At 35.1% G+C, this 72089-nt stretch overlaps 1 protein-coding gene across 1 annotated transcript; it reads right to left on the bottom strand.

Moving 5' to 3' along the window:
* Window positions 1-14092: 14092 nt before the first annotated feature.
* Window positions 14093-49291, bottom strand: LOC143595237 (nuclear/nucleolar GTPase 2-like). The gene is made up of 8 exons (XM_077074313.1): window positions 49070-49291; window positions 15438-15539; window positions 15251-15355; window positions 15030-15158; window positions 14808-14948; window positions 14623-14723; window positions 14467-14524; window positions 14093-14365 (listed from the first exon to the last, which is right to left on the bottom strand). The coding sequence occupies exons 1-8, from the start codon at window positions 49289-49291 to the stop codon at window positions 14093-14095; spliced, it is 1131 nt and encodes a 376-aa protein (XP_076930428.1).
* Window positions 49292-72089: the final 22798 nt, after the last annotated feature.

The raw sequence follows: 72089 nt of genomic DNA, 5'->3' as shown, positions 1-72089 counted from the left end.
TAACGAATCTTCCTCCATAGCGAATTGAATCCTCTAACGAAGTGGTCCTTGTAGAGAATTGAACCTTTATAACGAACTGGTCCTCTTAACGAACTGGACCCTTCCGTAATGAATTGAACCATAACGAACCGGGGGTTCATTCGTCAGTTTTTCCTTAACGAACTACTTAACGAATTGGGTTTAATTCGTTATTCATTCCTAAACGAATCAGAGCTAGTTCGTCATTCCTTCATTAACGAATCGATTCACGAATCAGTTCATAGTTCGTCAAACCTCCGTTAACGATTGCCTTTAATTCGTTAGTTTCACAATAGCGAAATAGGGTTAGGTCAGGATGTCAGAACACTCTCTGACATCCTCGTACCCACATCTCCGGCGCCGCCTTTCCGGCGCCGCAACTACCGGAATAACGGGATCTCGCCGGAACAGCGAGATCTTGTTTATTTCACCACAATTTTCACCGTTTTTCATCCCGTTCGATCCAGATTTGAGCTAGGGTGATGCCTACGCTCATCTTAGGTTCTGTTTATACCCGATTCCACCCGAATCTCGTGAATTTAACGGTTTAACGGTGTCGGCTCGTCATTTCATGACTAAATCTAACGGGTTGAGTTCAAACAACACATACTATTATTACCTCGGGTCGGAAACCGATTCTCCTTCTTCTTCCTCTTGGTTTCGGCTAGAGAGAGAGAGAGTTGGATGAGAGAGAGCTAAGTGTGTGTTTTAGGTGGTGTATGGAATGGGTGAATGAATGAAATAAGTAATGGAAAAGGTTTATATATTATGGGTCATGGGCTTGAGCCCAGGTCCATCCTCCTTCCTTCCTTCCTAATCCCGGTCCATTACCCACGTTACTTAACCCAACACAAGCCCGAATCGTAATAACTACTACTTCATTTTATTATTTTTCCACTAACCCAAGTAAACTTTCCCCCCAATATTAAATATTATAATTAATACTACTTTAGAAATTTTGGGATGTTACACTCAATGAATAGAAACTTAAATGATGTATCTGAGAATCACATAAAAACATAAAGAAGCGAGACTGATTGATCAACATGTATGATTCTTCTTTGGAAATAAATGATTCTTTAAAGTGACTTGATTTAACACAAATATTATACAAAATTAGTAGGTTATATCAATCAAAACGTGTAATGTAGAAACCCGATATAATACCTAACCCGTTTAAACCCAATTTTAAACCGGCTAGACCCGATCATTTCTCCTTGGAGAACAGTTACAACCTAACATAGTGTCAAACCCCAGCCTATGGCGGAAATGCCGGAGCGTGAGCTATTTAATAGTTTATGTATATGATACCTTGAGTATAAGAAATCCATTTGATTATTAAATTATGCAATAATATTATTTAATTTACTTGATATTTTGATAATATAATAACGTGATAAGAGGAATAGGTGGAAATCACTTCATTGATAGAGTGTAAATTGTTTTGATTGACTCATGATAACCGAGTCTTGATGAATGAAGGATTTGTATCTGATCAAGAGAATAAAAATGTTTTGAGTGTATGAATAGATCGAATCAATAAATCTTGATTCAAAAATTATTTAGTAATTTAGTAATGGATTAATTGCATAATTGAATAATAGAATAATTGAATAATTAAACCAAATCATAAATCGTTTCGTATAAAATTAAATAAACAAACAAATAAACAAATAATGAATGTTATTCGATGTGTTGGGTTTCCCATGAGCTTTCCATGGCATTTTGTTTCCTCAACTTATTAGCATACCAAAACCAACATAAATGTGTGAGTTAGCTTCCCATGAGCATTACATGGCAATTTGAATGGCCCAACCGGATCAATTGAGTTTCTCGGCCCATGAGCGTTACATGGCGATTTAACCGACCAAACTAAATAGCGAATAAACGAACTCAAGCATAAGTAGTTGAAACATCTTGTGTATCACCACCGATGATAATGCTCCAACAAAATATCGCACATATAACGAATTGTGCAAATGTACAGTTGGTGTGTCTATGGCGTCCCATGGGTTTTCCACCCGACTAGACATTTTAAAAGCAATAAATCACAATAAAGAGTGTAACTGTTTAGCCGATTACGTTAAACGCTTAAAGTGTCGGTCACATGACAATTTCCACGATGGCGGGGAATCTTGTCACACTCCCTAGTTTTAAGTGAAAAAGAGAAAAAATAAGGATAGGGAATTCTCAAGGAATATCCCAATAAAAAGTAATAAAAATATTTTGAGAGTGAGACATAGTCTCGGAGTTATAAAAATATTTTGATGGTGAAGCATAGCTTCGGAGTTGTGTGTGCATGAAAATAAAATAAATGATTAACTAAGTAGTTAAATACATACTTATTCTAGCAAGTAATTACGTAAGCTGTAAACAATTAAATAGAACACATCAAGTAAACAAATAAGCACATATGAGGCTCCTAAGAATGTTCCTAGGGCACAACTAACGACCTATCTTAAACCTTCGGCTCTGATACCAATCTGGCACACCCTTAACTTAGGTGGAAATGCCGGGGCGTGAGCTGATTGCTCACAACTCTAAAGGTACTATCATGCAATATTAAAATGATAATATCTATTATTCCAAATCAAATAATCCAACAATTTCAAATAATCTAAAATTTAATTCTTGTATCTTCTTCTCTAACATGCACCCTAAGTTTCTTCATACAAATCTTGATAATCATATGATACGGTAACCTGCATATGCGTCAAAAATACAATAATTTTGTCAACACTAGGTTGAATGAGTAAAACACCAGATTTTGTGATGTAAGGACCCGTTCTCGGTGCCTTACTTTGGACATTGGATTTACTCATCAACACGGTTCTAAATATCAGAGTTAATTATTATTTTTCGTGGAATTATAAACTTCAAACATATATTACAAAATCATTCAAATCTTTCCAAATTAAACATCCTTCGTCTTTCAACATAAACATAAAACATAATAACATCATAATTATCCTTGAGATACAAGTCTCTTCGTTCCAATGCCATGTGTCCTTATTCAAGCGAGCTGCCTCAACCTATTTACCTGCGTGCATACTAAAAGTCAGCTACGCTGAGTGAGTTCTAGTTAATTAGACAACATACATTACATTCACATACTTACATAAATACGTATCCGAAGATACATATTTTCATCTTTCCTTACATACTTACATAATTTCATTCTTTCTTTCATACTTACATACATACATACATACATACATACATACATACATACATACATACATACATACATACATACATACTTTCATTCATACATGTATGTTTTAAAGAGCATTCCGCCCTATAACCTTCGCATATATTATTAGGGTATGTTCCCTACATTCGCAGATATTATTTGGGTCTGTTCCCTACTTTCGCAGATATTATTAGGGTATGTTCCTTACATTCGCAAATATTATTAGGGTCTATTCCCTATATTCGCATATATTATTAGGGTCTGTTCCCTACATTCGCAAATATTATTAGGGTCTGTTCCCTTTTTAAACATACATTCCATCCATCCTATAACCATGCATACCTTTCTTTATATAATCATACTTTCGTACATACTCATTTCATTACGTACTTTCATACATACATATTTCATACTTGGCATACTACACATTACTTTCCCTGTCAATACATGCACTATCCGAAGATCGTTCACACACCGACTAACATTCATTCATAACATTCATACATATTATCACATCAATCATTATAGCATACACTTACCATTTAAGGTAATCGTATTAACGTTCACATTGAGTATGCACACAGCCCCGTAAATATAACAAGGAAGTGGGGGCTAGAAACTCACATGGGTCCTGTTTCTTTCTGAATTATAGTATTTCCTTCTTTAACTGGGCTCGGCTAACTGTATAACAATTACAAGTATAAACAAGGTAGCCCTACCCGTATCATATCTCTAGTTATATAAACCCTCAAAGAACGGGGGTCCGGGGGCAGCGCCCCTGGCAGTGGGATCTAGAGGCTGCAACCCATAGCAGGGTCCAAGGGGCAAAGCCCCTTGCTGGGTTCAAGCTGTCTGGTCTGCTTGGAAAAATTTTACTTTCATTAAAGGTTCTTAGCAAAATTTTCATTAACATTTCTTAAATGATTATTCTATTCGCTACTCATTCGTTATGCCGAATGGTTCTGGTTAAGTATTATTCTCTATGCCATTCGTATGACGCATGGTCCTATTCGTTATGTCGAATGGCCTGATCTGAGTATAGCGAATGACTAAGGCCATTCGTGCTTTCATTGAGACGAATGTAAGGCTCATTCGTTACAGGAGCATGCAAAGGTACCTATAATGAATGGCTCCGTTCGTTGTCTCCTTATGGCGAATGAATGGATGACGAATGAATCAAGTCATTTGTCACTTCTGTAGGACGAATGAAGGCTCATTCATTGCGCATACATTCTCATTCATTATGATTGCCCAATGAATGTCCGGCGATTCGTTCAATCATGACGCATCGGTCTTATCCAAATCTTTGACTCAGGGGTCAAAGTCAAAATCGATAAAAACACCAAACAGTCAACCAATATCAGTTTTGCAATTGACCTTCAAATCTTGACGAAATAACACGAATTTGGTATCAATCTACTCGTATACCCGGCGCCTACAATCCCCAATCAACCTATCATCCAAACATCGTGTTTAAAAGGTGTTTTTGATTGATATATACGTGCAATTTAACATACGGTTAATTAACCCACCAGATGTTAACGAATTTCAACGAGAATTTGTTGCGTTTGATTTGTTTTTACCATATTCATATAGATCTAGGATTACTAAACGAACCTAGCATAAACGAACAAGTTTCCATTATAAACGTACCTTTAACGAATCGGTTTCACGAACACGATCTAAGTTTGATGTCGATTTTGGCTTGTTACGATTATCTAACACTATCAAGCTCGGGTTCTCACCTTCGGATCTTGGTTCGTGATAAAGGAGGGTGTGTATGTTTTTGAAGGTGTAGGCCTGTCACACCCTCAAAATCCACTAACGGAGTTTTACCGTCAGAGGGTGTGAACTAACAGGATCGGAATCATTAGTTATAATTAAACCATAAAAACGTTTGAATGAAAATAAGTGCGGAAGCGTAAAAACCAAAAGATAAAAGTTGCGTCACGCAGGACGACTCAAAACCCCATAATAACAGTTTAAAATCAGGTTGCATAAACAAAAGCGTTTCAAACAATGCATGATCCTATACCGCGCGCCCGCCTCGGCTACCTGAGAATAACATACTAAAAGTGTCAACACGAGGTTGGTGAGTTCATAAGTTTATATAAAATAAAGCGTTTAGCGTTTTGCGTTCAGCGTTTTGCGTTACCAGATAGTGTTAAATCAATTATATATCGATAGGTAGCTAGCCTATACAACAAGTATTACTAAGTGTTCGACACCGAAGCTGACTATTTATCAAGTGCCTTGCCACCAGGTCATCCAGACCATGGTATGTGTTAGCCAAAATTACACCCGCTCGACCTCCAGTCGAGTTTAGCATTGGGCGGGGTTTGTCAAACCCAGTAGTACTACTCAACAGTGACTCGCTATTATCCAATATTAAACGGTTCGATGTGTAGGACTTCAGTTGTTTCGTTTGCCACTTAGCCTTTACAAGTGATATATAATCTAATAAAAAAATCTAAAAGCGTTTCGGGGTATGTTATCTCCCCCAAGTGAAAAGCGTTTAAAAAGTTTAAAAGGGGAAAGTGAAACTCACTGTTTGCGAAGAATTTCCAAAATAAATCACCAAGTGATGCGCGTCACAGAAAACTCTCTCTAGCGTTCTAAAACAACAAGGAGATTTTCTAAGTATCGGAACTAATATCGAGTCTCTAGACTCGTCACATAATTCCTAAGCACAAGATACGTTTCGTGTTTGTTTGTGAATCGTGTGTGACTTAACAAGTACATTTGTGATACGATACATGTGTGAGCAATTATTTACGTGTCATGTATTAATAATGTATATCACTAGCAATTATTCCCCGCAAGGGCAATTTGGTCAAAACACGACAATTAATTAGCAATTATTCCCCGCAAGGGCAATTTGGTCAAAACACGACAATTAATTAGCAATTACCATGTTTCATGCAACTTTTACAAAATTCAGCAACTAGTTTCTTAATGACAGAATTCTACTTGTAAAACTAGTCTATTACACCGATCATAGCATCTCAATTAATTTACCAAAAATCATCACAAAAGCATACATGTATTAGGTTTCCAGAACATATTTTATTTTATTTTTATTCCACATATGTTTCTCACAATGATCAAAACATTACAGCAAACTCATAACAGTCAAATTCATGCGCAACAGAATGTTATTTGAAATTCCCGTTAAATGAAAAATCCAACAAATGCAAGACCACTTGGGTTAGGTTTCTAACTCAACAAGTCAACTTCCAGAAGTGGAACCAACCCAATTGGTCTCGTGGTTCATGAGATATAACATTTATAAAACAACCTAACAGCAGGTCTAACAACTCAGCTTTGCACAACGTTTTTGTAAAATCATAAAGGTTAACTTTTACAAGTCCAAAAATTGCAAATTTATATTCTTTAGAAACTAGACTCAACCTAGTTTACTGTAGTATCAATATTCTCAACCAATTTTAAAATTTACACCCCGATACAGTCAATTGAACATCACCAACACAATCTGTCCAGAAACTGTTTGCAACAAAACTCAACATATTAATCATCTATAAACCATAATCCGTTCATATGACACTCTAGACCCCATAACCACTATCCATGCACATCAATTACACCATACATACATGGTTAGGGTTTTATTTGATCTCAAAATCAAAGACACAACAATTAACATGTAACAATATCAATCCTAGTTATCAAATCATCATCAATACATCATCAACTCAAACAAAAATCATATGAACACAATATATATGAAATTTTCGGAATCTAGGGTTTGTAATTAACCCATTAAAAATCGAAATTAAGTATAAAGGATGCATAGGATAGTCGTTTATACCTTCCTAGCACCTTAATCTGCAATCAAACTTGAACAATCTTGATTGTATGTGTGTGTATGAGGGCCGATCGCAAGGGAGAAGCAAGGGGGGGGGGGGGGCTGCCGTCGGGTTAGGAGAGAAAGGAAGAGGAGAGTTAGGGTTTTAGGTTTATATTAATAATAATAATATAATACACTTTGGTCCCTTAACTTTCAAATGTTTCTTTTCTAGCTTAATTAACTAGTTCTAGCACATTGAGTTAACGTTATATAACATGTTATCACATAACACATAAGTCTAACACATAATTATCACATAATTATTGTTTTGACGTTTTTCGTTTATTCACCAATTGTTTGCGTCAACTCGTTTGCGTTTCGGTGCAATTCCCGAAAGACTACACATGTAGTAAGTGTCAAGCGTCATTTAAACCCTAGTTTAAATGTAATGAGGTGTGCGTTATAGATTCAGTGATCTTTAAGTTTGAATTGACGGAGTTGAGTTAACGGAGTTAACCTGAAATTGACGATTGTCACAGGTGTAGAGATGGATAAAAATGGAAAGGATTATGGTTTAATGAGTATTTATACTCCCTTAAGCCCATAGACCCGAGGCTCATTCCATCCCTTATTCCATCCTTTAATGTCCAAGCCCACTCTATAATATTTTATTTACTTAACTAATTAACGACACGCCAATAATAAACGAAATTTCCTTTATTAATATTATCGAAAGTAGGATGTTACATCTGAATAGATAATAATAAATAAAAATGCAAATTGTGTCAAGTGAGATAAGTAATTTTAACCAATTAGCAAGATAAACTGGGCGATGGCTATTACGACGGTACAAGCAAGTGAATAAGTTGTCGATAAGCGCGATGCCAGATGAACTAGGTGATGACAATTACGACGGTCCAACCAAATGAGCAAGTAAATAAGTTGTCGATATGCACGATGCTAGATGAATTGGGAGATGGCTATTACGACGGTTCAATAAAATACGCAAATAAGCATATAACACGTTAGGCATAAATTGTTATACACATATAATTAACAGTTGCAAGTTGAGTATTAAATAATAATAAAATATTTAGAAACGCATATTTCCCCAAAACAGTAAAAATTCATTAAAAGGGTGAGTGAGATACTCACCTGATTAGATGAACAAAATACAAATACGGATGATGTGAGAAAGATAAATCCTTCGGGATATAATGTCAATGATTCCTATTTAAATAATATTATTTCAAGAGTTAAATATGAATAATATAATATGATTTAATGAATTAAGATTTCGGTGTGATTTGAGTTATAATTGGGATTATAATATTATATATTTGAACGATTGATTTATATAGTTAAAATCATTAGTCTTATTAATTATAAATTTACCAATAATTATCCCTGTTTAAAATTATAATTAAATACTAAAATAATTTAAATACTTAAAATATAAGATATGTTTGAAATAATAAAATCTAAATAAACAAATAATTTCATATTAAAAAAAATATTTTAATTAAATGTAAATTGAGATATACTTTTCATTATTTGAATAAATAAAATACTAATATATAAGTAAATAGATAATCATAATAACAATGTGTAGTTATTTAAATATAATATGCAGTTGGATATAAATATTTTGATTGAATCTTTTGACGAAATTTAATTATAAACATGTATTTAACATATTTAAATAAAATTATATTTTTTTTATATTTTTATAAGAATAAATACACAAATATTATATATACATATAGTTAAAAGAATGTTCATCTATAAGGAAGCACCAATAATGGTGTCGATTTTTTTTAAAATAAAATAACCATAGTATATTATTATTAAGGTATACTTAATATACATACATACATATATATATATATATATATATTATACAAATATGTATACGAAAACTAGTAACTAGATTAATTGACAAGACACGTTAACGTTCTGACGTCGGTTTGATAAAATACTATTTACTTTATATTTAATACTAATTACAATAATTTATAAAAATCATTTAAAGGCTTTAAAATAATTAAACAAAAACTAAAAGAGCAAAAGGGGCTGGACGGCTCCCAGATGAACACACCAAAAATCCAACTGAACTGGGTTGTCATATGGCAATCAGATGCAATGAAAACTTTAAATACAAAATCTGATTCCCCCCCAATTGATAAAGAACCCTAATTATCTAATCTGTTTCTCTGTTTACTGACTGTTAAATTAATGTTATAATTATTACCTGTATATAATTATTACCTGTATTCATGACGGATTGATGATGAACTATGAATGAATAACGACGACCTTAACGAGATCACGAACTCATAACATCGAATATGTAAAATATAATTAGACTTAGGTTAATGATTGCGAGGTCCAGAAGACTGTGTACACTCGTTTAATTGTAATAATATAAACTGTTGGATATATATTGAGATGGTGTTATATTCCTGTTTTGGATAAAAATTAGCTAAGGATAATGTATCCAAATCTGTTATGTGAGGTTTAGTGCTAAACTGATGACAATGAATATAAGAACGAAATTGAGATGAACACAACGATTTGTTGCGAGGAAAAACCCTTTGACCTTGTTCAGATCAAAAGAAAAAAACCCCGGGTGATGACAACTTGTCGATCACCAATTTATTAATCAAAAAAGGTTACAAGTGTTTGGAGATTGTGATCGATGTTACAATGGAGTGCTAGTGTATAGAGAGAAATGTAAGTTCTGCTCTAAGTGTGTGTATATACAAGTAAGTCCTAATCGATCATTATCTTGATGTTTATAAAGGAAATTACACATAACAATAACTTCTAACTATCCGCCACTCTTCCACAACTCCTCTAACGTTCGTTTGACCACGTGCTGAGAACTTTCCAGTAGCGAATATTAAGATAGACTCATTCATAGAGTCGTTGCTCTTGTTGAATAATAACCTACACACGTGAAACAATTGTTAATAACACCAACCTCTGAGGATCCTTGATCTTTGACATGGCTCTGGAACTCTTCGGGAGGATAACTGATCCAGATAGATATTCAAGGATAACATATCCTCAGTATTAAAAATATCAGTCCTAACAATTCCCATCTTGTTCAAATATAAATTGTTTTTTATACAGATCCCCTATTCCAAATTAAAACGTCGATAGTAGTTCATTTAGGTATTAGGGCGATTTTCTAAGATTATATCCAAGTATACAGTGAAGATTGAGGTCCAAGCATGTTAATCAGGTTGCAGATTGTGATCTGGGTTTGGGCATGTGCAAACGAGTTCCTGTTTAAATGATATATTATAATAAGTTTATACATATTGCAGATCAATCCCTAGAGTTTAAAGATGGAAAAAAAAACGAGTAAAAGTATCCCTTGAGGTGGAAATTGTATACGGTTGAAAGTTAATAATATATATTTATTAAATGATAATAATATAATAATATATTTATAAACGCGATATTTTATTGATAAAATTTTTCAAACTTCTAAACGGGGTGGGTGAATGACGAAAAACAACAATTTGGAAAGTTCGTATTATTACACATAGTTTGGCTATAACCCGGTTGTGATTTCTTGAACAATCTTTAACAATTTTAATAACTTTTTTTTTTCAAACAACAGTGTTCTCCCCCTCAATAAGTAGATACGCCAGAAAAATAGGACGAAAAATATTGTCGTCAAAATTTTCAAGAAAAATGCCCCTCTTATTCTCCCATAAAAAAATTGTTTAAGAAAATTTTCTAAAATTTTTTTTTAATAACACTCTTTTTCCATGTGGTAAGCATGTAAACACTCTCACTCGCCTATATACGCTTGATATGTCCCTCATTCGTCTAGAATGATGGCTCATTTGCCGAACATGTTTAAATGGCCTATAAGTTTGGTTATTGACAAATGGGGTGTCCATACGCTTAGGATCAAGCGTATCATGACAGATCTCAAGCGTATGGGCTGCAGAGAATGACTATAGGCGAATCATATTTGTTTTGGATAAAAATATGTTAAGGATAATGTATCCAAATCCGTAAAAGTGAGGTATAGTCCTATGCTAATAACAACGTTTGTATGAATGAAAATGGAATGAACAACGTGATTTGTTCAGAAGCTTTTTGTGAGATCTCCTCAGATTCCAATATGTCAAGTAGGTTTAGTATAATAATTTCAATGTAAATAAAATTAGATAGAATACTTATATGTTAACTTAATAATAGGCGCTAAGAATCTCAGAAATCTGCTAGCAAGTTCTCCTTGGAAGACATCGATAGTATGATCACTCCTCAAGATATCAAGAAAGAAGCTTTGAAGGCAACAACTAGTTCTAAGCCTAAGACTGCAACTACTAGAGCCAAGTCAGTTGCTTCCAAGAGAAAGAGGTCCTCTGAGCCCGAAACCCACTTTGACGTGATCCTCACTGTAAGTATCCTGTATCCTGCTTTTTTGAATATGAGGATCCAATATCCTTTTAACCCTTGCTTAACTGTTGGTTACAGGCTGTGAATGCTTTCAAAGAGCATTATGAAAAGATTGTGAGCCAGATGAGTGATAAGCTGTTCGGGTTAGGAAATGCGGTGATCAACAAGGATAAAGCCTTAGCCAAGCTCAAGAGGCAGCTAGAGGATCAAGTATCCATAGCGAATGTCCAGTTCCAAGAGGAAGTTAAGCAGGCTACAGAAGAGGCTAAGATGTGGGCTGCCAGGTCGATGCTGGAGGCAAGGATTAATATGGCGATGGAGGCCGGTGATCCTGCTTTCGACTGGGCGACCTGGAATGTGCAGAAGTGGAAAACTACTCTGGCGGCTCTCGGTGGCGATGAGGATATGGAGATGGCTGAGGAGAATGAAGCTGGGACTAGTGGAGTCAAGGATGTGGCGGAAGCTGATGAAGGAGCGGGTGCTGCGAAAGGCGAGGAAGCAGCTTGAATGGGCGATGAAGGATATTGAAGACAAGGCCCGAGCCCATTTTTTTATGCTGATGTTTTGATGGATAGTTCGGTTGTAATAAACAATAGTAATTAGGATTTAAGGATCACCGATCCTCAAGACAATTCTCAGGGGTACCGAAGGTGGATGGATCCTCTGTTTGTGTGGATGAAACCTTTGGTACCTCTGACTTTTATTTACCTGCACATTAAGAACAATTAGTATCACCTACTTAACCCGGGTGGATGGTCCATCTTTCGTGTGGAGAAATCCGGGTTAAGGATTTTGGATAAGTCCTCGCGACTTATGTTTAATAATATAAAACTTTTGTCTATTTGCTTGTTAATGTGAATGTTTTGTTGAAAATTTCAAAAATTGTTCTTGATTGAAAGAAATGTTCATGAAAGAATATTCTCAAAAAATTTTAAGATAGAACATCCTTAAAATTAATAAAAAGAAAACTTTAGGAAAGAACATTCTTAAGCCCAAACTTTAGGATAGAATATCCTTAAAAATAAGGAGAAATTTTTAGGATTTAATATCCTTGAAGGAATAATTCAAAAACTGTCAAGTCTTTAAACAAAAATTACTTATAATAAAGTTATAAGTAGGAATTGTACCACAAGCTCTAAGTAGGCCTTAGTTAGCATAAGTACCGATTCTTCTGTGATCCTTGAAGAAGTAATTTAAGGATTCTCAATCCACAGGGCTTGATCTTCGTAATCAACTTAGAAAATCTGTTGCAAACAAGTTATAATGTTAATCGGGATTGAACCCATTAGACTTGGGACAAGATCAAATGATAAACTGGGGACAAGCCCGTGAACTGGGGACAAGCCCAAAACTGGGGACTAGCCCAAAACTGGGGACAAGCCCAAAACTGGGGACTGGCCCAAGGATATGGATGTCAACTGGGGACTCGCCCAAACCGGAATTTAGCCCAAACGTAAGATAACATGAAAATGTTTTTAACCGGTGGTATGGTACGTCTACCATAAATCGTAGTATCCTCCATATAGCTGAAAAAACGAAATTGTCAGCCACTAAGCGTGTACTGGTCCCGATGCCCCGGACTATACGTTGGATAACGTGCGCTACATGCGAGAGTGTAGAAACTCTAATTCATAAGAAAGGTGAAAACCTTTAAACCTTAGGGGATATGACCAGCGGGGGTCATACCCAATCGTGGGCTAGGCCAAGGGAAATAGTAGAGTACCTTAAGGGGGTGTTTGGTACAGAGAATGGAATTATAGAGAAATGGAATAGAGAAATGGAATTGCAGAGAAAGGGAATTGGTCTGGAGAATGAGAATTGACTGTTCTGTTTGGTAGTACAGAGATTTCAGTAGAGAAATATAGCTGAGAATCATTTCTCTTGTTTGGTACATAGGAAATAAACAGAGAATTATATCAACTTTATCATTAGCACAAGTATTTTTTTCATAACAAATATTTATTAAAAAATAAAAAACATATAAAAAGATGCATAAATTCCAACCAAAATATGCATTGATTAATATACCAATTACCTTCTTTCATTTTCTCCACAGCAGCAAGCAGTGGTTTGCGGTTCACTTTCTTTAACCACTGGCACGCAGAAGAGCATATTAACTATTATGTCATGAAGATGCTTTCATTTGAGGATAGTGGAGCTTTTAATATAGCGAGACAACGTTGTCATACATTTATTCTATGTTTATTCTATATGTTTTTTATGGGTGAGGCTAGAAGGAACCAACTTTATTATTACCAGGACAAGCAAGGACGAACGCTCATTTACAAGGGAATCATCACGCCCATTTGCATAGAAATACTCAACTTTAAACACCCGTATACAAGTGAAACAACTTATGTGACAGGAAAAACATGTACATTAAACGCCTGTATAGCACAGTCCCTTAATTCCACAAATCCTTCTATAATAATAATTTATAATCAAACTATTCAGGAGCATTTGTTTGTTACAGTTCAATTGAATATAAACTTGTTCTAACACATAAAACAAAATTTTAGTCAAGTATCACTCTCAAAGGTGCATAAATTGGTTACAACAGCCAGTGCATAAATAGCCCAAAAAGTAAAACAGATCATTAAAACCAGATAAAATTACCAAAAAAACCTATGCAAGAAAACCGAAACCTATGATCAAACTTCATTTGCAGCATCCCCCTTTAGCTCATTCTCAGTAAACAGATCCTCTTGAAAAGGAACATCTTTTAGCTGCTGTGAGGAAACAATGTCTTCAATGCTTCTTTTTGCTGCTAAATCTTTGTCCTCGTCAACCACCACATCTTCTTTCGCTACATCAGCTTCTTCTGGTCCGTCTTGCTTTGGAGGTGGAACAAAAAAGGGTATCTTACCCCTCTGCCAATCATGTAAAACCATTTTTGCTGCAGTCATCAAATCAGGTTCACCTCCCTGTATATTCAAACATAAAACATATATCACAATACTCATTTTGAATAAAGCAAATTACTTTCACATGTTTAACCCATTGGAGAATAGAGAGAAAAAGTTACCCTTAGAAGTTTGCCTGTTAATTTGCATAACTGAACCAGAAAGTCATTCTCATCTTCCCTGTGACATAAAATCAGATAAAATTTAAATTGAATTTGCAATTCTAAAAATACTAATACTTCTTTATGAGACAAATATATCAGAAAAATAAGGCATACCACTGTTTTATCTTGTATGCTCTTTCAAGGTGTTCTTTCTTGACACGGTTCAACACTTCACCAATGTGTTCTGTGGCATCATGCAAATTCGTGACTCGAACCTGCAAATATAACACACTAAGCATAAGAAAAATCTTTGAAATGAAAGTGAATTGTTATTATGATAAAAGTTAAAATTCACATACCACGCCCTTTAAAACAATATCAGTTTCTGTATCACTGCTTCCATAAACAACACCAGGACAATCGATCAAGAATATCTTTTTTGTAAGTGTTATATATTGCCAAACTTTCGTCTCTCCAGGAATTGGAGCAACCTTACAGACCTTCATAAAAGAAAAAAAAAAATATAATCAAGTTCGGTGAAGACCTCCACATGCTTAGAAAAAAAGAAATAATGAACTTACATTTTTCGTACGCAACGTGTTAATTACTGACGACTTTCCAACATTTGGGTACCCAACAAATCCAACCGATATAGCTTGCTTGTCACTTTTTAAGCGTGAAAATTGTTTCAACACCGATAGAAGGGAATTCTGTAAGCAATTTAACAAAAGATCATCAAACAGAAACGAAAATGGCAGAAATCATGCATATACATATGAGTAACTAATAACAATTAGCATACCTTGCCATAAGACTTAGTAATGCTGGCATGAAACGCGAGAGTAGGATATTCTTTAGACAGTACCCTAAGCCATCCTTTTGTGACCCATGGTGGGGTCAAATCACACTGCACAAATGCGAGTAAAAAATTTAATGATCATGGTTACCTTGTTAAAAAGACCTTAGTTACAGAAATAGATCACAGTTACCTTGTTTAACAGTAAAATCATGTGTTTGTGTTTGCAATGCTCTTTTAAATGCTTCTCAAGATGATAACATCTAGTACCTTGAGGATCCCTAGCATCCAACACCTGTAATCAGAAACATGTGTACCACTTATCAATTCATTCCCTCAAACAGCAAACAAGACCCACAGCCGTCAGTCACGGGGCTTTACATCAGAAACCCTAACCAGGCCACCACACCACCGTCACCTAGGGTTCAGAAATTGAACCCGACAACAGTAGGCAAACAGGGGCGACAAGCGACCATCACATCGCACATAGAGGGAGAGAAAAAGAGCATTTCCGATTATGATTAAGGTTTTGTGGGAAAGCGGTGGGTACACACAGATCGAAGAAAAACCAACTTGATACAGCAAGCACAGACAAACTACACAGAACTCAACATCTCAAAACCCAGTTCGTACGATTAATAATAATAAAGTGAAAAGGAAGCTGATATATATAGATTAAATGCTTATGGATCTGTTAATCGGAAATTTGAACCATACCTTGTTTTGGGTTGCGGTGCTCTGAAGGAGGAAGCTGGTGATAGAAGTGAAAAGGAAGAGAATGGAAGTGAGAAATGAAACCCTAGAGAAATGATTTCTTCGCTTTTTTTAGAGAAAAGAAATCAGGGAAATGGAAATGGTTTATTTCCATTTCTCACCTCTTTCTTTCGTAAACAAACAAGAGAATTGTTTCCATTTCCATTTCTCACCCCCCAATTCTCTGTACCAAACACCCCCTAAGTGTAATGGAGAGGTGGCCAACCTCTTGATCATTAAACATATTATTCATATCCTGCATTGTTACTTAAAACTTGGAAAATAAAAATGTTAAGAATATGTTATCCTTAAATAAGTAAAAATCTAAAATGAATAAGTGATTAGATAGATATTACCGATCTTAGGATCCTTGATCCTCTAAGGTAAATGGATCCTCAAAGGATACTTGATCCTAATCAGAAGAAGTACTTCTTGAGGTGGATAGCATTCCATACTCTTGGTAACCTGTTACCTTCCATTGTGAGCAAATGATATGCCCCTTTTCTGCCTCCGACTCAATCAAATAAGGACCTTCCCATTTGGGTGCTAACTTCTCATCAGTCGGATTGGTTGTGTTTTGAAAAGCTTTCCTCAAGACTAAGTCTCCATCTTGAAATCTCCTGATCCTTGTTGTATATGCCCCAGCTACCTTTTGTTGATAAGCTGCCATTCTGATCTTGGCTAGGTCTCTGAGTTCTTCAACAGTATCCAAGTCTTCGAGAAGGATTTCTTCATTGGCTTCAGGATCACGGATGCTTGTTCTGGCTATAGGGACTACCATTTCTGTAGGAATTACGGCCTCTGAGCCAAACACCAAGAACATAGGGAAGTTCTTTTGCCCACTTTCCTTTCTTGGATCCTAATTTCTTCTTCAAGTTGTTGATGATAATCTTGTTTCTAGACTCCGCTTAACCATTGGCTTGAGGATGGACCGTCATGGAAGTAATCATCTTGATGCCCCAACTGTCACAAAAGTTAGTGGTTCTTTTCCCGATAAACTGGGAACCATTGTCACAAACAATTTAAGAAGGGATACCAAATCTAGTTATAATAGTTCGTTTAATAAAGGATATAACTTCCCTTTCTCGGACTTGCACAAATGCTTCTGCTTCAATCCATTTGGAGAAGTAATCAGTCATAGCAAGAATAAAGACCTTTCCACCTGATGCCTTTGGTAGCTTGCCTTACAATATCCATACCCCATTTCATGAAAGACCATGAAGAGGATATAAGATACATAGGTTCTGCTGGCTGATGAAGGATGTTTGCATGTCTTTGGCAAGCATCACATTTCTTTAAATATTCCATTGCATCCTTCTTCATTGTCGGCCAGAAGTATCCAGTTCTCAGTATCCTGGAAAACAGGGCTCTACCTCCGGTGTGATTACCACAATCACCTTCATGAAAGTCTTTGAGCACCTCTTGGATTTCAAGATCCTCGATGCACCTCAAGTATGGACCTGCAAGAGATTTCCTGTATAGCATATCATCTAATAAATATATTGTGATACCTTGAGTTTGAAAGATTTGGGAATCTCTGTGGTTGGGATCTCTCCAGTTTGAAGGTATTTCTTGATTGGGAGGATCCAGGATCCTTGGTTGTTTGAGGATGATGGATCCCAAAGTACGATTTGTTTGTCATTTGTTATCTCCCCAACTTCTTATTCTCCTACTGCTGGCGAGAGTATATGAATGATTGGGATCTTCAAGTCTTCTGGAATCTTCAAAGATGAGGCTAAATTTGCCAAGGCATCTGCCCCAGCATTCTCTTTCCTTAGTACCTGTACAATGCTAAATAATTCGAAGGATTTTACTAATTCCTTCACGACATCTAGATATTTGATTAGTTTTTCTCCTTCAACAGCATATGAGCCGTTAAAGTGGTTAGCAATCAATAATGAATCTATATATACTTGAAGATACCTGATCCTCCTGCACTTAGCTAATTGCAAACCTGCGATCAGAGCTTCATACTCTGCCTCATTGTTCGTTGCTTGGAACTCACAGGCTATAGACTGGGGTAATATGTCCCCCTGTGGCGATTTCAGTAGGATCCCTAATCATGTTCCTCTTACATTGGAAGCTCCACCAGTGAAGAGTATCCAAGGATCCTTGGTCTCTTCTAATTGTTGGACCTCCAAGTCGGCTTCTTTCTGCATGTCGCTACTGAAATCAACCACAAATTCTGCGAGTGCTTGTGACTTGATGGTTGTTCTTGGTTCGTACTGAATATCATATGCACTCAATTTCACAGCCCATTTGTCCATCCTTTCTGATATTTCTGGTTTTCTAAACACATTCTTAACAGGATAATTAGTTCTTAAAATAATAGTATGAGTCTCAAAGTAATGTCTTAATTTAGTAGAGGCCATAATAAGTGCAAGAATTAATTTTTCTAAATGAGAATACCTAGCTTCTGCGTCTAAAAGACTCTTAGTTACATAATAAATGGGATGTTGTTCACCTTCATGATCCTTGACAAGGACAACACTTACAGCATTTCCTGACACAACTAGTTACATGTATAAGGATTCTCCATCCACAGGCTTCATCAGAGCTGGAGCTGAGGATAAGTAATCCTTCAAGGCTTTGAGTGCAGCCTCATGCCTTTCTGTCCATTCGAACTTCTTATTTTTCCTAAGAATGTCATAGAAATCTTTGCACTTCTCGGAGGATCTGGAAATGAATATGTTGAGAGCTATTATTCTTCCTGTTAGCCTTTGGACATCTTTAGCATTTACAGGAGACTTCAAGTTGATGATGGCTTCTATCTGCTCGGGGCTTGCTTCTATGCCTCTTTTAGTCACCATATATCCAAGAAACTTTCCAGCCTTAACACCAAAATGGCATTTTGACGGGTTCAGTTTCATGTTATATTGGTCAAGGATATTGAATGCTTCCTCCAGATCTCTGAGATGATCCTCAGCTTTCTTTGACTTCACCACCATATCGTCTATGTAAACTCCATAGTCTTGCCTAACTGATCCTTGAACATCATGTTGACTAATCTTTGATATGTTGCCCCTGCATTTCTTAGTCCGAATGGCATAGAAATATAATAGTATATGCCAGTAGGAGTCATGAATGTTGTATCCTCTTGATCAGATGGTTCCATCTGAATTTGTTAAAATCCAGAGGAAGCATCAATAAAGTTGAGCATCTCATGTCCTGCCGTTGCGTCCACCATGGTGTCTATATGTGGTAACGGGAAAAGATCCTTGGGGCATGCTTTGTTTAAAACAGTAAAATCGACACACACACACACACACTCCACTTTCAATTCTTTTTAGAAACAACAACCACATTAGCTAACCATCGAGGATACTTAACCTCTCTGATCATACCGGCCTTAAGAAGTTTTTCAACTTCTTCTTGTATAATCGTGTTCCTCTCAGGTGAGAATTTCATTCGCTTCTGATGGACGGGTTTGACAGATAAATCAAGGCCTAACTTGTGAGTAATTACCTCCTTAGAAATACCTGTCATGTCTGAATGTTTGAAGGTAAACGTGGATTTTCTTCGCTTTAGGAAGGATGTTATATCCTTCTCGATCTCAATAGGGATACTGCATCCTAGGAACACCTTCACGTCTGGATCCTCGGGATCTAAGGATACTTCCTTTATGTCTTTCTCCCGAGCTTCCAGCACGTCCCTAGGATGTTGCTGTGGTTGCTATGCTATTGTCTACTTAGCTGTTGTTTCATTGATGAAGAATAATAGTTCTTGGCTTCGAATTGGTCACCATCTATCCTTACTACTCCCCACGGAGTTGGTAGTTTAATGCATTGATGGTAAGTAGAGGCCACTGCTTTCGTCCCATGTAGCCAATGCCTGCCCAAAATAACATTGCAACAAGAAAGGTTGTTTATAACACATAATTTTTTGTAAGAATTTAACCATTTTCTTCTTGGTTTCTCCACTGAAACCAACTAGCACCGATGTTCTTGGGATGATCTCTGAGTCTGGTATGTTCATCTTTTGAAGAACATCATGTTGGATGATATTGATCGAGCTTCCACTGTCGACCAGGATCCTACATACATAATGGTTAGCAATAAATAAAGTAACAATCAAACCGTCATGGTGAGGATCCTGAATGCTTGATTTATCTTCTTCGTCGAAGAAGATCCTTTTATCAGTGGTTAAGGTGGTGGATATAACCGGTCGATCCCCGTTATCCAATTTGATCTCCTTGGCGAGCCTCTTAGATGCAGAGATGGAAGTGTTACATATGTCTGACCCTCCGGAAATGAAGTTGATCACTTGAGCATCTGATGGGGGCGGAGGTGCTTTTTGAGAAACTTCTTCAGGATCCTGGATCCTTGATTTTTTTCTTCCCAATAGCTCTTTGAAGTGGCCCTTGCTCAGGAGGTATCCGATTTCCCTCCTTAAACCGAGGCAATCGTCCGTCATGTGGCCAAAATCCTCATGGAAAGCACACCATTTGGATTTGTCTCTGAAGGTGGTTGACTTTCCGTTCTTTCGTGGCCACCTTGCTTTCTTACCTAGATCCTTCATGGCACAAATTAAACCATGAGTATGTACTGAGAAGTAGTATTCTGAGATGCTCGGGTAATTTTCGTCATCATCTCCTTCTTCAACTGCTCGAACGTTTTGGTTGTTGAACTTGGAGTACGGCTTCGAGTTTTTGTTTCTGTATGAGGATCCTTTATTCTTGTCAGGGGATTCTTAATTCGTCTGAGCAACCAATCGTTCTTGGATCTTTTTGTCATCTTCCAGCCGTGTGAGCCTTAGTGCTCTGTTCCTTACTTCATCTAAAGATCTGCAAGGAGTCATCACAAGATTATTGTAAAAGGGGGAGCCCCTCTGAAGTCCCATCTTGAATGCTTCAACAGCAGTAGCCATGTCAATATTAGGGATTTCTAGAGCTTCTCTGCCGAACCTCGTAACAAAATCCCTAAGAGATTCATCACTAGGTTGGATAACTCGGTATAAATCACTAGTTAACTTCTCAAATTTCCTAATACAGGAAAATTGAATGTTGAACAAGTTAACTAAATGTGAAAAAGAAGTAACTGAAAAGGGAGGAAGACTTAGCAGCCATTTTAATGTTGATCCTGTCAGTGTGGATCCGAAGCCCTTGCATAGGCAGGCTTCCTTGAGTCTCTCAGGAATAGGATTGATCTCCATCCTTTCTCTGTATTGAGCTACATGCTCCTCAGGATCAGTGGTTTCATCATAAGTCTTCATGTTGGGGGTCTAAAATCGCTTCGGGATTTCAGCATCACAGATAGGTGGAGAAAATCTCGATAATTTGTGGCTTCCTTCCGGTATCTCGGCGATTGGACGTATCACCCCGGGAACACTAGATATCATATCCTTAAGCTTTTGTAGTTCCTTAGCTATAGCTTGGTTGATACCTGCATCCTGCATGGAACCACGGTTAGCATCTAAGGATATAGGATCATACAAGTTACCTCTTTTCTGAGTGAAGGTTGGCATCTCGGATGAGTAGCTGAGATAAGAAGCGTATGCTACAGGAGTTGGTCCTCCAGAGGCTATGGTCTGCATGGGGATTTTATCTCCTTCATGGACTTCGGAGGGTCATTGATGTTGAAATCTTGAGTATCCTTGATTCTGAAAGAAGGATCCTTGAGGTTGGGAATTATAGGATCCTTTGTGATATAACCCAGAGGATCCTGGTTGAATGATGGATGATCCTTGTTGGAAGTATGAGGATCCTTGAGTTTGCTGACCCATGGACCCTTGTTGAAGGATAGATGATCCTGGCTGAAACAACGAGGATCCTTGAGTCTGTTGACCCATGGACCCCTGTTGAAGTATAGATGATTCTGGCTGAAACAACGAGGATCCTTGAGTCTGTTGACCCATGGACCCCTGTTGAAGGATAGATGATCCTTGATGAAACAACGAGGATTCTTGAGTCTGTTGACCCATGGACCCCTGTTACAGGATAGATGATCCTGGCTGAAACAACAAGGATCCTTGAGTATGTTGACCCATGGACCCCTATTGAAGGATAGATGATCCTTGTGTGAACTGAGCAATGGATCCTGCCCTGTACTGGTGAAATCCATCATCCTAGGCATCAAGGGAGTGTGATCCTCCGCTGGCCTCTTTGTCTTCTTGAGATCTTCTATATCACGAAGGATCCTCTGGTTAGTCTTGTTATGTTGCTCCATGTATGCTTTAACATGCGAAAACATAGATGAAACGTCATTGTTAGTATTAACCGCCAGCGCAGCAGCAGCAGTATTCGAGCTCTGGAAGACTGGTAGTTGTGTCTTGCTTCCAACAGCAGCAGGCCGTGGTGGTCCCGTGATTGGCGGAGGCATCGGCGGCAAAGTTCTTGATGAGAGAGGAACTGAAGACGGCATGGTTGATGAAGCAGAGGTTGATTGAGAGGCCATTGATAGTGATATGGGTATAAAAGATTGAGAATTAATAGGAATAATATGGATTATAGCACCAATTTCCCCACGGTGGGCGCCAAGTTGTTTTGGATAAAAATCTGTTAAGGATAATGTATCCAAATCCGTAAAAGTGAGGTATAGTGCTATGCTAATAACAACGATTGTATGAATGAAAATGGAATGAACAACATGATTTTTTGCAAGGAAAAACCCTTTGATCTTGTTCCGAACAAAAGAAAAAACCCCGGGTGATGACAACTCGTCGATCACCAATTTATTAATCACAAAAAAGCTTACAAGTGTCTTGAAGATTACGATCGATGTTACAATGAATGCTAATGTGTAGAGAGAATTATGAGTTCTGCCCTGAGTGTGTGTAATTACAAGTGTCTCCCTAATCGATCATTATCTCGATGTTTATAAAGGAAATTACAATTATCTATAACTCCTAACTATCCGCCACTCTTCCACAACTCCTCTAACGTTCATTGACCACGTGCTGGGAGCCTCCAGTAGCGAACTTTAAGGTAAATTCAGTCATAGAGTCGTTACTTTCTGTTGAATATTAACCTACACACATGAAACAATTGTTAATAATACCAACCTCTGAGGATCTTTGATCTTTGATATGGCTCTGGAACTCTTCAAGAAGATAACTGATCCAGACACATCTTCAAGGATAACATATCCCCAGTATTGAAAATATCAGTCCTAACAATATTAATCTAAAGCATATGGAGAACAACTCATGAAAGTTCATCACCAAACTCATTCCAAACACCAAATTGAACCATTATAAATCAATCTTTTATCCTGAAATGTAATCCTAATGCTAATTATCAACTAATTATGCTCGTTGAAACTTGAATTAGTCCACAATAGTAGTGAACATAAATAAACACGTCTCAGATATGATTTCACTGATAAATTGATACGTGTCAAGAGTAATTCCCGCTCTGATAGCTACTGAGAAACCACTTATTTCCTCAGCATGATCCATTACAATTACATGATACACCAATTGATATAAGAAGACGAAATAGAATGATTCGAGCCTAAAATTTATTCTCGTTAACGTTTAACCAAAAGATTACAAGGATTCATACACGCATATATATGGAATTTCATTTTTGGTCAAATCAACTTGAAGATTCATTCAAATTCAAGATTCGAGTTTATTTCCTTTAGTGATTTTGGATTAACTCGAAGTCAATTATTGGAGTTTGAAGCCTCATCTTATGCCCAACAACTGTATCCGGATTTATGAGATAAGATGCTAAACCGAGTAAAAAGGGTGATGCTTTAGGTAAAGGAATGAATTTCAATAAAAGACATTGGTTTTTGAGGTGATCATCAAAGTGATTCGATGGCATCGGTATAAGAGGGAGCTTGTTCGATTTTATAGTTTAGACACACATCGAACCATGACTTGTTCATATTAAATATTAATTGCAAGTCAACGACGAGAAATAACGAGTAATTGAAGTTATTTCGGGTGAATTAAATTGGTTTATATAGGTTCATTGGATTTTATCCCTATTGAATGGTATTGACCAACAATAATACCTGTTCATTTTATTGCTACTGATGGTCCCAAATTTAATAAAGTTGACCCTAATGGTCCCACATTAAAAAGGACTTAACGGCGTCATACTTTCTTTTCGGGTTTCAAATTAATGTTTTTGGGCTTTTGATCGGAAGGATGATACGAGTTGATTGATGTATAACTTAGTTCGAAATGGTTGCTGAGAGGTTGTTAATCTTATTAGACATGTTGACCAGATCACTGTCATCATCAAACCATTACGACACTGCCGCCTTACAGACACCACCATGTAACTGTTATTTCTTCGTTCTCTTCACCTCTACAAAACCTCCGTCACCGCCAAACTCTACATTGTTTCACCGTTCAACCCATAATGAAACGGAAAGTTGCAACTTGATATATATGGTAATAACTAGTAAACTAGCCGCGCGTTGCGAAACGAAATCTGTCGGTAAACCCGGATGTGTTAACAGAGGGTCAACACGAATTCGGTGGGTATTGGCTACCTTCGTTACGATATCGAAACTAAACCTAAAAATTATCTAATTATCATAGTTAAATAAAAAAACTAAATTTAAGTAGTGTCACCCGTATAACCAACGTTGGTAAAACCCAAACGTTTCAACCTGAAAATTAAATTCTTCAAATTAACATATTAAAAATAAATAAAAAAATTTGGTATTCAGTTAATTACCGTTGCATATTAACACCATAACTGAAAAATAGATGAACAAAATAACTAGACGAGTGTGATGGCGCCACTTGGCACTATATGCGACTTGCGGCATCTAATATTCATCTTTACTCTGCTAGTAGAAAAATAAATATACATCATTGTTTGAATGTCAAAACACTTCAAAATGGGCCCATCCCTTACCCCTATAGAGAAAACATTTTGGGATGGTCGGCCCACCATACTACAAACGACTTGTTTCAAAATACACCCTATCTTCAACGGTTATATTTTGTTATAATAAACGTTATTAATTATCCATTGTTATCTTTCCGTAACCTCTTTCACTTCACTTTAATTGAGACTCCAACATCATATATCTCCTCAAGTGAGTATTATTGTTATTGTGTATTACTAGGGATGTGGTCTTCATACACCACATCTCATGTGACCGTAGAGGCCTATACGGCTTGTATAGGACTATGCATGCCGTATATGTAACAAAAACAACTTTTCCAGCCTACTGTATAGACCTATACGAGCTGTATAAACGAAAAATAGTGTGTGAAAATCTATGATGGTGTAAGAAGATCCTATTATTATTATTACTAGGTTAGCTACCCGTGTATAACACGGATTTAGCAAATTTAATTTTATAAGTTCAAAATATTTGAAATATCAATAATAATAAGTCTTGATAAGAAAATTGAGAATTAAATATAAAAAATAGAAACATACATTATAGTGAAATAATATATTTTTTTTACTAATACATTGATCACAAGACATGCTAGATATAATATGATCGAATACAATATATATATACAAATTAATTATGTCATGAATTAAAATAAAAAAATATATGTAAACTTATAATTATATTTTACTAAAACAATTCGTTTTTAATAGTAATTAGAAGTTTTTTATAGTAACTATATTACTTAACAATAAAATATTATTTGTTATTAATAGCAATTAGAATTTTAGTGTTACATAACACACATACATGTATCAGATAATTAATTTATAAACAGTTAGAATATGATGTTTCAATTTCATAATCGGATTATAATAAAATAATTTTACTATATTTTCTTTTGTGTATAAATTTATGATGCTTTGTAATAATATTTATAACAAATATAGTAAGTGCATAAAGTTGATGTTATATTCTAGAAATTCAAAGGATGTCTTAGTACCAAACAATATGAAACATAGTGTTTCATTTCATATAACATCAAATGTTTAGATAATATAAAAATGTAAAGAGATAAAATTTTATAAAACAATCATGTCATCTCATCAATAAAGAACAATTTCCATAAAGTCAGACATATGATAAAAAGAAAACACAAACACAATCCCAAAACAAATTGTAAAGAAACATAATATGAACAAACAATTAAAAAAGATAATAAAAAAGGAATCTGTTTGTAATGAAAAAAAACTTCGACTTCTTCATTTTTGGAATCAACTGTTTGTCATTCCTAGTTGCATCGAACACATACTATGAGTTAACCTTTGGCGGTTTAGTTGACGATAAATCAAACGAGTCGTCAATGTTGTATACATCTTCAAGGTTACACTTCAAATCAACATTGATGAGTTCTAACAACATTGTATGTTTAAATAAGTAAGCTACATTGTATGTTTAAATTAGTTGACTATTACTAATGTGTAGAATAATAAAATACTAAAGTTAGAATATCTATTTATAGATGGTATATTTTGGATTTGAAATTTGAAACCGTTTATTATAATTGTTTATAGGTGTGTTAGTGAAATAAGGATTGATTTACAGTTTCTTGAAGAAACATTACCAAACTATAGAAAAATAATTTAGGGTTTCTCATATATATGAGAGAAATCGGAAAAACCATTAGTTCTGGTCGCCAGTGATTTTGAAGATGAAATTAGAAGTTTCTTATTTAAGTTTTCTAGAGATGAAATTCGAAGTATTATTGCCAGTGATTTTGAAATTTGGGAACGAATTACCGGATCAATGAGAAGAGAGATTGGATTTTGTGAAGGAGTTTTGTGGGATGTTATACATTAGGAATAGGCCAAGAAATAGGGTTTCTGGAAAATTACTAATGTGTTTGTTCGGGTTATAAGTAGTTAATTGCGTTGGGTAAGGATATGAACCGAGTTTGTAAAAAGAGTTTGGTGGGAGGCGGGAATTTGAGAGGAATGACGGGCTAAAAAGATGACATGGCATAAGGAAACTTTTATTTATTAATTAGTATAGATTATTATTATTATTATTATTATTATTATTATTATTATTATTATTCACTAGGTGTGTTCATAATATGATCTTATACAAGGTTGAATCTTTTAACATTTTTTGGAAAAACTGAAGAATATAGGAAGGGGATTATGAAATCAAGATCAACACTGATTGACATAACAAATGATTCGCCAATTGTTGGACATTCTACTGGAAAAAAAACACCATCATAAACATTTTGTGAAAATAGAATAATTGTTGCACCTGGATCTAGTGTGGCTTTATTATGAGATCAAGTGCATACCCTTATGTAAAAAGTTGAAGAAGAGTCTCTTGTTAAAAAGATTACATTTGGGAATAACCCAAATTATGTTCTTGCTCCCACGCCTGCAAATACGCCTCAAGTTTACGAGAATAATAATAATGCGCCTGAATCTTTAATTGTGTGTAATCTTGCTTCAGAAAGCTTCAATTTTACTAAGGTTTGGGTTTGTTTTATGATGTGAGGCAAGACTATATTGTTAGAATTTTTTGGGCTAAAGGTGAAAGAAAATTGGGCCTTAAGTAAAGGGTTTTTTTGTTGGGTTTAAATATGTAATTTTTAAATGAGTTTACTTGGTTATGATCTGGGTTATGTAAAAAACTTTTTGTATAAAAATATGCTTAAACATTTTTCATATTGTTTAAACATTAAATATACATACTAGCTTTAGACCTCGTGTATTACACATGTTTATTCAAATAATATAAAAAATTAAAGTTAATCCATAAGAAGAAAATGCTAATAATATCTTAAACATGGGTGAAAACAAAGAACCCTAATCAAGTTTATTCAATCAATAATGTATGCGAACATGTAAATTAGTAAGAATTGCTTAGGGAAACATGTTCTTTGATGAAGATGATGAAATCATACTGATTCCCGTTATGATGTCCTTTTTGTGATGGATAATTGAGAGAGCTTCATCGGTGTTTATTAGAGTTTTGTAGTACTATGTAACAACTTGGGTTTTCTTATAATATATTAAACCCGACCCGCTATTATGGTCGGGTTATTTAATCAAATAAAATACCGCATTTATCGAATTAAATTAATTGAAATAGTATTATGATTAATCATTTGTTTAAAACATATTTATAACTTTCATTTATATACACAACTCACCCTAAACTATAGTTTTACCTCTTTATGTTTCCATCTAACAAGTTCAGGGTTCAATATGCGAAATCTGAAAAATAATTATATTAATATATATTTTTTAACCCAGATTCATAACCAAACTACCCAAACCCTTATCCAAACCCGTATTTGACCCGTAACCGCAACCGGATTGTATCTTGAGCCTAAATCTTCGTTGTTAACATGGAATGGATCACTAAGGATCGTTGTAAATCAATATTAAGCTATACCGACAACTCAATTTTTGAAAACTCAATCAATTGAACGTGTATTGTTATTCTAGAACCCGTCACATTCATAAAATGAAATATGCCATAACAGACGATGATAACACAATTAATTTGGTAGATACAATGATTTATGCAGCGCAATCAAGAACCCTATGCTTAATTTGATTATCCAAACCTGCATCTTGTCTAATCTCTCCATCTTTGGGCTGTCGGGTTTCTTTTATGGTTAACCAACAATACAACAACGTTTCAGGTAATTAACCATGGTTATGTGATCGTTATAATCTGTAAATCATTAACCCTAACATGAATTGAACAAGAACTTAACAGATTAAACGATTTGAGATTAGGGTTCTTAATCAGTTTGGGATTCATGACTGCTTGTTTATAAATTTTCTTTCTTATTCTTAAACTAACTAACTGTCTGGAGCAGCTGGTTTGGTTTGTGTTTGTGTTTGTGTTCTTGGTGACTCTGCTACCGGCGTGGGTTCGAATCCTGGCAGCCCGTGTTTTTATTTTTTTATTGTTGTAAACTATTTATGGCTTTTAAGATTAATATTAATTAATAATTAAATATTATTTTATTAAAACCGACATATTAGAGGTTGTGTTTCTTTTCACATCTCGTTTAAAGCTTTCGATTACGCATATGTATATATATATGTGTGTGTGTGTATATATATATTATATATGTGTGTGTATTATAAGTATATAAATCATCGTTAATTTATTAAAACCCTACATCAAAATTGGTGTTTTTCTCGCCGTCGAACGTCTTTATAAATTTGTTTATATTAATTATATATATATATATATATATGTATATATATATATATATTATATTCAATAAACGTATTAAATAAATTTTTTCCTTAAAAGGTTTAAACAAAATATTGATTCACATCTTACTACATATTATATTTAAATAATTACACATTATCTATTTATTTATTAGTATTTTATTTATTCAAATAATTAAAATTATATCTCACTTTTTATTTAATTAAATTGTTTTATTTAATTTGTATACTTAATCGTTTATTTATTTAGATTTTATTATATCAAACATATCTTATATTATTTAAATTATTTAAGTATTTGATTATATATTTTATCAAGGATAGTTATTGGTGAATTTATAACTAATAAGACAAATGATTCTAACTATATAAATCAATCGTTCAAATCTATAATATTATAATCTCAAGCATAACTCAAATCACACCGAAAGATACTAATTCATCAAATTTGGTTATATCATATAATTAAACATATATTATCCTTATCTAACTAGGAATCCTTGACGGTATATCCGGAAGGATTTATCTTTATCTCATTATCATCATCATCTTTATCTCATTCATCCGATCAGGTGAGTACCATATTCCCCTATATTACTCGTTTTCTCACGTTTTGGGGACATATGCGTAAAACTTATATTTCTCGTATATAAATACACAAAACTACAACTATTGTCTTATGTGTTAACAACTTATACCTTACTTGTTTATGTGCATATATGCTTTACGTGAACCGCATTCGGAGAGGTCCAACATAATCTCATAATAGTATGATCATACGCCAGTCGTTATAGCCTTTGTGCTTCTCGATATCTTAGTTATACTTGCTCATTTGGTTAATTTGTTATTCTCATATGACTTGTTGCACTACTTATTTTTATATATACTATATGTACATTTTATATATACTATATATACTTTTGATTGTTGATGCACTTTTGTTTTTTTTTTTTTTTGATATTGTATGAATATTTGTTTCTTTTGAAATTTATTTAATATAATATCGAAACTTTTAATAGTGCATGATAGTAACCTTTGAAAAGATGTGAGCAATCTTTTCACGCCCCGGCATTTCCGCCGTAGGTTGGGGTGTGGCATACTAATGATCAAAAAATGATGATCGGTTATAAAACTAATTCTCTTCATTATCGAATTAAATTAATTGTTATAGTATTATGTTTAATCATTTGTTTAAAACATATTTATAACTTTAATTCATATACACAACTCACCCTAAACTATAGTTTTACCTCTTTATGTTTCCATCTAACAAGTTCAGGGTTCAATATGCGAAATCTGAAAAATAATTATATTAATATATATTTTTTTAACCCAGATTCATGACCAAACTACCCAAACCCTTATCCAAACTTGTATTTGACCCATAACCACAACCGGATTGTATCTTGAGCCTAAATCTTCATTGTTAACATGGAATGGATCACTAAGGATCGTTTGTAAAAAATATTAAGCTATAACGACAACTCAATTTTTGGAAACTCGATCAATTGAAAGTGTATTGTTATTCTTAGAACCCGTCACATTCATAAAACGAATTATGCCATAACAGACGATGATAACACAATTAATTTGGTAGACACAATGATTTATGCAGCGCAATCAAGAACCCTATGCATAATTTGATTATCCAAACCTGCATCTTGTCTAATCTCTTCGTCTTTGGGCCGTGGGTTTTCGTTTGTGGTTCACAAACAATACAACAACGTTTCAGGTAACTAATCATGGTTATGTGATAGTTAGAATCTATAAATCATTAACCTTAACATGAATAGAACAAGAACTTAACAGATTGAACGATTTGAGATTAGGGTTCTTAATCAGTTAGGGATTCATGACTGCTTGTTTATATATTTTCATTCTTATTCTAAAACTAACTAACTGCCTGGGGCAGCTGGTTTGGTTTGTGTCTGTGTTCTTTGTGACTTTTTTATTGTTGTAAATTGTTTAAGGCTTTTAAGATTATTATTAATTAATAATAAAATCTTATTTTATTAAAACGAAATATTAGAGGTTGTGTTTCTTTTCACATCTCGTTAAAAGCTTTCGATTATGCATATGTATATATATGTGTATATATATATATGTATTATAAGTATATAAATTATCGTGAATTTATTAAAACCCTACATCTATATTGGTGTTTTTCTCGCCGTTAAACATCTATATAAATTTGTTTATATCAATTATATATATATATATATATTATATTCAATAAACGTATTAAATAAATTTTTCCTTAAAAGATTTAAACAAAATATTGATTCACATCTTACTACATATTATATTTAAATAATTACATATTATCTATTTATTTATTAGTATTTTATTTATTCAAATAATTAAAAATATATCTCACTTTTTATTTAATTAAATTATTTTATTTAATTTGTATACTTAATCATTTATTTATTTAGATTTTATGATTTCAAACATATCTATTTAAATTATTTAAATATTTGATTATATATTTTATCAAGGATAGTTATTGGTGAATTTATAACTAATAACACAAATGATTCTAACTATATAAATCAATCGTTCAAATCTATAATATTATAATCCCAATCATAACTCAAATCACATAGAGATACTAATTCATCAAATTTGGTTATATCTTTATAATTAATCTTATATTATCCTTATCTAACTAGGAATCACTGACGGTATATCCCGAAGGATTTATCTTTCTCTCATCATCATCATCTTTATTTCGTTCATCCGATCATGTGAGTACCACATTCCCCTATTTTACTCGTTTTCTCACGTTTTGGAACATATGCGTAAAACTTATATTTCTCGTATATACTTATACACAAAACTGCAACTATTGTCTTATGTGTTAACAACTTATACCTTACTTGTTTATGTTCTTATATGCTTTACGTGAACCGCATTCGGAGAGGTCAAACATAATTTGTAACATCCCGTTTTTCGAGTTTTGGTTATTAATGAAATATGAGTTATAATGAGTCGGGCTAGTGTTGGGTTATGGAATTGGGTTATGAAAGAAAGAAGGAAAGACCATGGGCTTAAGGCCATGATCAATAATTATATATACCTTTAATCACCCATTTAATTTCAATTCACACATATTCCATACACCATCAAAACACACACTTAAGCTCTCTCTCTCTAGTTTCTCTCTCTAGCCGAAATCACCAAGGAGAACCGATCCCGACCCAAGGTAATGATAGTATGATGTTGTTTGAGCTTAAACCCGTTAGATTGGTCATGAAACGATGAGCCGACACCATTAAACCGTTTAAGCCACGAGATCCGGGTGGAATTGGGTATAAACCGAACCTAAGATGAGCTTAGGTGTCACCCTAGCTCAGATCCGGATCAAACGGGGCGAAAAACGGTGAAAAACCAGTCAAAACTCGTTTTTCCGACGAAACGGTGTTTTTCGGGCGACGGCGCCGGAAAAGCAGCGCCTGAAATGGTACGAGGATAAAGGAATGTCAGAGAATGTTTCTGACCTAACCCTAATTCGTTAACGGGAAGTTAACGAACTAGGGGTGATTTTCCATGTAATTCGTTAAAGGAAACATAACGAACTAGCTTCATTTCTTATTCGATTCGTTAAGGAGAAAAGATAACGAATTACCGTTGATTCGTTATAGCCCGTTCGTTAGAAGAGATAACGAATTAGATGAACTAATTCGTTATATGGACTGGTTCGCTATGGACTGATTCGTTAAGGAGTCTAGTTCGTTAAAGGGTTCAATTCGTTATAGGAACCAGTTCGCTAAGATAAGCCAATTCGTTATGAACCAGTAATGAATTAGAAGTTTAACGAAATGACAAGAACAGTCCCAGGACTTAGTAAAGAATGATATAATTAGAAAGAAGCCCTTGAACTTTAAGTTAGTAAATTAATTAATGATTCAAAATTCTAATGGAAAATGTGTTAAAATAGTTAATGGAAATAAAATTTTTCCAAGCTGACCTGGCTGCTCGACCCCAGCCAGGGGCTCTGCCCCTTGAACCCTGCTAGGGGCTGCCGCCCCTAGACCCTGCTGCCAGGGACTCTTCCCCCGTACCCCCATTCGTGGAGGGTTATAATTGGACTAGAAATACGATATGGATAGTGATAGTAATTAATATGCGTAATTGTTATACAGTTAGTCGTGCACAGCTAAAGAGGGGAATAACCGTAAACGGTGAACGTAACCACATTGAGGTGAGTTTCTAGCCACACTTCCTTGTTATGTTTTCAGGGCTGTGTGCATACTCGATGCGATAGTTAATACACTTACCTTAGGTGGTAAGTGTATGCCTTGTATGATTTATGTATGATGATTGCTTAACGGTGCGTGAACAATCTTCGGGTATTGCTTGTGCCGTCAAGTGGTAGTTAAAGGTATGACTAATATTTATGATGTATGAATGATGTATGAATGATGTATGTATGAATATATATGATGTATGAATAATGTATGTATGATATGCTGATGGTACGTGAACGCTCTTTGGAGATTGCACGTATTGTCAAGGAAAGTATGAAAAGGACAGGTATGTTATAGTAGTACGAATTTAGGGAACCGACTCTCATAGTATCGGCGAATGTAGGGAACCAACCCTAATAGTATCGGCGAATGTAGGGAACCGAACCTAATAGTATCGGCGAATGTAGGGAACCGACCCTAATAATATCGGCGAAGTTAATAGGGCGAAATGCTCTTAAAAACGTATATGTACGAATGGAAGTATTACGTAAGTATTAAAGAAAGGAGGAGAGTACGAATGTATGTATGCATGTAAGTAAATAAAGGTATGTACCTTCGGGTGCATATGTCAGTATGTGAATGTATTGAATGTTGTCTGTTTAACTAGAACTCACTCAGCGTAGCTGACTTTTAGTATGCACGCAGGTGAGTAGAATGAGGCAACTTGCTTGAGGGGAAGCACATGGCATGGATTTGAAGACACTTGCATCTCAATGAAGTGTTATGTTATGATATTTAAAAGACAATGTTTTATGTTTAAATAATTTAAATGCTCGTTAAGACAAGGATTTATGGTCTTGTAATGTAATGGTTGAATGTGTTTTATATTCCGCGAATGTTTTTATTAACTCTGATATTCAGAATTGCATTTATGAGTAAATCCAACGTCCAAATGTGAGGCACCGGTAACGGGGCCTAACATAATCGCAGAATGGTATGATCATACGCTAGTCGTTATAGACTTTGTGCTTTTCGACATCTCAGTTATACTTGCTCATTTGGTTAATTTGTTATTCTCATATGACTTGTTGCACTACATATTTATATATATATTATATATACATATATTATGTACATTTAAATATGTTGTTGCTCACTCAACCTTGTGTTGACAAAACTACTTTATATTCAACGCATATGCAGGTCATCGTTTGATGTGGAGTAACTGAAGTACAAGATTAGTTAAGGATTTATGCTAGAATAAAATTAACGAGAAAATATTAGTTATTTTTATATATACTATATGTACATTTAAATATGTTGTGTTGCCCACTCAACCTTATGTTGACAAAACAACTTTATTTTCAACGCATATGCAGGTCATCGTTTGATGTGAAGTAACAGAAGTACAAGATCACTTAAGGATTTTTGCTGGAAGAAAATTAACGAAAAAATATTAATTATGAATTTTGATTGTTGATGCACTTTTGTTTTGTTTGGATATTGTATGAATATTTGTTTCTTTTGAAATTTATCAATAGATATCAAAACTTTTAATAATGCATGATAGTAACGCCCTAACATTTCCGCCGTATGTTGGGGTATGACAGATTGGTATCAGAGCCGAAGGTTTAAGATAGGTCGTTAGTGGTGCCTTAGTAACATGTTAGGAGCCCAATACGTGTTTATTTTTTTACCTGATGTGTCCTATTTGATTGTTTATAGCTTACGTATCTGCCTAGCTAGATTAGGTACTTATTTCACTATTTAATTAATTGTTTATTTTATTTGTCATGCACACACACACACCTCCGAAGCTATGCTTCACTCTCAAAATACCGAGACTATGTCTCAATCTCAAAATATTTTTATAACTTCGAGGCTATGCCTCAATCTTAAAATATTTATATTAAATTTTATTAGATTGCCTTTTATTGTCGGAAATTTCCTTGCGAATTTCCTGGCTTTGTTTTTGCTCGTTTTCACTTAAGACTAGGGAGTATGACAAGATTCGCCGCCATAGTGGAAATTGTCATGCGACTTACACTTTAAGCGTTTAACGTAACCGGCTAAACTGTTACACTCTTTATTGTGTTTTATTGTTTTTAAAATGTCTAGTCGGGTGTAAAACCCATGGGACGCCATGGACACACCAACTGTACATTTGCAGAAGTTGTTATATTTGTGATATTTTGTTGGAACATTATCATCTGTGGTGATACACGAGATGTTCCAACTACTTATGCTTGAGTTCGTTTATTCGAGACTTAGTTTGGTCGGTTAAATCGCCATGTAACGCTCATGGGCCGACAAACTTAATTGATTCGTTGATTCGTTAATTAAGTTGGGCCATTCAAATTTCCATGTAGCTCATGGGAGGCCAAGTCACATGTTTGTTTTGGTTTTGGTATGCTAATAAGTTGGGGAAACAAAATGCGATGGAAAGCTCATGGGAAAACCAACACCTCGAAGAACATTTGTTAATTGTTTTATTTGTTTGATTTTATACGAAACAATTTATTATATGATTTAACTATTCAATTATTCTGTTATTAAATTATTCAATTACTTGCTTACGAAATCATTTTTGATTCAAGATCTATTGATTCGATCTATTCATATACTCAAAACATTTTATTCTCTTGATCGGACACAAATTATTCATTCATTAAGCAAGTAATTGCACGATCAAAACAGTTTACACTATATTATTAAATTGGTTTTCCTATTCAACTTATCACGTTATTATATTATCAGAATATCAATTAATTTAAATAATAGTATCGCACGATCAAATAATCGAATATCTTTCTTATACTCATGGTAACATATACATAAACTATGAAATGTATTTCAGGTATTCAACCTCAAAAATTTTAATTTGTTAAAACATGTCAAACTTTGATAAAACTTGTTAACTCATCAAATTAACACATTGATTTTCAATTTGGATTCTTACTTATCCTTAAGTTATGAATAAACATCAGCATAATATATTTAACTTTCGTTTTATGCAATAACTCATATGAAATCTACACAACTATCCAATCTTCTCATTAAATCACATCTTTATTAATCATAGAATGTTTTCTCAACATCAAACAACATCGATCATTTATTTTCTATAACCGCCTCATGGCCACATGTTAGTCAATGAGATAGCGCATGCGATCTCTAAAATATCAACTCAACTTCCAAAGCATTAATGCAATCAGTTCAATCGTGTTCTTTAACTTCCTTGTTGATAAATTCAATTCATTTACCCCTCTACTCATTCTCGTAACGACAATAACAAACGTAAGCCTAAAACATCAACTATATCATGTCAATAAAATTAACAATCAATCTCAACAAAATCATAGCGCCTCAAACAAGGAACTTTACGTCAAAGTTCACTCATTACGCTTCACTTGCCACTATCACTATTCAATTAAATCCTCATATCGTTTTGTACCAACTGTAATCGTTCGAATATCTTGTTAACACTTGCCACGACTATGGAAATCCTAGTCACCTACGTCACGTGTGTTCCCGATTCAATCATATTTATCAAGCTCAGAATTTCGAAACTTACTCTATTAAACCCTACTTTGCGACCTAATAAAAATATTTCAGTTATTATTCAAATTTTTATAGCACTATTAATCAAGTTATTCATAACTAAGTTTATTAAAGAATGTGTTTTTGTCACTTTTATCTAAACATACTTTGCATTTCTCAATCGTATATTATAACAAATCTTTATACGATTTTTGGATTTAATCAATTTAAATTCTACTAATTTATTAATTTTAAGTGATTTTTGCTCATACAAGAAAATCTATATTTTCAAAAATAATTGTTTGCAATACTATACTTTCTAAAGATGTTTTAGAAATTTTAATATTTTATTAAAACAAATCAAAAAAAAGAAAAATAAAATAAAATAAAAAAGAGTTCAATTCATTTTAGCAATATTTTACACAAATGACTCTCTTTTATTTACAACAAAAATGTATTAAAACTTTCGTTTCCTCAATATCATGTATTTTCAAATCTTATGTAACCCACACGATGGGACGAATTATGTGGACCATCCGACGATCTAAGTAATTATGGAGGCCTACATAATTATCGAAGTCCTCGCATGGAAATCACAATGTGTGCAATTGTGTGTCATAATATAGAATCAAAAGTAGCTGGGATAACGGTACAAATGTAGAGATGATAAGGACATGGTGGATACGCCGTTTGTACATCCTATATATAAGTGTCCTTATATGATTTCATTTGGAGCGTTGTTTTAAATATTCAAAGTTCTGATAAATTTTAAAAATCATTTTTAAAATTTTCTTTCCTCAAAACGCAATTGTTTCGTTATACTATTCTTTAATTTCGTGACGAAATTCCCTAAATTAGGGGAGACTGTAACAACTCGGGTTTTCTTATAATATATTAAACCCGACCCACTTTTATGTTCGGGTTATTTAATCAAATAAAATACCACATTTATCGAATTAAATTAATTGTTATAGTATTATGTTTAATCATTTGTTTAAAACATATTTATAACTTTCATTTAAATACACAACTCATTCTAAACTATAGTTTTACCTCTTTATGTTTCCATCTAACAAGTTCAGGGTTCAATATGCAAAATATGAAAAATAATTATATTAATATATATTTTTTAACCCAAATTCATAACCAAACTACTCAAACCCGTATTTGACCCGTAACCGCAACTAGATTGTATCTTGAGCCTAAATCTTCGTTGTTAACATGGAATGGATCACCAAGGATCGTTTGTAAATCAATATTAAGCTATACCGACAACTCAATTTCAAGAAACTCGATCAATTGAACGAGTATTGTTATTCTTAGAACCCTTCACATTTATAAAACGAACTATGAAATAACAGACGATGATAACACAATTAATTTGGTAGTGTAAGGCTCCGTTATCGGTGCCTCACTTTCGTGTTGGATTTACTCATAAACGCGGTTCTAAATATCAGAGTTAATAAAAACTTTCCCGGAATAATATAAAAGTCAACCATTCGTTACAAACATCCATAACTTGTCTTTCAAAAACAGAACATAAAACATTGTATTTCAAACATCACGGCAAATCTCCAGATGCCAGCCTCTTCGGATCCTGCCATGTGTCTTCCTCAAGCCAACTACCTTAGTCGATTAGCCTGCGTGCATACTAAATGTCAGCTACGCTGAGTGAGTTCTAGTTAATCATACAACATTCAATACATTCATAACTTCGTACTTCCATACGTACTTTATACTTTCGTAATTCGTTCATAATATACATACTTACCTTCATACTTTATTCTAAATTCTACTTTACATTATTCTATTCTGCCTCAGATATTATTAGGGTCTGGTCCCTTTTCTGCCTTGAATATTACTAGGGCTCAGTCCCTTTCTGCCTCGAGATTTATAAAGGGCTCGGTCCCTTTTCTGCCTCGAATATTATTAGGGTCCAGTCCTTGTCTACCTTGAGTATTATTAGGGCTCTGTCCCTTTCCTCTGTACCTGACTATCTCTTACATTCATTCATAACATGCATACATATCATTCGTACATTATACATAACATTATACCTTGAAAGTACGTGCAATATCCGAAGATCGTTCACGTACCGACAAGCAATCGTTTATACATAATCATATAAGGCATACACTTACCACATAAGGTAAATGTATTAACTAATCACATCGAGTATGCACACAGCCCCGAAAACATAACAAGGAAAGGGGGCTAGAAACTCACCTGAAGTAGGTTACGTTCACCGTTAATAGTTATTCCTTTCTTCAATTAGGCACGACTAACTGTATAATAATTACATGCATCAATTAACTATCACTACTCATTTCGCATTTCTAGTCTAATTATAACCCTCAACGAACGGGGGTCCAGGGGCAGCGCCCCTTGCAGCGGGGTCTAGGGGCGGCAGCCCCTAGCAGGGTCCAAGGGGCAGAGCCCCTGGCTGGGGTCGAGCTGCCATGTCAGCTTGGAAATATTTTATTTCTATTAACTGTCTTAACACATTTTCCATTAGAATTTTGAACCATCAATAAATTTTCTAACTTAAAAAGTCCAAGGGCTTTTCTATAATTAAACCATTCGTTTATAAGTCCAGGGACTGTTCTGGTCATTCTGCTAAACTTCTAATTCGTTACTGGTTCATAACGAATTGGATTATTTTAGCGAACTGGTTCTTTTAACGAATTGAACCCTTTAATTAACTGGACCCTTAACGAATCAGTCCATATAGCGAACCAGTCCAAATAGCGAACTGGACCTTCTAATTCGTTATTTCCTTTAACGAATGATCAATCGCGAATTGGGAGCTAGTTCGTTAACTTTTCTTTAACGAATTTAAACACGAATTAAGTCTAGCTCGTTAGATTTTCCTTTAACGAATCGCTTGACGAATTGCTTTCAATTCGTTAACTTCCCGTTAACGAAGTACCTCTAATTCGTTAACTTTCCTTAGCGAATTAGGGTTAGGTCAGGGAATGTCAGAACATTCCCTGACATCATATACCTCGTATTAACTTTTCCGGCAGCGCCGCAGGAAAACCGCGGATTCGCCGGAAAAACGAGTTTTAACTCGTTTTTCATCACGTTCGACCCAGATCTGAGCTAGGGTGACCCCTAAGCTCATCATAGGCTCGGTTTATACCCGATTCCACCCGTATCTCGTGACTTTAACGGTTTAACGGTGCGGCTCGTCGTTTCGTGACCATAACTAACGGATTTAAGCTCATACAACAAAATACAATCATACCTTGGGTCGGGATCGGTTTTCTCTTCTATACTTCGGCTAGAGAGAGGATTAGAGAGAAAGAGAGAGCTTAAGTGTGTGTTTCTGTGGTGTATGGAGTATGTGTAAAATGAATTAAATGGGTGATTAATGGTTTATATAATTATTGATCATGGGCTTAAGTGCATGGTCTTTCCTTCTTTCTTTCATAACCCAAATCCATAACCAGTATCCATTTACCCAACACTAGCCCGACTCATAATAACTCATACTTCGTTTATTAACCGAAATCAGAAAACGGGATGTTACAGGTAGATACAATGATTTATGCAGCGCAATCAAGAACCCTATGCTTAATTTGATTATCCAAACCTGCATCTTGTCTAGTCTCTCCGTCTTGGGGTTTCGTTTATGGTTCACCAACAATACAATAACGTTTCAGGTAATTAACCATGGTTATGTGATCGTTATAATCTGTAAATCATTAACCCTAACATGAATTGAACAAGAACTTAACATATTAAACGATTTGAGATTAGGGTTCTTAATCTGTTTGGGATTCATGACTGCTTGTTTATAAATTTTCTTTCTTATTCTTTAACTAACTAACTGTATGGAGTAACTGGTTTGTTTTGTGTTTGTGTTCTTGGTGACTCGGCTACCGGCGTGGGTTTGAGTCCTGGCAGCCCGTGTTTTTAGGTTTTTATTTTTTTATTGTGGTAAACTGTTTTAAGGCTTTTAAGATTACTATTAATTAATAATTAAATATTATTTTATTAAAACCGACATATTAGAGGTCGTGTTTCTTTTCACATCTCGTCTAAAGCTTTCGATTACGCATATGTATATATATGTGTGTATATATATATTATATATATATATATATATATTTATATATATATGTGTGTGTGTGTATTATAAGTATATAAATCATCGTTAATTTATTAAAACCCTACATAAATATTGGTGTTTTTCTCGCCGTTTAATGTCTTTATAAATTTGTTTATATACATATTATATTCAATAAACGTATTAAATAAATTTTTCCTTAAAAGATTTAAACAAAATATTGATTCACATCTTACTACATATTATATTTAAATAATTACACATTATCTATTTATTTATTAGTATTTTATTTATTCAAATAATTAAAATTATATCTCACTTTTTATTTAATTAAATTTTTTTATTTAATTTGTATACTTAATAATTTATTTATTTAGATTTTATTATTTCAAACATATCTTATATTATGTAAATTATTTAAGTATTTGATTATATATTTTATCAAGGATAGTTATTGGTGAGTTTATAACTAATAAGACAAATGATTCTAACTATATAAATCAATCGTTCAAATCTATAATATTATAATCCCAAGCATAACTCAAATCACACCGAGATACTAATTCATCAAATTTGGTTATATCTTTATAATTAATCTTATTTTATCCTTATCTAACTAGGAATCCTTGACGGTATATCTTGAAGGATTTATCTTTCTCTCATCATCATCATCATCATCATCATCTTTATTTCGTTCATCCGATCAGGTGAGTACCATATTCCCCTATATTACTCGTTTCTCACGTTTTGGGGACATATATGTAAAAGTTATATTTCTCATATATACTTGTACACAAAACTGCAACTATTGTCTTATGTGTTAACAACTTATACCTTACTTGTTTATGTGCTTATATGCTTTACGTGAACCGCATTCGGAGAGGTCCAACATAATCTCAGAATAGTATGATCATACGCCAGTCGTTATAGCCTTTGTGCTTCTCGATATCTTAGTTATACTTGCTCATTTGGTTAATTTGTTATTCTCATATGACTTGTTGCACTACTTATTTTTATATATACTATATGTACATTTAAATCTGATGTGTTGCTCACTCAACCTTATGTCGACAAAACCACTTTATGTTCAACGCATATGCACGTCATCGTTTGGTGTGAAGTAATTGAAGTACAAGATCACTTAAGGATTTATGCTAGAAGAAAATTAACGAAAAAATATTAATTATGAATTTTGATTGTTGATGCACTTTTTTTTTTTGGATATTGTATGAATATTTGTTTCTTTTGAAATTTATTTAATAGATATCAAAACTTTTAATAGTGCATGATAGTAACCTTTGAAAAGATGTGAGCAATCAGTTAACGCTCCGGCATTTCCGCCGTTGGTTAGGGTGTGGCATACTAATGATAAAAAAATGATGATCGGTTATAAAACTAATTCTCTTCATTAAAAACATCTAAAGGGAAATTATAAAGTCCCTTAAACTTATTACAATTACTTCCATTTTGTAAATGTTGGGGCTTGTTTTTATTGTCATATTGGTTAACTTAATTCAAATAATTTGTAAGGCCACATTAACGGGTTACTTCCAACACATAATGTCTGTGAAAAAAATGTATTATATATATTTCTTATTATCAAAATTTTGTTGTTATTTCCCAAATACTAATTATGTCATTGGAATTAAAATTAGTGGAACCTACCAAATAAATTTTGAAAGTACCATAATGTCCGTAAATAATGTGCTAAATATGACCACTACCTATAATACTAGAAAGTAAAATTTGTTCATAGAAAACATTAAAAAGTATATTTACACTTAAATACGTATTTAGGATTAGTTCCTACATGTTTCCCTTTGATTATAACTGTAGCTTAACTTATTTTACCCATTAGGTATGAAACATAACCCAACTCCACAACATAAAAAGAACAATAAAACCATATACGAATTAAGATAAAACAAATTCAAGATAAGAATTAAGTACGAATCAATTCGACGAAATACATGTTTATCATATGAATCATATAATAAGCAAACTTGACAAAGCATATTCCAAATCAAAACAAATTATTAACAAAATCAAACAAATATTGTTAAATTACAAGGAACACTATGAGAACCCAAAAATGTAACTATTTAAATCAAATTAAAGTTGAAAGTTAGATGTTTGAGAATAAACTCCACATTAATCTAAGTCGTGTACGTTTAACAATATATTAAGTTACATGTCAAATGAAATGTTACAATAATAATTTATATTTTAAATATACTTTTTGGTATACAACTTGATACGGTATTGACAACTTTATCAAATTTATCAAAGATTAATAACTTGAGTCCATCTTTACATTTTACTCTAAATAATGCAACATATAATTGATCATTAGTAAACGCTGGACATTTCATATACAAACCAACCATTGAAAACTATTGTCATTGACTTTATTTATAGCAATTCCAAAATATACATCAGTTGGAAACTGTCTTCTTTGATATCTATATGGAGTTCTGTTGTGTGAAGCTGATAAAAGTGTGACGGCTAATGTTGCTTCAAGATGTATTCTCCTCTTTTATAACAAGATTTTTTATTTGATTTGACATAAAATCTTGTTCCATTATATAAACCATTTTATTAAACAACATTTTTTATAGCATAACTGAACATTAGTCAATAGAACTATCATCAAATTGATATTTGATAATTTATGGTTTGAAATACTTGATACTTTTAGTTCATTTAAAAAATCAAAATTACCATCCAATAGATATTCCAATGAATCTTCAGAAAACATTGACATCAAGCGGTTATTAATTTCTTGTACAACAACAATCTTTTAGGCAAATTTCACCTATTCTTGAAAATGTTGTGCATTAGATGCAGAGTAAAAAATAAAATGATACACAGAGTTAATTCAATATGAAAAAGTATCAAATGAATCAGTTATGAGAAAATGACCAAGTATATCTATAACTTACTCTCTGTCACTGAAAGCACCAATTCTTCATTTACCTAATTCCAAAAGTCAGTTTTCAAATATCTTTATTTCTTTCTTATGATATCAGACGATTCACTTTCTAGACTTAAGATTATGTTTTTGGTTAAATTTTAGACTTATAATTTGCCCTAATAAATCATACAACAAATTATAATGTGTTTTTATAAATATAGTTAACAATTATGAGAATTAAATAACAATTTTAGTATATCGTGACTTTAAAAAATGTATTTAAATATTATATGGTTTTTAATCTAATTACATAAAACTTGAGAAAATGAACTTTATTAAGGAATAATATTTATTTTGGGTTTTTTATTGTCAATTAATTAATGTCATAAACACGTTTATTTATTTGTAATAAGATCTATTTAACAAAATAGTGAACGTTTAAAATAACATTTTCATTTTTTGTACTGTCTGTATATGATTATTGTTTATGTCATTAAGAAACTAATCCTTTTTTTATGAAAAAATTATATTAGTTAAACAAATTCTGTTTTATATAAAATAAAAACAACTTAAATTTGAAGATGTTATAGAAACTTAAGGTGACTTTTATAACAAAAATTTGCGCTTAAATATAAGATTTAGATATATATAATCTATTATGACTAATTTTTATATAACAATAATCTCTATTACATTTATAATTGATGGAAACTTATTTTCCAACCTTTTTATAAAAAAAACATACATTATGAATTACATAGACTTCCATCCTAAAATTTTAGAATTGATATCAAATCTATTTTCCAACCTTTTTATAAAAAACCTACATTATGAATTACAGACTTCCATTTAAAATTTAATTAAATTTTATTGTTACGCGTAGCAATGTTTTACTAATAACGTCTACATTCTAATCATATTTACTTTTATTGCTATTGAAATTGCTTTCATAATATAATGCATATATTTGAAACTGCTTTCATTATAATAATGTAATTAAATTAAATCTTAGTCAATTCAAGTAAAACTATACATATAATATGATGCCTTTTCAAAAAAACGTTTAAGAAACCAAACGGTGCTTGAAAGTCTGCCGGTATATTATTTCTTCATATTTAAAGTTCCATGCAAGGTGGTGGAAATCTTAGAGAAGATTATGAAGAGATTCCTTTGGGAAGGGGCTAATAATGTTAACAAGATGCATTGGGTGGCATGGGAGAGGGTTACTCTTCCTAAACACATGGGAGGTCTCGGTATCTCTAGATTGAGAGATGTTAACAACTCCTTGCTTGCAAAATGGGGATGGAGGTATAAGACGGAGAAGGATGGTCTTTGGTCCAAAGTTGTGGAGTCTATCCACATACAAAGAACTGGCTGGGAGTTGGTCCCAGTTAATAAAAAATATACGGGGGTTTGGAAAAATATTGCTAAATTGGTGAACAAATTAAAGCTATAAGGTAGTAAGCTTGAAGGTTTAATTAAAGGTACGTGGGGTGATGGGAGAACAATTAGCTTATGGTCGGATAATTGGGTGGATGGTGGCACTTTAAGATCGAGATTCCCAAGTTTGTACAACCTAGAGAAATATAAGCAGTGCGAAATTGGAGATCGGTTTTGGAGGAAAGGATCTTTTTTCGGTTGGGCTTGGGGTTGGGTTAAAAATCCAGTTTCTGATGTTGAAAGGGCTAAATGGGAGAGTTGCATCCGGGTGATTAATGCGGCTAGTTGGAAAGGGGGCTCAGATTCGTGGGTTTGGTTGGGAGCTTCGAATGGTAGCTTTTCGGTAAGATCGGTTAAAGGGTTGATGGCGAAAGAGAAGGAAAACGCACACATGTATGCTTTAAATTGGTGTAAGTAGGTCCCGCTTAAATGTAATATTCATGCTTGGAGAGCGAAAATGGATCGAATTCCTACAAAGGAGGCTCTAGGAAAAGAAATATTCCTATGGCAAATTCGATATGTTCTTTTTGTGGGACGAGTGTGGAAACCGCTAACCATATTTTTACAAATTGTTTGGTGTCCATGGCCATTTGGGAAGGAATTTCTCGATGGTTTAAGATGTCTCCTTTTTCGGCGTCTTCGGTGAGAGATCTTCTAAACATTGCAAAAGCTTCTGGACTGGAAGCTCAAAAGAAGGATATGATGCACGGGATTATCATAATCTCGTGTTGGAGTATTTGGAAGGCGAGGAACGAAAAAAGTTTCAAAGGTAAAGAAGAGAAGCCAAAAGAGATTATAGGCGAAATCAAGTCGTTAGGTTTTTTTTGGTATAAACATAGATTGAAAAGAAAAACGTTAGAGTGGTCTAAATGGTGTAATCTAAGTTTCATATAGTGGTGTGTTCTTGAGGCCTCTCTCCAGGTTGTGGAGGGCGTCTGTGTTTTGGGTTTGGTTGGTTGTTTTATAAAGTTTACAGTTTTAAAAAAAAAAACCCAACCCAACAGATACATCAACAGTTGTATCTCTCCAGGTTGATGGTTTCTTGGCATATGCTAATAACAGTTCATTTGTTTACATTTTTCGGGGTAACAATTACACCAACATACAAGAACAGTCATGACTTTATAGTTTGCCATCGTTCCACACCTTACATAATATCCTAATCGCCACTGAATTGGTTACCCTATTTATGTTTCTTTCATATGCAATCTCAACAATCTTATTCAAACGTACATTGCAAATCCATTATTTCATCTTTCGGTTATAAGAGCCCCCTGCATCATGGTATTTTTCGGTTGCTATATGAATGTTGAAATATAAAAATGAACTGAACCGAGTCAATACCAACCGGACTCCCGTCGCAACCCAGGTAATTCTACTAGTATATATTAGTTATAATTAAATATCCTAATCTATGAGATATAAAAGTAGAAGTGTTTTGGTGGGGAAAAAATTGTTAGATGAAATCTGATGATGACATGGAGCACAATTATTTTCGTTTATTAGAATATGTAGATTGTTTTCCGTCGTTTACCTTGCCCTCCTTGAGAGCCGGCCCTTATGTGGGGTTTCTTGGTTTTTGATGTTTTGATTTGGTTTTTTTTGTTAAGTTGTGTTTTTTATGTGTAGATTTTTGATCAGCAGGCAGAGATTCAAGAAACTTTGGAAAAGAATGTGATAATAAAGGTCTTGTTTACGGATTTCCGTGAGAAATTGGAGGGTAACGATTCTTGTTTAAATGATGATGAAGACGAAGAGTTGGTTTGATCGGTTGAGATGAATGCAAGAACGAGTGATGAGCATGAAGACGCTGAAGAATTTGAAGTGGGTTACGAAGATGGATGATTTTTGTGAATGATGGTTCTTAATGTATTCGGGTAACACGAAGGATTTGTTTATGATAACGATGGTGGGCGCGAAGTGGGTGTTTGATTCGTTAGCCAATGTAGAAAATGAAGAGTTTCTGATTGTCTAGTTGCGCTGGTGAAAGGGGAAAATAATGGTTGATATCATATTTTGATGATAATGTGGATGGTTTAAGTTGTATCCTTTCGTATTTTTGCAAAGGTCATTTGCCTTTCCTATCGGTAAATAATATTTTGCAATAATTTGATTATGGTACTGTTTTACTTTTCAGGTTTCACAATATTATATTTTAATGGTTCATTTTTTCTATTTCGGAACGACAATGATATTATATAAAAATACTTTAAAACCTCTAGTATGAATCCGGAAAGCGCACAAAAAAAAAAAAAAAAAAAAAAAAAAAAAAAAACTAGTCACTTTCACAATAGTTCAAACATATATGTTTTATGACTCTGAAAATAACTAGAAACTTTGATGTTTGAATTGAACTAAAAACAAGTACATAGAGTATTCAATTTCAAGAATAGGTGATTTCAATAAGGTAAAAAAAAATCCCTAATTTTGATAATGAAACATCCAACCCTAAACAAGAAAATAAACCTACTTAATATGATCCCTAATTAAACAATTACTAATTTGAGGGGTAATCTGTTGATAACGGTAATGTTCTTCTTCCATTCAATTCCTTCAAAACTTATCTGATTGATTAATTCCGCTGCTGTTATATTTGATAGTATTAATTGATTCATAAATCAATATGAATTAAATTAAAGTTTTTCCAATCCGTTCAAAGGATTAAAACAGCGGTCTAATGTGACACCCTCAATTTTTGTTTAACAAATTTTTACAGAGAGGCGTGTGACATATCAGGATTTAGCCATGTGTTGAACAACCATTTTATGAGTAAACTTATCATTTAATAAAATCCATATTTGTAATTCCTAGACACTACAATTCATGTAACCAAACTTGTTGCACCCCAACCTACGATAGATAATGCAAGGTCGTGAAATAATTTGTACCATAGCTTAAAAGACACTTAGTATGTTACACGTGTCAATATCTAAATTATTTATTTCATTATCAAGTACACAAAAACATAAAATTTTCTCAAAGGAAATAACATTACAACTAAATATTTAAAATAAAAATCAATCTTTATTCGTCATGCAACCTCAGGTCCAATCTATTCTTTATTCTCTTGCTTCATCCCAAATAACTACCTATGTTATGCGTGAAAATACATAGGTTGTCGACATAAAGTGGATCAAGTAATCACTATTTTGTACATAATAATATTGAGGATGCCAATTTCTTGCAATAATATGAATTACATCAATTGATATAACAATAATATAAAAAAGGCCATTTCCGCTAGTCCCAAACGGATCAAGTTACTCAGGCAGCGTATGATCATAATAAATGAGGATAAGGATGAGATACCAACAACCACAACTCAGAAATAAAAACATAGTCACATTCGCACTTATCAACTAATTGAGCAATTATCTATGCAAATAGTGGAATTGTAGTAATAATTATAAATCTAGTTAACTGGGAACGCATAACGCCCCCAAAATGTATAAGGTAAAAAAAGGGGTGTGATTACTCACTTTATCGAGTGGATTAATGAGGATGAGACGGTGATACAAGTTAAGCTAGAAACGGTCACGCTCCTCCGGATTCGTCGACAAAACCTCCTAGTTGCAAATGTATAAAGGTATAATTAATTATAAGCGAATAATTGTAAAAATAAGACTTATGACGGATTTGATATTCGTATGATACGTTAAATCTCTTTTATTAAGGCTGCAAATGAGTTTACAAAAATTATTATTATTATTATTATTATTATAAGTAATTTTAGCGAAGACTTGGTATCGACTTTTAGGGTGAATTATAATAGTTTTAATCGGAAGAAATCAAAATACTTGGTCATCATTTGGTCTTCTTGATTCAAAGTGAATTCGGGGCCATGATTAGATTCCCAACAAACTTTAATGAGCGGCATTCGGCTTCGTTTGGTTTCTTTATCCATACGATCCATGATTTCAACAGCTTTCTCGATAGCGTGCATAGATTCATCAATATGTACCTCATTGAGGGGTATGTGGAGATTCCCCTCAGCTAAGCACCTCTTGAGATTGGAAATGTGAAAAGTCGGATGAACATTGGAGAGCTCTTCAAGGAGATCAAGTCGATACGCAACTCTACCCATCCTTTCAACGATATTAAACGGACCATCGAATCGAGGAGATAACTTGCTTCTTTTACCAAAACGAAGTACCCTGTTCCCGAGGATATCTTGAAGAGGGCATGATCACCAATGTTAAACTCGGGAGGTTTATTACGCTTATCAGTGTAGCTCTTTTGATGGCTACGAGCACCAAGAATATTTTAACGAATAAGAGCGATTCGATCGGAAGTTTCTTGAACAAGTTCGGGAGTGGTGGTTTGCGATTCACCAATCTCGTTCCAAAAAATTGGGGAACGGCATTTTCGGCCATAGAGAGCTTCGAAGGGTGCTATGCCGCTACTAGTGCGAAAACTATTATTTTAGGAAATCTCGACAAGTGGTAAGTGAGTATTCCAATTTCAACCGAAACCTATCATGCAAGATCGGAGCATATCTTTGTGAGTTTGAATTGTTTGCTCGGATTGATCATTGGTCAAAGGTGTTCCATGGCGGTAAATGATGTTCTTGACATAGAGTTGAGCTAGTTGTCTTACGGAGAAACTTTCTTGTAGAGTTAGGAAGTGAGCCGACATGGTTAACCGATCATTAATAACCCAAATGCTATTGTTGCGGCTTTGAGTAGTTGGGAGTTTGGTAATAGAATGCATGGTGATGTCTTCTGTTGATACATCATTTTGCGTCTTGATCATTTTTTAAAGTTTTTTGTAATTAGACTAATGCATAGGGGCCTTTTGGTAATTGTGATAAAGTTAGATTCGCTAATGCATGGCTCATTCGTTCGAGTAGCTAAGAGTAATGATCGAGTAATGATCTACGCTTGTTTATTCGTCCTCATTTGTTAGGGGATGTTAACGAATGAGTGTAACGTATGTGCTGATTTGTTTAGTTAACGAATGATAGTAATGTATGTTGAGTCAAGATTTGACCTAAAAATGATCATAAGGAAGATTGGAATCTTCTCAACCTCCTCAGATATTGCTAAGTATGGAACCGGGCACACCTGAGACATCCGAGCAAGGTTTTACTTAGCCGGGCATGATATCTTGCCTACCGGGCAAGGTTATCTTCAAGAAGTCTTCTTTAGTGAATACCCGAGCAAGGTTCACAAGTTAGTGTATACCCGGGCAGGGTTCCCTATATCAAGCAAGTTTGTTCTTCATAGCCGAGTAAGGTTTACCCTGGGTAAGCTCTTGGCTAACCAAGCTCACGAAACCAAGTGATTGGAAGACCGGGCAAGGTATTCATTAATTACAGTGGTCCGAGTAAGCTTGATATGAGTAATGATATATTCAAGTAACATCGGGCAGTGCTTAACTCTTGCAGAGTACAGTGCTACCGGGCACACTTTGCTAATAAGCTATCTCATAGCAAGGAGTTAAGGGACCATGGAAGAACAAGGTTGCTCGTAATATCTTTCCGGGCAAAGTCTGATAAGATCAAGAAGATTGAAGTCTACTCAGTGAAAGTTAAAAGTCTACCCGGAAACTGTTCCCGAACACACTTCAAAGTCACCAAGTATACCAAGGAAGGCATAGCATAAAGTCTACTCGGAAAAGTTTACTTCTACAATGCCTACCCGGAAGACTTGTTTTACACTTAGTATAATTTTGAATATGTAATTTGAATATATATTATTTATTTAAGGTTTCTAGAAGGTATGACAGTTGTTAAGGAGGTGTTAGGCCTATAAAAAGAATATTTAGGGCACGCCTCCTAACAGCGGCTAACAACGGAAAGAACAGAAAGAATATTTGAGAGTGACAGCCATTCTAGAATCGTACGGACATAACTTTCCCATCAAGAAACCCTAAATCGATTATCGTTTGTATGATTATATTATATAAATGGAAATCTTTTCAGTGAATCTTGTGTGTTAGTTACCTTTGATTAATTGTTGAGCAACTCCACTGTTTGTTATTGATTCCGCCTTTAACAAACTGTTTTTTTTTTCAAAAAATAGCAACCTGTCATTAACTCCCTTGTCAACACATTCATTTGTGTGAGTTATGACTTGATTTGTTAACGATCTACCAATAATAGGGGACCTTTAAAGTGGTATCAGAGCTGGTTACTGCTATTTTAGTAAGAAATTTGTTGCTGATTGAAGATCTGAAGAAGAACAATGACGTAAGCAGAATACTGTTCCATTAAAGAGTGATGTCAGCTGCTCTGTTCTTCATTTCCTTCCAAATCTACAACTTACCAGTGTTTTCTCTTCTTTATTTCAATTAAAGTTTAATTTTTTACTTCTAAATCTTGTTCTAATAGCACAAGATTCATCAGATCTGAAACACCGGTTCTCATATCTGATTGTTCTTGTCTTTGTCAAAATTAACTGATTTTTATTTTCTAAATGTCTGGTTACGAGGAACAAGAGGTGTCTACTAATAAGATTCCTAGACTTTATGGACAGGAAAATTTCACAAAACGGAAGGTCTTATTTGAAGCAGCAGTTTGCTATAATGATGTGGACATGTGGAACTCAACTAAGAATGGTCCACAAGACACAACTGAGGGTGCAAATGCAACTGCAACTATAGCTGTGTTGGTGCATGTTTTGTGGCCGTCGCTTGGCGAATAGTTTAGAATATTTATGTTGTATGCTGTACACCTAGGTAGTGGTTCACGCTGAAAGTGATCCATTTGAAAGAGCATTTTCAAATGGATACTCATTCGATCGAATGAGTTTCTGATTCGATCGAATGAGTCTGCCATTCGATCGAATAGGACTCATTCGATCGAATGAGTCCTGGCCGAATGGCAGCGGGTATAAATACCAGCTTTCAGGCGTGAACAGGGAAGAGTTTAAGGTTTTTGCGTGCCCGGAGCCCAGGTGCTGTCCGGATGAGGGGGGAGGCCATGCTCGACCTCCCCCTGCCATAGATCGTGATTTCAGTGTTTAAACAAGCATGTAATCTTTCGTTTTTATCAATGAAATCGTTTGTTTCGTGTTTGTTTCTGTCCGTCTTTGGTCTTCAAACCTTCCGTCTCGAACGCGCTCGGATCGTCTCGGTCCCGGCTGAACCAACAATTGGTATCAGAGCCACGGTTACCGCTAGAAAGGTCTAACAACCGATCTAGCAAGCCGAGCTCTTGATTTTATGCGTTCTGGACGTTAAAAAGTTGGTGTGTTCTTCGTGTTCTTCGCGTTTTCTGGGCTGGCGTTGAAGGAGTCGAATCAGTCCATTCGATCGAACGAGTTCCCCATTCGATCGAATAGGCCTATTCGATTGACTGATTCGATCGAATCAGTCTTCCCGCTCAAAAGTGTCAAATTCAAACGCCAGTTTTCCCGCCCATTCGATTGTCTTCATTCGATCGAATCAGATTGTATTCGATCGAACTGGTTTTCCCGCTCAAAGTGTCAAATTCAAATAGCTGATCGAACCAGTTCTTCATTCGATCGAATCAGATTGTATTCGATCGAACTGGTTTTCCCGCTCAAAGTGTCAAATTCAAATAGCTGATCGAACCAGTTCTTCATCCGATCGAATCTGTTCTTCATCCGATCGAATCTGTGCTTCATTCGATCGAACATGTTCCAGACCAAAAAAAAAAAAAAAAAAAAAAAAAAGAAAAAAAAAGAGTCTGGAACGCCCGCTTACACGAAAACTTGCCCAAGCCATTTTTATCAGTCGGGAAGTCTTCTGAAAAAGTTTGGCAAAAATAAAATTTTTTCGACAAAATTTCTGGGAAATTTTCGGTTAATTTTCGGGTCAGTGATGAAGATTTTTCTGGACATCCTATACAAGTTGATTACTATCCAGAAAAAGTTTGGTGACAGTGAAATTTCACTGATATTTGCCGGCAAAGTCAGAACGTTTAAATGTTTAACGGTTAAAGCGGCAAATTGGGGCGATGAACAAAGCACAATCACCTGAAGGAATTATCGTCTACAAGTTTAATGGATAACCCCTTGTTCATTGAGCTTCTACAGTGGTGATTGTTATAAGAACACAGAAGAACAGAGAAAAGTGATTACTGATGAGTTATTGTGGGGTAGTCAGGAGCATCTGACTATTTATGGGCCAACCAAGTTTAATTTATTTTCCGCATTCTGAAGATGTCATCAGTGGAGATTAAGGAGGATCAAGCAAAAGAGTCAAATGTTCCTCAATCATCTCCAAGTTCAACAATTCCTGCAGAAGCTGCTACTGTTGAAGAAGTCAACGAAGTACTGTCAAAAGCAACTTCTGCATCCTGTTGAAGAATGGTGATTCGCAATCACGAAGTTAATGATGTGTCTTTGTCTCCGATGATGAATCTGCATACAAACTAATCTGTTTAAGGGGAGTAGCTGTGGATCGGAAGCCTCATCAAAGATTGCCCAATACATTATTAAGTCAGCGGAAGACGATATGAGCTTACACGTCTATATATTGGGATACACGCCAACGTCTGAGGGGGAATTTCTATAGTTGGTTGTTTTTAAACAGATTGTTTTGTCTGAAGATGTCAGCAATGGAGAACACTTTGCATCATTAACCGAGAGTTCAGTCTAAGGGGGAATCTTGCTGCAATGATGGTATTCTTCAACGTGATTATCAAGATATAGCAGAAGATTTGACTGAAGATTGCAAGAGGTGTCTACAGCAATTCGCAAGCAACGTCCAAGGGGGAATATGTTGGTGCATGTTTTGTGGCCGTCGCTTGGCGAATAGTTTAGAATATTTATGTTGTATGCTGTACACCTAGGTAGTGGTTCACGCTGAAAGTGATCCATTTGAAAGAGCATTTTCAAATGGATACTCATTCGATCGAATGAGTTTCTGATTCGATCGAATGAGTCTGCCATTCGATCGAATAGGACTCATTCGATCGAATGAGTCCTGGCCGAATGGCAGCGGGTATAAATACCAGCTTTCAGGCGTGAACAGGGAAGAGTTTAAGGTTTTTGCGTGCCCGGAGCCCAGGTGCTGTCCGGATGAGGGGGGAGGCCATGCTCGACCTCCCCCTGCCATAGATCGTGATTTCAGTGTTTAAACAAGCATGTAATCTTTCGTTTTTATCAATGAAATCGTTTGTTTCGTGTTTGTTTCTGTCCGTCTTTGGTCTTCAAACCTTCCGTCTCGAACGCGCTCGGATCGTCTCGGTCCCGGCTGAACCAACAAGCTGTGCATGAAAGATTGAGGAAAGTGGATGACAGGGCCTTAGCCATGATAAAGCTATGACTGTCATGGGAAATATTGACCAAGGTTGCACATCATACCACAGCTAAGGCTATGTATGATGCAATCCTTGAAATGTTTGAGGGAAACACCGAATTGAAGAACATCAAAAGGCAAAGGCTCAAGCAACAGCTAGAGAGATTTAAATACAAGGATGGAGAGAGATTGAAGTCAATCCTGGAAAGATTCTTAGCAATTGTAAATGAGCTAAGAACCACTGACTATGTCATGACTGATTTGACTAGAATACCAAGTTGCTTAACTCAATGCCTAAGGAATGGTACACTGCCTATAAATTCATCCTCCAAAAGCCCAATTTCAATGATTTGAAAGTGGATGATGTAGTGTGCTTCCTTCAGGCGGCTGAAATTGAGATGATTGAGAATGAAATGATCAAAGAAGAGAAGCCATGTTTCCAGGTCACTAATCCTCTCATTGCACCAATGGGTAACCTTTCAACCAAAATCCAACAACAGATTCCCATCATAGAAGAACCAGTTGAGCATGGTGTTGATACGCCTAAATCTTTTGTTGGTGGTAGTACAAGTCATCATGGAAACCAACCAAGGTTCAATGTCCAACTAATGGATGATACTGATTCTGCCTTAATAGCTAGTGGACATGTACCTTACACTGGAGGAGGAAATGGCCAAGGAAGTGAAACACAGGCTTTACTCTCCATGTTTACAGAATCATACAATGCTTTTGTAGAAAAGAATCTGATTCATACCAGTGTCATCCAGGATGACCTTGAGAAGATAGATGCTGATGATTTGGAAGACATGAATTTGAAATGGCAAGCAGCCATGTTGGCTCTTAGAAGCAAGAGGTTGTACAACAGGACTGGTAGATCACTTCTATCAGGGCCTAATGAAAGAATTGATTTTGATATGTCAAAAGCCATTTGCTATAACTGACAACAACCTGGTCATTTTGCCAAATAATGTAACATGCCAAGAAACTTTTTGAGGAATCAGTATCAAAACCAGTCAAGAAATCAGCAGCATCAATATCAACAGAACCAGCAGAGAATCAACAATCCCAACAACAACAACTTCAAAAACTATAATCCCAACTTCAACAACTTTCAACAGCCTCAAATGAACAATCATCATCAGGTTGTTCCTCAAAATCAAAATTTTCAAAGAAACAACATCCAAAACCTTCAAAATGTTCCAAACAACTCAGTCCCAACCAATCAAAATCAACCTAGAAATCAAGGGAATGTAGCTATAACTACACAGCATGAGGGTAATTTTGATTGGAGAAATCATGAAGAAGACATTGCAGATGACATCAAGAGAGCAAATGTGACATTTATGGCATTGATTGAGAAAGAAGCTGGATCATATCATCATCTCAGGTACACTCTGCTCCTACTGTTGATTTAAATGAAATTATCATTCATCTAAAAACAAAAGTAGGCAAGCTGGAAAGTGAGTGTTTTAGGAAACAAAGTATCATCAATGAATGTGAGGCTAGTGAGCTGATCAGTAAAGAAAATATTAAAAGTTTAGAAGATGACTGCATAAGTAGTTACAGAGCTCAGAAAAGATACACCACTGAAATTGATGGGTTGAAGAAGATGATTGTTGAAGAAAAGGTGCAGAACACAAAACTGCAAGTTGAGAATGAATTTTTGAAGAACTTGGTCTCCACAGGAAACATATGTGGTATTCTAAACCAAGTAAAAGAGAAAGATAAATACAAAGCAGTTCCACCTCCATTCAACAACAACTTTATGCCAAAAATTGATAAAGAGAAAAGAGATGCATATCTACAACAATTCAAAAATGTCTTTCAAGACAAAGAAGAATTAGTTGATTTGTACAAGAATATTGAGGTGAATGAAGAAGGTGAATTTGTGGTGAAGGAAGAGGTGAAAGAAGACAAGTCAATTGGAGTTCAAGTCTCTTAAGATGACTTTGATTCTTATGATCTCAATCAAGATGACTTGAGTGACTTAAGTGATCAAATAACTGATGAAGAGATCAAGGCTGCTGATAGAGGAAGAAGGATAAAGAAACCAGAGTCAATAGACAAACTTCCTTTGCTACCTCCATTAACACCAAAAATGAAGAAACAGAATGAAAGAATGAAGAGAGAACATGTATCTTTTGATATATGTGAGAGAAAGAAAGTAAGCTACAATGCAGTCAGGCCACCAAGCAAGGCTGTATTGGAGAGGATAAGTAAAAAATAAGAAAAGAGAAACTGAAGAAGTTGATATTGAGAACTTTATTCCAGTTTACCCGGTTTTCTCTAGTCATAAGGTGTTTGACATTGGAGAGGTGGAACCATGGAAGAGTATGAGAAGAGGCAGTCAAGACATAGAGAAAGTCAAGATGAAGAACGTTTGAATATGAAGAAAATTGTGTTTGTAAAAAGTAAGATTGATAGACAAGACATCAAGATTGAGGAATTTTTTCATTTCTCTATTGATTTTGATGGTCTAAAAAAATCAGAAGACACTTGGAGTCAAAGCATCTAGACCAAGTGAAATATTCAAAAAGGGAAGTAATCATGAAGAATACAAGGGAAAAGTATGGTGCAAGAAATGTGATAGAGTATGGTCATCACACAGATTCTTGTAATGAGAGACTCAAATTCAAGCCATTCCATGTCCCAGATGAGACAAAGTATGGATAAAACTTTGTTCTGTACAAGAAAAAGTATGATGCATACCTAGAAAAGGGAAAGGCTTGTGAAAAAGAGGCATTGAATAAAGACAATTTGAAACCATCAACAGAGACCAAGAAAGAAAAGAAAACTGATGAAAAGACAAAGAAACATGTAGATGAACAAGCTAAAAGGAGCAGATCTCCTAAGAAGCATGAGAAAGTTGTCAAAAAGAACTTTCAGCCCTTAAGAATCTGTTCCAAACAAGACACACAATCAGTCAAGTCTGATGGCTCTCAAGGATCACCAAGCAGTGAGAAGACAAAAATCAGAGGTATCTTTCCAAGAAAGAACCAACTGAACTTACAGGTGATGAGAAGTTTTTATTGAAACATGGTTATGAACCTCAAGGATTCCTTTGGAGACCTAAGGTTAAGGATAAAATGGATAAAGTTACTGATGTAAGAGATTAAGAAAAGAAATACTATGTAGTTAAAGAGTATGACATTACACCAGAAGAATCACAGAGCACAACCTCATTGGTTAAAACTCCAAGAGAGTGTGGATATGATAATTCAGACAATGTTGAAGTCACTCATGAAGATCCTTAACCAACAACACTCACTTCCAATGCTGCCACTGAAATTGAAACTGATGAGCTACAAGTTGAGATAGCTTACACTTCATCACTCAACTAATCAAATTCTTTCTTTTGTGCAGGAACAGTCCACTCCACTTAATGAAATATGGTACATGGATAGTGCATGTTCTAGGCACATAACTTGTGACAGGAGGTCACTTGTTAACTATGGAGAAAAGTTTGAAAGTCCTGTGGCATTTGGAAGTGATGAGAATGGTGGAAAATAGTTGGAAAAGGAGTTTTAACAAATGGAAAGGTTTCATTTGATAATGTGTTTCATGTTGAAGGTCTCCAGTATAATCTTCTAAGCATATCACAAATGTGTGATAAGGGTTACAAAGTTGTTTTTGATGACTCACACTGTTTCATCTTAAAACCTGAATTTGTAATCCCACCTGAAATGATTATGATGATGGCCCCAAGAAATGGCAACCTATATGAGCTTAATATGAAAGAAGCTGTTTCAAGGGGTGGTACATATTTTTTTTCCAAAGCCACTGAAAATGAGTCAAAACTGTGGCACAGGAAATTATGTCATGTGAATCTGAAGAACATGAACAGACTTGTGAAAGGTGAGTATGTAATTGGCTTACCTACAAGAGAGTTCAAATTGGAAGATCATTGTAGTTCATGCCAGAATGGCAAGCAGCACAAATCTTCTCATAAGACAAAGCTCATCAACTCAATTGTTCAAGCACTTGAATTACTTCATATGGATCTTTTTGGTCCTGTGAGTGTGCCAAGTATATGAAAGAAAAGATATTGTCTTGTCATCATTGATGATTACTCAAGATATACTTGGGTTTATTTCCTAAGTACAAAGGATGAGACTGCAGAGCTGATTAAGGGCTGTGTGACAATGATTGAGAACAAACTGAATAAGAAGGTTAAAATGATGAGAAGTGATAATGGTACTGAGTTAAAAAATGGAGTCATGGAAGAATTTTATACAGAAAAGGGAATATTTCAGCAATTCTCACTTCCTAGAACTCCTGAACAGAATGGTGTTGCAGAAAGAAGAAACATGACACTTATTGAAGCTGCAAGAACCATGCTAGCAGATGCAAATCTACCAGTTACATTTTGGGTTGCAGCCATTAATACTACCTGCTATGTTCAGAATAGGGTACTTATCAACAAAAGACATAACAAGACACCATATGAAATTTTCTATAATAGAAAGCCTTACATCAAGTTTTTCAAGCCTTTTGGATGTAAATGTTTTCTTCTGAACACCATGGATTACTTGAACAAGTTTCAAACAAAATCCTTGGATTGCTTCTTTTTTGGTTATTCTACACACTCAAAAGCATACAGAGTATATGTGAGAGACCATTTGAGTGTTATTGAATCATCTGACATTATCTTTAATGAAAATCAGTTCAACACAGTTGATGGTGCAGCATGGCTGTTTGATCATGAGAAACTGATAAGGTCTTTCACGATTTATCCTGAAGACTTTGATGATTCATTCTACAAGACCAGTGTGATTGAAGAGAAAAAGAAGAAAACATTGGACTTAGAAAAGTTGTGGAAGAAGGTTGCTAGTAAAGAAAAGGAGTATACATTTATAATGGATCCCTCAAGTTATATTGTTGAACAAGTTCAAGACATTGATCAAGAGAACAATCATAGTCCAGAACAAGATCATGCAGATGTCAATCAAGACAATCAAGAAGTGCAGAATGATCAAGTTTAGGATGAAGGAAACCCAAGCAACCAAACAAATGAAGAGGAAGCTGTGACAACAACAAGGTTTCAAGATTTGTTTGAAAGATTGAACATGGAAAACAATGGTACATCCACTTCAAGACACAACAATGAAGAAGCACCAGAGTTTCATGATGCTGAAACAGAATTGATCATTGAGGAACCAGAACTCAATGAATCAAATCTTGACACAAATATGTCTGCAGATATGATAGTTCAAACCCCTTATGTTGAAAAGAATCATCCTTCTGAAAACATTATTGGAGATATACATGAAAGAGTTACAAGAAGTCATTCTGAATCTACAAACATCTGTTTGTACTCCTGCTTTCTATCCTAAATAGAACCAAAGAACATTGTTCAAGCTCTAAAAGACAATATTTGGGTGGAGGCAATGCAAGAGGAGTTGGCACAGTTCAGAGATCTACATGTCTGGGATCTTGTAGATAGGCCAAGAAACATATATGCAATTGGAACAAAATAGGTTTTTAGAAACAAAGAGGATGAGAGGGCATAGTGATTAAGAATAAAGCTACGCTTGTGGCACTGGGATGCCATCAGGAAGAGGGAATAGACTTTGAGGAATTCTTTGCACCAGTTGCAAGACTTGAGGCTATCAAGATTTTTCTTGCATGTGCTGCCTCAAAGAACATTAGGGTATTCCAGCTTGATGTCAAGTCTGCATTCCTAAATGGAAAGATTGATGAAGAGGTGTATGTTACTCAACCTCCAGGTTTTAAGGATCCAATGTATCAAAACAGTGTGTATAAGCTAAATAAAGCCCTATATGGATTGCATCAGGCTCCTAGAGCATGGTATGATGAGTTGTCAAATCATCTTCTTGTAAATGGTTTTCAAAGGGGAGCCATTGACAAGACACTCTTCTACAAAAGAAGGGGATCAGATTTACTGCTGTTACAAGTCTATGTGGATGATATCATCTTTAGTTCAACCTATGAACAAATGTGTACGGAGTTTGAAGGGGTAATGAAATCCAAATACAGCTTGAGCTTTATGGGAGAAATGAATTTCTTTCTTGGACTGCAAGTTCAACATAAAGCTGAGGGGATTTTCATTTACCAAACTAAATATGTGTAGGACATTTTGAATAAGTTCAAATGTCATGAATTCAATACAGCTTCAACTCCAATGGACACAAAAGAAAGGATGATTGCTGATGAAAAGGGGGAGCCTGTGGATGAGCATGAATATAGAGCCAAAATTGGATCCCTGATGTACCTAACTGCTACAAGACCAGACATTATGTATGCTGTTTGTGTATGTGCAAGATTCCAGTCAAGTCCAAAAGTTTCTCACATGAATGCAGTCAAGAGAATTTTTAGATACTTGAAGGGAAGACCAGACTTGGGGATTTGGTATCCAAAGAACCAGTCTTTTGATTTGATAGCCTACACAGACAGTGATTATGATGGGTGTAACATGAGCAGGAAGTCAACCTCAGGTGGATGTCAATTTGTGGGAGACAGGCTGGTGTCATGGCATTGCAAGAAGCAGACCACCGTGTCCATATCAACTGCAGAAGCTGAATACATTGTTGCATCTGCTTGCTATGCCCAAGTTCTCTGGATTCAGAACCAAATGCTGGACTATGGTTTAAATTTTCTGAACACTCTTATTTTTATTGATAATACTGCTGCATATTTTACTGTTAAAAATCCAGTTCAACATTCAAAGACTAAGCACATTGAAATCAGACATCACTTCATAAGAGATTGCAGTGAAAAAGGTTTAATTGAGATGAAAAGAGTTGATACAAGTGACAACTTGGCTGACCTATTCACCAAGCCACTTGACAGAACCATATTCAACTTTCATTTGAAAGCCCTGGGGATGATCAACTCAGATGAGGTCTAATTGAGGATGTGGGCTTAATGTGTGTCTATATGTGCTAGTTGATTATGTTATTTGAGGTCACACACACTGAATGTTGAATGAATATGTTTGCATATGTTACCTGTTTTAATGTTAATTGAGATGTGTATAAGTGATTATCTTTGCAACTTAGGTATCATTGATGCTTATGTTTGATTGTCAGTTAAATGCTTCTGATATCATGATAACTAGTGTTTATATTGTCAAAAATGATATTTCCTTGTCTGATGTCATGATGAAATGTTTGTTTATGTGTGTTATCTGATCATGTGATATTATTAGGATAGGCTAGACCTTGAATGTTACTCCTGGCTGCTTGTCTTGATGATGTTTATTTTGATTAAGATTTGAATATGTTACAACTGTTTATGTCAAAATTAAATGATAAAATGACTTTTCCAATGACTTTTGCATTATCACTTTATTTTGGTCAAAACATGAGCAAGTTGTTAATGGTGCTGAGATATGATAATACTATTCAGTTTAAGCTTTATAGAAGCTTAAAAGAAGGAATTTTCAATGAAAAGTCTCAAAAAGGTACATTTGCTGAAAATTATGTCATTTGCTCAAGTTGGATAGGCATATACTTGTATATGTTTGGTCCCGTCATCTGTTATCAGAATTGATAGTATAGCCATTAAACTGGAAAACTGAAAGCATTTGGGGGCAAACTATAACTTGTTTTCTGTTCTTTCACTTAAAATCATGTCAATAATTCTGATTTAATGGGACATATACTCACATATAAGTTTGGTCCTGTTGACTATCTGTGGTCAAACAGGATAGCCATTTACCAGTCAAATAAGATATATTGGGGTGTTTGAACTTAAAACTGTTTAATTATAGGAAATGATAGTACATTGACTACTTAGCCAATCATATGGATTTAATAGGCCAAAAGGGCACTTAGTACAGTCATTAACATGTATGGTTGCTTTTTCATGATGTGTAAAATCTATGGTGATAAAAACATAATGAAACTGCTATATCTTATGTGGAGTTACATTGATGTCTATGCATGTTCCTATATGTATCTTTCCAAATGATAGGCAGAAAAGTGATTATCCAGTCATACACAAGCCTGTTGGGATTTGGTCACCAAAATGAAATGTCTGATTTAAAAGAATGACTCACAACAACTATGAACAGCATAATTTTTAAATATTTTATCAATCAAAAGTTGATTGATGTTCACAAAACATTTTGAAAGAAAATGTAAACACGAGGGTGAATTCTGGAACTACAGCGGTGGAGGCAATCATATAAGTCCTTTAAACATCCTAAATGAAAGGCCTGTAAGTCTGAATTGCGTGGCATGTAAGTCCAACGTTCAACCTCACATATGTTTGAAAATTTGAAAAGTAAAATCTCAATATTTTCAAAAATATGTTCTGTCATTAAAAGTTTTAACCAAATCCAGAGGGTCAAAGTCAAATTGGGGTGATCTGTTGAAAGCCAAATAAGTCTTGAGAATAGATAAGGAGCATCATAGAACATCATGTGTTATCCATTAAGAATCATGAATATTAAATGAAATTAAATCATATCACCAAAGAGATGAAATTCATGTTAAGTCTAAACCTGCTGCTGACATGTCTATGTTGTCATAATAATGCTGAGAGTGAAGTATTGAGAAAGCTACTTAGTCAATATGATCACATTATTGAGATCTTTTCAGCAAAAGAAAAAATTCTTTTGAAAGGAACCAAGACTGGAATTTGATCTCTAAATACACCATTTGCTCTTAAACAATAATCTTTAATGAAAAAAAAATACAGTTGATAATTGGTTTAAGTCAAAAAGAGATGCATTTTGCCTTCAAAAGGTTGAATATGTATTTTCGGGAAAGGTTTGATGTTTTCAAACCTTCCCGAACACAAAACATTTGATTATGTATATTCGGGCAAGGTTTGATGTTTTCTAACCTTCCCGGGCACAAAACAATTGAATATGTATTTTCGGGTAAGGTTTGATGTTTTATAACCTTTCCGGGCAAGCTTAGTCATTTTGGACTAAGTTTATGATTTCGGGCATGCTTTAAAGTATTTACACTTTCCGGGTAGAGTACACTCAATGTACTAAATTCCCGAGCAAGCTTGAAGTCAATATGAATATGTGAACAAGCAAGATTTCAACGAGATATTTCTAGTTCCGAGCAAGCTTTGCATACTATATGCTGCATGATGTACCGAGCAAGCTCTAGTGATATTAGACTTTATAGCACACTTAGGTGTTTTAATATTTAGTTTTATTCTGAGCAAGCTATGTGTTAGATGTGATTATGATTATTTGTTATTACAAGTATTTCCGGGCACACTTTGTACCCTAAATATACTTGGTAATTTCAAACTTGACTTTCCGGGTACACTGTCTGCTAGATATCTTCTTCGGGCACACTTTGCATCAAAGTATGCTTGATTGAATGTGTTTCTTATTCTGATAGGGTTTATGCTAGATTAAGCCTTTTAATTTATGTTGGGACTTATATTTTAGACCGATGCATCGAATTAATTTGTGGGTGAAAAATGTATTATTCGGTCTCAACCAAGGGTGGATGGCTTGAAGACCAAGTCATGCTAGACTAGTATAAATTGATATTTTTATTCATTTGTCTAGTATGAGTGACTGTATTGTGTATGTGTGAGATTTAGGGTTTTATCCCTTTGAGAGAGTCTCTGCCGCCAGGATGAGCTCTCCTGGTGGCGGCTGAGATATTTCTTAATTGATTGTATGTGTGAATGTATGTATGAGTGTTTCATCTTAATGAGAATCATTCGGCTAATATTTCATACTACCTTTTCTATCTTGTTTGTGTTTTGATTACAATTGTTCATCCTACTTTATTGTTGATTGTTAATCAAATCAGGCTCTCTCCCAATACACCTCATCCGTCCAACTGATATCCTCATTCAAGAGTGAATTTGAGTAAGATTCGATCCTAACCCTAGATCCGAGCTCCACACCGTTGATTGGTATTGACTATTATTCACGCTTCCGCACCGGGTCTCGGAACTCACAATTGGTATCAGAGCCTGGGTTACCGAATCGTTCAGACTAACCGCTGAACAGATTCATTTCGCTCTTGAATCCACCATGGACGTTAAACGATGAAGTTCGTTGAAATTATTTTTGGGGGTTTTGAAATTATTTGATGATTCGGAGAAAAGTATATGGATTGATGTTTGGGTTGATGACTCGTTTGGAGATCCAACATCAATTTCATGTGTATTTGGTCAGAACGGTCCAGATCTGATGTAACAGTGTTATTTGGCTCGTTTTGGGGCAACACTGTTCATCTGATTATTTCTAGATCTGAAAAGGTTGATTATGATATGAAGATAGGTTTCTTTGATTTCGAGATGACTTGGATAGGGCTATAGTGATTAATTTCAGATTACGAAATTTGATTTTTGGATCTGAAGAATTAGGGTTTTGTGTGCTCGTGCTGCACAAACAGTAGATGTGTGTTGAAAAATATTGCCGATGGTACAAACTGATAAGGAGAATGTACAAGTCAAGAATGAACAGGTACTAAAGGCAATTTCATCATTGTTTGTTGCAGCAGATGCAAAGTGAATATTCGAGCAGGTTCTGCAAGGGCAAATCAGTGACTGATGACGCAGAAATGAAGTTTTGATGTCTCGAGCACACTATGAAAAAGTAAGATTGGAATCTAGTATGGAAAATGACTAAGTGTTGCTTTGAGCACAGGAGGTGTTTTGCCAAAGCACATCTTTGTTTGGCTCGAGCACAGGTTATTTCGAGCACATCTTATATCGAGCACATCAAATTCGAGCACACTTTGTGAAACCCAGAGCATATCCTTTGTTCTCAAGAAAACTATCTTCTTTAAGTCTCGAGCACACTTTGTTATTTATTCGAGCAGACTCTTTTTCGAGCATACATTGTTTTGTCTTGAACAATTATGCTTGTGAAGAGAAAACTCAAGTTTGTGTCGAGCACACCCTTGCTCCCGAGCACACTTTTTTCTCCCGAGCATGCTCGGTGGAAAATGAAAAAGCACTAAGTATTCCCGAGCACACTTGTACTTCCGAGTACACTTTGCCTCCAGGTACACTTTGTGTACTCGGTGAAAAATTGAAAAATCACAAGTGTTTTTGCTTCCGAGTACACTTTGCTTTCCGAGTACACTTTGCTTCCGGGTACACATTATGCTAGTGCAAAAAAAAAATAATAAATAAATAAATTTGTGCTAGGAATGTACTCGGAGTATACTTTGTGCTAGGAAAAGTGCTCCCAAGCACATTGTGTGCTAGGAAACAGAGTTTGTGAAACATTTCAAAGTTTTGAAAAAACTTTTGAGATTTTTGGTACCGTTGACCGTTTGACCAAGCTGTTCTCTACGGAAGATATATACCAGGGGTATTTTGGTAATTTTTCTCCGATCATCAACAAGCTTATGGAATTCAAACCTCATCCAATTTCACGACTTCATCAAAAGCTTTACAAGAACAAGTGTTGACCAAACTTACGGATTTAATCACTTTTAGTGTCAACCAACTTTTGAATATGTTCATTTGAGATTTTTACAGTCTTGATGAGGATGATCAAGATTGTTTCACCCACACTTAATTTGAAGACACATTTATTAAAGACAATTGCAACAAAATTGGGGGAGTAAAATCTTTGAATTTCATTGCAAATGGTTAGCTTCAAATCAAGTAAAAGACTCAAGTTAAGGAAAAGTTGATCAACATTAATAATCCAAGGTTTTTCAAAGATGTTTCATTGTTTGTAAGTTTTCAGATTTCCTAGTACGGATGAGAAGATAGAGTCATCACGAGTAACAAGTTGAAAGGATGATCAGTAGAGTTCAACAACCTATGAAATAGTCACTTGAACAGTCAAGAACGGGTTATGGTTAACTTGAATTCTATTTTAATTCAGGGAATGGTTTGAAGATGATTTACAGGGGAAGAAACAGATTTGAAGAATGAAAGATTATTTGATGATCACAATGAGTTTATTTCTTTTTATGATAACCTTGTTACTTGAAGTTGATCTTTTGAAGTTCAAAGCCTCGCTCATATGCCCATACAACTATATCCAAAAGCGGTATAAGAGTGATGATTCGAAATGAACAATGGGAGAAGCTTAACGAGAGGGGGACAATTTCAACGAAAGACAACGAGTTGTGTATGTGTGAGATTTAGGGTTTTATCCCTTTGAGAGAGTCTCTGCCGCCAGGATGAGCTCTCCTGGTGGCGGCTAAGATATTTCTTAATTGATTGTATGTATGAATGCATGTATGAGTGTTTCATCTTAATGAGAATCATTCGGCTAATATTTCATACTACCTTTTCTATCTTGTTTGTGTTTTGATTACAATTGTTCATCCTACTTTATTGTTGATTGTTAATCAAATCAGGCTCTCTCCCAATACACCTCATCCGTCCAACTGATATCATCATTCAAAAGTGAATTTGAGTAAGATTCGATCCTAACCCTAGATCCGAGCTCCACACCGTTGATTGGTATTGACTATTATTCACGCTTCCGCACCGGGGCTCGGAACTCACAATTTAAATTTGAGAAATGTATATGGGTATCTTTAATGATTCCTAGCCGATGCTTATTTGAAATTTTATACTTGATTATTTATCTTGTGATTGGGTTCTCAAGAAATCTGGTATTTCGGGTAAGCTTTCTTCATTATCACTTGACTTAAAATTATTTATCTTGACCGGGCAAGCTTAGTAAGTGGAAGGTACCGGGAAAACCTTGTCAATTTCATACCGGGCAAGGTTTGACACTTGAACTTTATCTGATAAAATTTAAATGGATAAGTTTTAAATGTTTGAAAGCTAATAACTCACTACACGACAAAATGTATTTAAAACCCATTTTCAAAAGGTATATAAGAGGGAGTGAGCGATATTTTTCAACACTATTTTCCCTCTCTCTCTCTCTCTCTCTCTCTCTCTCTCCTTCCACTGCTTACTCTTAGAAAGCCAAACCGACTCATTACATTCTCAATTAATCCAAACCCTAACTTTACCAGCCCTCTAATTCTGACTCGGTAAGCAATAATAATATGTTTTCCGATCACGATTAGATGCTTATGACCTTTGATTATGTATTTTTGCTAACTTTTTTTTTGTGTGTAGGTTTTAAATTTGTCGAAGAACAGGTTCTTAATGAAATTTCTATTCTTTCTTCTTCAATTTTACAACTTGAAATTGCTTAAAGTCATGAGCTTTATGAATAATTTCACTTTGAATATGTTTGATTGTGATTTTCAGATATGGCAGACAAAGAAGTTCCAAGATATTTCTTTGAGCAAAAGCACAACATGTTCGCTCTTTTTCAAGTCACGCCGAAAAATGAAGAGGTTGCTCCGATTATACATTGGTTGCAAAGATCAAATATTTAATTTGTACTGACAGCAAGTCCTACAATTTAGCGGAACCATTCGTTAGACTTTTGGAACTCGGCAACGTTGATGGAAGATGTGAATGGCCGATGGATCGAAGCCACAGTTGCAAATCAAGAAGTACGGGTGGACGAGGCTGTAATTCGTAGATGTCTACAGTTGAACGACAATAACCCTAATCCTATCCATCTTACAACTGCTCAACTGTATAAGATATTTGTCAAATGTATGGGTTATCAAGGAAATACAAAAGATGGGCAATTCCAGAAGGGCATGTTCCCTACCCTGTACAGATTTTTGATTCATCATATAATACAGGGGTTTGCACCGAGGAAAGGGTCGTGGACCCTCATGAGCAGAGACTTGGCAAACACCACTGTTGTAGTCTTATTTAACTATCCTTTCAACTTTTCACGAATGATATTTGAAGGATTAGTGCAAAATTTGGAGAAGCCAATCAAGCAAAAGTTTCTGGCATATCCGAGATTTAAAAGAATAGAAAATCTGGCTAGCACTAGCAGATTTGATCAAGAGCAGGTGTTTGAGGAGCTGCCGTGGTTGTTTGATGATATTATGATACCTCAATAGAATGTGTTATTATCTAAGGATGAGGATGTGCAAGGAGGTGATGAGGATGAGAATAGTGATGGAGATGATGAAGATGATGGTAACGATGGTGATGCAGGAGATAATGCTGGAGATGATGACATTTGTAATGAAGGGAATGCGGCTGAAGGTGATGCTGCCTTTAATGGGAATGTACAATCTCAGGGGGAGGAACAACCTATACCAACACCACCTTTATCTCCACAACCACAAGACCACACCACCCAATCCCCTAGCCAAACCTTAACCCAAAGCTATCTTGAAACATCAACACAAACATCCCCACCATCACAAACACCACCAACCAACAACCCAATACACACAGATACATTCATTCCTAGCCCACCCCATACTCAATCACCACCTCAAACCACAACTCAAACCCCACCTGAATCACAAACACTAATTCCAAACATTAACCCACTACCATCCACCAGTGAAAACATTTTTGAAGATGCCAACCCAATAAATCCTCAAACCATTAATCAAGACCAATCTGAACCTGAACCTTTCTCTAGCTCACTACCAATAACCCCTCCTTCTGGACCCTTTTTATTTGAGACAAACTTAGATCTGATGTTGGAGAATGCAAGGTTAAAGGAGAGAAATGAGGAGGTAACAAAGGAGAATGTGATGCAACTAGATAAGTTGGCCCAGGCAATGATGAAAATTCAAACCCTGGAGCAGGAGGTTGAGAAGACCTCAGCTGCCCCAAAACAGGGGGAGAATATTATTGTGCCAACTTATGCTGAGGTTAATGTAGATGATGTAGTGATGGAGGAGGCTGGTGATAGAAATGTTGATGGGTTGACATGCATTTTGAATGCTTATGATGATGATGAGGAGAGTGGAGAAAAGAGGATGGAGGATGTTGAGTATGAAGCTGATAAATCTGATGTTGGAGAACAAAACTATGATGTTAATGATGAAATCATGAATGTTGTATGGAGAGAAGAGGAGACAGGGGAAGGAATTGAAAAGTTGAATGATGAAAAGAATGTGGCTATAACTGATGAGGCCACTGATATTTGACTAACATTCAGAATGAAGCTCAAAATGAGGTAATCAATGAAGAGAATGATGCTACTGAGGAGCCTATACCTACTGAAATTTAACAACCTGAAAGCTCCAAGAGAGTAGAGTATGATCCAGAGTTGGAAGCACTTGAAAAGGAAATTGATTATTATCAACAATCTGAGGATGAAGAAGATGTACAGAGGAGATTGGATAAAGGAAAGGCCAAAGTCTTTGAAGAAGAGCCTGTTAAGGCAAATCTTGTGAAAGAAGATTTGATGAATGAAGAGGAAGAAGCTTCTGCTGCTGCAAGGAGAGAATTTGAAAATATTGTAAGAGAAACAAGGGAGAGGGAAATACTAGCCCAAACCTTGACTCCTGAGGAGCTAGCAGAGCAGGAAGCATTGATCAATCAAGCCAATATTGCTAAGATAATTAATGATGAAGAGGCTGATGATCAAGATGTTATTGAAACTTTGATCAAACTAAAAAGAGTAGAGGAAGTGGACAACTCTTTGGCCATGGTGGTAAGCAAGTTTCAAACTCAAAGTCAACCTAAAAAGGAAACAACTGAAACAGCTGAACCAGAAAATGTGAATAAAGAAGTTATGATTGAAGAAGAAATTGGTGAAACTATTACGTCAATGGGTGCCAAGAAATGGGTTGAACAAATTAAAGATGATATCAGACAGAACCCAAGTGAATGGTAATATGTGGATGATCCCAAATATGGAAGGATATATTCAAGAAAGAGATGAGCCTGCCAAAAAGGTGAAATGGGATAATAAGAACAAATACTTTGTAGAGACCCCTGATGAGCAAGGAAGTCCTATTAGGGTAGTTCCTTTGAAAACATTGAAGCCTGGTGAATTTGTTGAAGGAGTGCGTAATGTACCAATCCCTGAAGATCCAACTCCAGATGAACCTAAGATTGATGCAGTGAATGAAACAACTAAGGAGGAGGATGATTCTGATGAAGATGAAACTGATAATGATGATTAAGATGATCAGGGAAAGGGTGCTGAAACTACTAATGTTATGTCCCCACAAGTTACATTGACTGATGAACAAAGGGCAAACATTGAGCGAAGTATGTTGGATGCTAAGAAGAAAGATCCACTGGTTATAAAACTGATAAGTTTTGGGATAAGCTTTGAAACCTTAGCTGATTTGAATGATGATCAGTTGCAGAAAAGGTTGGATAAAGAGAGATATGAAATCAAGAAGAAAATGGAACAAAAGAACAGAGATGCCCAAAAATATAGAGAATATTTAAGAAAGCATGGGTATTCTGAGAAAGACTTATCTCATTTCAAGCTTGAAAAGCTGAGAGAAGCCTATGAAAGCACAAGAGAAGAAATAAAAGAAAAGTTTGTAAAAGAAAATGAAGAAGCTGAAAAGCTTGAAGCTTTGAAAATAAAGTTTGGAGGAAAGTGTGGATACTTGTTGGAGAAAGGGATGAAACCTGGAACGGTTGAATGTTTGGATAAAGCCATAGTTGAATCAATTTTTAACAACATGAAAAGAAAGGAAAAATTCAAAAGGTTACAACCTGAATCATCTGCTGAACAATCAAGGAAAGCTCAGGCTGAACAAGAGCCTCCTAAGAAGAAAAGAAAGATAATGACTTTAAGGGAGAAACAAAAGGCCCAAAATGAAAAGGAGAAATCAAAAGAGCAAACAGCCCAAGACACACCAATCCCAGAGGAACCAAAACCTGAACCTGTTGATGAACCTATAGTTCCATGGGACAATGAAGAGATGATCCAAATTCTGAGGAACATTATGATAAATCAAAGGGGAATGGATGAAGACACCTTTAATGCACTAGAAAACGAGGAATTGAAAGAAATTTTCTATATACTGAAGGCTGAGTGGGAAAAGGTTCTGATGGAGGGAGAGAACCCTAGAAGCTTTATTGATGGGAGATTTGTGCCTGCAGGGTTGTCAAACAATCCCGGGGTAGTGAAAATGATGATTGGTCTCTGTAAAGAAGCAGGACAAAACTTTGCAGACCTTATCAACCTCCCTGCTGAAATGATAGAATCAATGTACATCAAAACTTTCAAGTTAGGGCCTAGCAAACCTATGAAGTCTATCCCAACTAGGCCTTCTGCTTCAAGAATGCATGCCTTAGCAAGCAGAAGTGAGTCAAGTAGAGCTGGATCCCAAAGAACAGCAAGACCACAATCCAATTTGGATCTTCCAAGAACTCTCTACTATGATTCAGTCTCTGAGTCTCTAAAAGTGATTATGGAAAGCAGACAGATGAGAGACATCGTTATAAGAAGTGACTTTGCTGAATACAGTCAAGAACAATTGAAGAAAATGGCCACACTTAATCTGTATGATTATCGAGATAGAAATAAATTGGCTGGGATACAACAAAATGATCTCTCTAAATATTTGACAGATGAAGCTGACAACGTATTCCCATTCTTAAAAGAAAAGAGAAGCTGGAAAATGACTCAACTTGATAAAGCAAGAAGGACTGCAAAGTTAGAAAATATGGCCAGTGCTGAACTGTATTACCAAATGATGGTCAAAGATATGAACCCTGTGTCAAACATGAATACTTGCATAAGCTCTGAAAGGAGAATGACACGCCCAAATTACACAGTACAGAAGAATGGCATCATAACTGAAATTGAGTATAAAGAAAATGATGGCCACTACGTTCTAAGAAACTCAGAAGGGCTTATCTTGGGGATAATCAGAAGAGATGAAGACCTGACCTTCTTGCACAATGAAGATCTGAGAGATATAAGGGATTTG

Source organism: Bidens hawaiensis, unplaced genomic scaffold, assembly GCF_021521415.1.
Source record: "Bidens hawaiensis isolate Kalapana, Puna unplaced genomic scaffold, B.hawaiensis_p1.1 tig00044838_1, whole genome shotgun sequence".
NCBI lineage: Eukaryota > Viridiplantae > Streptophyta > Magnoliopsida > Asterales > Asteraceae > Bidens > Bidens hawaiensis.
Note: the sequence above shows the minus strand (reverse complement) of the source record. Positions and strands in the feature narration are given on the sequence as shown.

What these genes read in the sequence shown, in the direction of transcription:
- LOC143595237 (XM_077074313.1), bottom strand. Translation starts at nt 49,291, where the DNA reads ATGGGTAGAGTTGCGTATCGACTTGATCTCCTTGAAGAGCTCTCCAAT. An exon ending in GCCGAATGCCGCTCATTAAA is followed by an intron (nt 15,540 to 49,069) that starts GTTTGTTGGGAA and finishes TTCTGATTACAG; the next exon opens with GTGTTGGATGCTAGGGATCC. An exon ending in ATATTGTTTTAAAGGGCGTG is followed by an intron (nt 14,724 to 14,807) that starts GTATGTGAATTT and finishes TTATATTTGCAG; the next exon opens with GTTCGAGTCACGAATTTGCA.